The sequence below is a fragment of the Nesoenas mayeri genome, assembly GCF_963082525.1.
Source record: "Nesoenas mayeri genome assembly, chromosome: 1".
Lineage (NCBI taxonomy): Eukaryota > Metazoa > Chordata > Aves > Columbiformes > Columbidae > Nesoenas > Nesoenas mayeri.
In genome coordinates, this window is record NC_137541.1 from 82,313,258 (window position 1) to 82,384,695 (window position 71,438).

Here is a 71,438-nt window from a genome sequence, read left to right on the forward strand (position 1 = left end):
GCAATCAACAGTCACAAAGATGATGAAGGGGCTGGAGCAATTCTCCTAGCAGGAAAGGCCAAGAGAGCTGGGACTGTTGAGAAGGCTCAGGGGATCTTATAAATGTGTATAAATAGCTGAAGTGAGAGTGCAAAGAGGATGGAGCCAGGCTCTTTTCAGTGGTGCCCAGTGGCAGGACCAGAGACAATGGGCACAAACTGAAGCACAGGAAAAGCCGTACGTACCCTCTGAACACTGGAGATAAAGCTGTCTGGACATCGTCCTGGGCAACCGGCTCTAGGTGTCCCTGCTTGAGCAGGGGTGTTGGACCAGATGACCTCCAGAGATCCTGTCCAACCTCAACTATCTTGTGATTGTTCTGTCCTAAATTTTACAAAAGTTGGTTTACAACTAGTTGATATGAAGTATTCAGAAAATGTAGAGATGCAGAAATTAGTTCTCCACATGCAACAGTTATACTTTTTTATTATCCAAGTTGGTGGATCATTTTCTTCCAACATAATTTTTGAAAAGAGATTCAATAGTGAAGCAGAGGAAATGTATTACCAATTGTCAGCAAGAAAAGGAAAAACGAGACTACTCTATAATTCTTCCATTTTCTCATACTAAAATAGTAGAAAAAAGCAGAGGAAAACATTGCCAATTTTCTACAAAGGAATGGAATAAAGAAAAGTACATTTCCACAACTTGTATACTGTAGTTTTTGGGCTTTTCAATAAAACTCTAAAATTAACTTGAGGGAGAAAAATTAATTAACAACTTCATTGAAAATGAATTTGATGTCTCAAATGCATGTCAGTGTCTGAATTTTGATAATGCATTTGACTTAGCATAATAAGCCTTCCTCTGAAAATTCATTAAAATGAGTACCCTCTTAGAAATTTCCACATACTCTAGAAATGTAAAAAGACACAAAGTGACGTACTCTTAAAATAATGAAATTAACAGAGATTGGAGGATTAAAAATTGTGAGACAAAAAATATTTTTTTGCTTCTTATGTGTACAGTAGAATGCAATGAGGAGAAGCGTGATAATAATTTCCATTCAGGATTTAGAAAATGGTGTAAGTAATTGAATTGGAAGCAGTGATGACTGTGTGGGTGGAAACACCTCTGAAGGCTCTGAAAGCATTTTGAATTTCAAATCAGCTCTCTAGTTCCTAAGTCTCTAGAGCAGCTGTGCCTTAGCCTGCTTGCAGTTGTTGAAGGGTCTGCATTGTGGTGTTGCAGCATCTTTTCCTTTTGGATTTGACACCTGTCAAACCCAGGCTCAAGGTTCCTGAGGAGTTTCAGTAGGGGAGACCTCGAGCAGTTTAAGCCATACCCTGAGGACTGCCTTCGCAGTGGGCACCTCCTCTGAGATGGCTTTTCAGCTCATACTGGCACTGCTACCTGCGGGATGTTCAGCAAGGGATGCCCTCTGTGTGCACAGGCGCAGGCATGTCGCAAGAAGAGCCAGAGGCCACGAATGCATGGCAAAGAGCAAATTTTATTTTAGTTAGCTCTCTACTGGGGGATCTCCAAAGTAGTACCTAAGCTCCCAGGCCCAGTTGACACGAGCAGGGACACAGGCACTGCAGCAGTTCAGCCATGTTAAGAAGATCACTGGGCCTGCTGAGCTCGCCTGTATTTCAAGGCTTCAGGCAGGCGCAGCCTCGCACTCTTTCTCACAACAAAGCAGGAATCTCAGACATAGTGATAAGTTGTCTAGAGTTTCTCACAGGCCTATGTTATTTAACACAGAGGTTCTACTCATCAAGCACACAAGGTCAGTAAAACAATTAGTGTGATGTATGTGCTTTTTCTACAGACTTGAGTCACTTGAGCGTATTTACATTTAACCAACCTCCTCACCATTCTTCTGATATATTTCCATATACCCTCACAGAATGTCCAGAGTTGGAAGGGGCCCACAAGAATCACTGAGTCCAACTCCTGCCCCTGCATATGACACTACCACAGTTCACACCATGTGTCTGAAGGCATTGTCCAATCACTTCTTGAACACTGTCAGGCTTGGAGCCATGACACCTCCCTGGGTAGCCTGTTCCAGTGCTCCACCACCCTCTGGGTGAAGAACCTTTTCCTAATGTCCAACCTAAACCTCCCCTGGCACGTCTTTCTGCCATTTCCTTGGGTTCTGTCACTGGTCACCAGAGAGAAGAGATCAGCACCTGCCCCTCCTCCTCCCCTTGTGAGGAAGCTGTAGGTGCCATGAGGTCTCCCCTCAGTCTCCTCCAGGATGAACAAACCAAGTGACTTTAGTCACTCTTCATACGGCTTCCTCTTCAAACCATTCACCAACTTTGTAGCCCTTTTCTGGACACCCTCTAGTAGCTTTATATCCCTTTTATCCTGTAGTGCCCAGAACTGCACACAGTGCTCCAGGTGAGGCCGCACCAGTGCAGAGCAGAGTGGGACAATCATCTCCCTTGCCTGGCTGGCAATGCTGTGCTTGATGCACTCCAGGACATGATTGGCCCTCTTGGCTGCCAGGGCACACTGTTGGCTCATATTCAACTTGCCGTTGACCAGAACCCCTAGATCCCTCTCCGAAGAGCTGCTCTGCAGCAGTCTGTTATGAGAACTACCACTGAATTGTCGAGAAGTGGGGATCAGGAGGGAGTACAAAGTGGAAAAAACAAACAAACAAACAAACAAAACCAAAATCAAACAAAAAACACATGGTCTTTGAATGTTCAGGTACAGAGAAGCAAAGCAAACCTTTAAGAAAGCGGAGAAGGCCAGGTGCATGAAGATTCATCCATCTCATAGGGAAGGATGGACACAAGACAGAGACAACTAAGAAAAAATATGTGGTGGGAGTGTGGAACAAGGACAGGGTGCTGGGGTGCACACTGCAAATGGGAGCAGAGACATCACTGAAAGGATGTGCAGGGAGACTGTACAAAACCTGGGGGAAGAATAGGGAAAAAGAAGAGGTGGGACAGCAGGCCAGGAAGGTGTGAGGGTAGTGGCAAGGAAATGAGGCAGCAATGGGACAGTGCGGGTGAAAACTTGACATCACCAGCTGAAAACTGTGCGACGCCATGGGAGAAAAAAGTGCCGATGTGGAAAAGGTGACGTGGAAAGAAACAGTGACCACGCCAATGTAAACACCCACCCAGCCACTCACCAACACGCTGGTGTCTCCAGTAAAACAGACATGCACCCACACCCATCTGCCTGCACCACCCTGCGGATGAACCGTCCAATGCTTCACTCGTGCTGTCAGGCACGGAGGTGTGAGTATATGCACCCACCCGTGTACCACGGGTACATGTGGGAGGCAGCTCAGCCTCGCAAGGCTCCCATGCGCCGCTGCATCTGTGCGTACATATTAATGTGTATATATATCCGTACACGCAGCTAAGCACCCGTGCGTAGGGGTACACCTGTGTGTATCCACCGACACCGATGTGCGTGCACACGCGGGGCTCAGCTTCACACCGCCCCCCAGGAAACACGTGCACGCCTCACGCGCGTACACACACTCCTGTGTGCACACGCGCTCACGTATATATCCTCACAGACGCGCACCCACGAACGGCCGAGCGCATCCACCCACCCACTCTCATGTCATGTCATGTCCCACGCGCTCCAACACGGGGCAGCCGCTGCGCGCCGCCCGCTCAATGTCGGCGCGGCCCCTTTAAATGCTAATGAGGCGGCGCGAGTGCCGGCGCCGGCCCCCGCTGACTGTGTTAAAACTTCGGCGGGGCCATTTTGGGGGCAGTAAGACCCAGCGCGGGCCCGAGGGAAACCCGCAGCCGAGCGCCGCGCACCCGCCCACAGCCCGCCAGGCACCATGAGCGAGGCGGCGGAGACCAGCACCGCCAGCCCGGCGCCCCCCACTACTACCACCAGCACGACAGCCGCCGCCCCGGATGGAGCCCCTGTGCCGTCGTCACCCGCCGCTCCGGACGCCAAGCCCAAAAGCCCTGTCAGCAGCGCCGCACCGGGCGCGGCGGCTGGCGAGGCGGCCCCTGGCGCTGCTGCCGGTGCTGCTGCTGCTGCCGCCGCCGCCACCACCGCAACAGCCGCCGCGGCTGAGACGGAGAAGAAAGTTCTGGGTGAGTGCTGGAACCCCTCCCACCGTCCCGGGGCACCTGCGGCGGGAACGGAGCGGGGTGGGGGGGCAGCACATGGCCGCCTCCCGGGGCCCAGCCTGGCTCCCCGCCCCTGCGGCTGTGAGTCAGGCTGCGATCGCGGGAGGCGGCCGGGGAGAGCCAAGCGGCGCCTGGCTGGGACGCCAGCTCAGGAGTTTGGCGGGAGCACCTGTGTGCAGCGGCGGCGGCAGCAGCGACGTTTGCTACCCGCCTGGGCCCGCGAACAGCTCCGGGTGCTTCTCCGAGGCCGGGCGGTGATAGTCAACAGCCATGTTGAACGGGCTTCCTGGCACCTGCCGCCGGCTCCCTGCCCTGCGGGGACATCCCCCTTGGAGGGGGTTCCTCGTAAACCGCGTGTGCTCCCGTTTAATTTTAAGGTCTTCTTCTTCTTTGTGCAGCTTTTCTATCTATAAAGAATACAGGTTTAATAATGCATCTAGGATTAGTGTATTGGGGTTTTAAAGTTTCTATTTTAGCGATAAAAATGCAAGCGAAATGCGAAGTTGCCATCACTGCTTGAGTGCAGTGCATAGCTAGTGTTTACTGTGGTTAAACAGGATCAACTTGTTGAAACAGACAGGGCTTCAGTCTGAAGTGGAAACAGGGATCTACTGTTTATAACTGCTTAACTTTAAGAGGTTAGTCAGGCAAAGCTGCTAGCTGTCTACTAGTGTACTAGAGTCATGAACTTCACTAAGGAAAGACAGCATCTTCTGTTCTGAAGGGAAAGACTGAGGTCTTACTGCAGTAGGTAGCAGAACCAGATAGAGGACTTCTCTGGAGCTGAGGTTGGATGGACTCTAGCAAAATAGAAATTAGAGGTATATTTTGCATGCTATTCCCATGTTCTGTTATTTGATTTGTCAGTAATCAGTCAAGGCACATCCATATCTGTTGCTACATCTGGCTGCTTCTTGCTGTTAAATGGTTTGCTTTGTTTTTGGTAATGTTTTTATCTTGTTCATGTCTTCCTATTTTTTGGGGGGGGGGGGGGGGGGGAAGTGAAGACACAAGTGCCTTTCCAGGTCTAGCAAGAAAAAACTACCACAGTGATGTTTTTTTGCACACTGGCCTTATTATTAGGCAAGCTTTTCAGAAGGGTTTGTGAGGAAAGTGGTCATTGATAATGCTAATTGAAAATTGACTTATCCAAGTCTGCCTCAAAAATGTCTCTGTAACTATCTTCTTGTAATTATGTTAGTTTAAGTCTTATCTTGCAAAGATCCCATTAGAAGCAAGGTCTGATGCTTGCCCGGAGCATCCAAATGACTGACTTCTAGGAATAAGGTTAAAGGTTACTTAACTTTCTTTTCTCTTTTGGTCACAGGAAACTTTGGCTTTCCTTGTCAAAACTAATGAAAAGGATATCTAGTGATGGCTATAAGTGGTTGATGATTGTTTCCTCTGATGGCATCAGAGTACAGCGTCTTGTAGAAACATGTGGGCTTTTCCTTGTTGGTGGAGTGAATGTAATCACATCAACTACATCCTCTGACTTGTCAGTAAAACTGGTTATAGTTTCCTCTGGGCTCGTCCTCCTCCTGATCTCCCTGCTATGACAGCTCAGGCTTAACAATGGCTGCACAGTGGCCATGCTGATGTTCAGGGTAATGCTGTTGACTATGTTCTTACACCTGTGGTAATGCTTAGGGGAGACTGTAAGACTAGTGTGGATAGGGAATGGTATGTCCTCAGTATCCTGTCCTAGGGAATATATTGGAGACTCACTCTGGTCTCTGGCAGCTTGTGCAAGATGAGCAATGTTGCTCTGAAGCTCTGTGTGTGGATTTCTTTTTATTAGTAGAGTGAGTTTTTGACTACTTCTCCTTCCACCAGCTTTCTGACTCTTCTGGGGGGTTTGTCATGCTTCCTAGGCTTCTCACTCTCATCCTAATCTGATTGAAGTGGGCCAACAGATTAAATAGCAATTTTGCAGGGGAGGGAAAGGATGATAGTGGGGGAATCAGTGGTATTAGCCTTGTTTCTAAGAGCAGACTAAAACCTGTGTGTACCATGAGCACCTGTTTCTCTGCTTTCTCCCCACCCCCTTTCTTCCCCTGTTGACTTCATGAAGTGAGCTTTTGCATGTAGCCAGTGCCTTGGCGGTAACAGTAGATGTCTGTACCTAGAGATGTCCCCATGGAGCTAAACTTAAAAGCACAACTACAAGTGTTGATGCTGAAGACTGTCATTGTTGCCAAATAAGTGCTAGGTAGTGAAACTTCAGTTTTTTTAATGTCTGTGACCAAGAAGTCTTGGGAATGGATGCTGTATTAGGTAGAGCACTTTCCTCTAATACCTGTCTCAGTCTTAACATTGTTTTGCTTCTTCTAAATATGAACATCTTCTGCAAAAAAATGTATTAAAGAAGGTGAAAACCTTCATTTCTAGAAGTGCAAAGAGAAATAGTGTGTACAGCAAGAGTATTGTAATGAACTGCTGTTGGCAAACATTCCTGCTGTAGTTCTGTATTCAGGAGAGGAGGAAGAGGTTGCTCTTTGTCAGAGGGGTATATAGGAATGGTAAGACTGCATGAGACCAAAGGTCAGTCTAGCTGTGTCATATCCTAGTAGATGTTTAGGGAAGAATATAGGTGTTGAGCAGATGAAGGTAACAGTTTGCATTGTGTTCTTCTTGCCTCGAGCAGACTGGCTTGAACTTCTCAACTGGAGATTCTCTAGACTGTATTACTTTTAATTGGCTCTTGGATTTCTCCTCTGTCCCCCAAACATATGTAAGGTTTTTTTAACAAGCAGTCATCTGTAGGTGACAAGACCCTTTTCATAGAAGTACTGTGTAGATTGCTTAGATAGTTACGGTCGTGCTGCGTAATAATTAACATCTATTAAAGTCTAGAGACCAGAATTCTCCCTTTCCTACAAGTTTGAAAAGTACAAGTTTGTGGTCTCCACCCAGTTGCTGAGAGGGAAGGAGAGGTTGAACTGCCTCCATCCTCCCACATGTTCCTGTATGTTGGAGGAACAGGTTTTGCCGGATCTTATAAGGCACTATGGCTCCTAAGTGAGATGCTCTTTTGTTGTTGTGTGGGACAGGAGCTTGTCTTGATCCTAGAAGCCTTGGAACATCAAGTTTGTCAGTTTGTAGCTGGTAAGTCGTAGGTTATCTCTAGAAGTAGGAATATAAAAAGAATAACAGCTTGCAGTATTTCATTTGGTTAGAGTGATAATGCAAGAAAGAGCTTGTCCAAAATATGAGTGTGCTGCCTCTCGCTTGAGAGAGTTGTGTGGTGCTGGATACTGGTGCTGTGGGCAGTTCTGGTTTCCAAGGAAGAAAGGAAGGATAAGTCTGAGTGAAAGAGAGGACTTTCAGACAGCAATGTTTCTTATCTAGGTACTAAACTAAAGAGAACTGATGAATGACAGTGATATTTTTCAGCTTTGCTGCCAATTTCTGGCATAAGAAATAAAAAAGGGATGGATGGACAATTCTGAAAACAGAGCTGGGCTTCATTCTAGATGCTGTGTGGTGAACTCTTGGCTGAAGAACAGCAAGTTAAAGCACTGCTATCTGCAACTGCCTTAGTGTAGACTGAAGTAGAGATGAAGGTACACTTTGAGCATTAAGAGAACAGAATGGGTCTGGTTGTGACTTCATGTGCAGGTATAAAAGTATTTTTAACATTCTAGTACTTCATTAGAGTAAATTCTTTACCTTTGTCTCTCCAGCCACCAAAGTTCTTGGCACAGTCAAGTGGTTCAATGTCAGGAATGGATATGGCTTTATCAACAGGTATGTTTAAATTACGATTATCATATACTGTACTAAGACTCATGGTATGAGTAATATGCCATGTATTAGTAATTGCAACAGAGACCTAAAGACCTGAGTACAAGTTCATGTAGTTGATCGGCAGATTGGGCCAATGATTGGTGTAATCTCAGGGGACTTTTTCCACCATCAAAGGTTATGTTTATGGGGAGAAAACAGGGTGAAACTCACTGCAGAGTTGATCTCTTACTTGTTTCTCATGTTTACTCATACCACACTGAGGGCAAATACTTCTGGATAAAAAAATCAAATGTTAACTGATGGGTCAAAATACATACTGTAAATACACACTGAGATTCTCTGAAAGTATCTCACTGAAAATACTCTAGGCCTGGGTTCACAGAAATTCTCTCTTTGTATTTTTTTTTTCCTCCTATGAATGGCATTGATAAGCTAAATAGCTGTAAGTGATATTAATCATACTCGTGGTGCTCAAGACTCATGCTTCCAAGTTACTGGAGGAAACTGGCTTTTAAGGCTGGGATATCTTTGGAGTTGAGGGGCTTAAATGTCTTGTGTTTTATGAGAAATGAAGCTCCTGCATGGTAAATGCTTGTCTGGCAAGTTATTTTGTCCTGCAAGTCTTTGAGCTGTTATACAGCAGGTAGAATTGGGCAAGTTGGACACTGTAGAAAGAGGTAAAAGAGCCTCATTTCATGGATCTGAAGCCAGTTCTGGTACAGTATTAATCCCAGTCTCTGGAATCTACTATCCAGTGTTATGTAAGCTTAGAAGAAAAGCTGGAATTAGGAAGTACTCTTAGTGTTTCATAGCAATTTATGTGTGAGCCTTCAGCTAGATATGGTGTAGTAATTTGTTAGCTATCTTGCTGAACTGAAGTCTACTGTTACTTGAGTTCAGTGTCACAAGTTTTGGATTATGCATCAGAGTCACAAACTCTTTGACCCACCTGTTTCCTCTGTTGAGAAGAAATTGAGTGAACAGATAGTGGGGTCTAGGCTGTTTCTGTTTCATGGGAACACAGAATCAAGGTCTCAAACCTGTCTTCATGTTTTGGATGTGGAAGCCTGAACCAGCTGGCCTAATCTAGACAACCCCATGTTTGTGTCTGGGTCCCCTTCCAGGGGACTCTCCTAACACCTCTCGTGCATGGTTGCTTTGAGTTTCACTGAAAGGAGAGCTCTGTTAACAGCTGTGGCCAGTCCTGTTGATAGGGTTTGACCTCTGGGATAACAGCTCAGGTTGCAGGCCCTGTGGAAGGTTTTTCGGGGGGTGGAATTGTGAAAGGTGAGCAGTCCTGTCATTAACTCTTCCCTGTGTCAAAACATAATGTTGAACATTTGCCAGAAGATTACAGAAAACCTCCTCTATCCCCTCACTCTTTTGAAGGGTGGGGAGTCCTTTCTGCTGTGGAGCATATGACCCTGGAAATTCAGAATAGGGTTTTGGTAGCATAGACTTACACAGAATGTATGGAATCTAGAGGATGTACTACAGGCTGGAGGAAGGATGGTTTCGGTTGTGAAGTCAAGGATTTCTATTTAAGTCTCTTAATCTAAACCCTTATGACTTCTTACTTTCTTTTCACAGAAACGATACCAAAGAAGATGTGTTTGTTCATCAGGTAAGACAGCAGTAGTTGTACTTCAAGATGTACGCTACAATAGGTTTCTAATACAGCTTCCGCAGTCACCCAGCCTTGTCCTGGCTTCTTAGAGTGTTTACCATAAATACCTTGAATGGACTTGTATGTTGAAATTTTCAGGAATGAATATTAGGGTTTGTTTTTGTTCTCGCTGGAGTTATAAATGAAAGAGTAGGTGTTATAACCCTTCATGTTTTTCTTTTGTCTGCTCTGATTTGAACACTAAAGGTTTTTGGGTTTTTTTGATGTTATTGTTTTGTGTGGTTGTCCCTTCCCTGGGGAGATGACGAGTCTGCTTTGTCAATACCTTGCTGCTTATTGTCTGCCCTTCCTGCCCCATTTCCTCGTGTTCCTTGTGTCTTCTGTTTCTTCCTACCCTCTTCATTTGCAGGTCTGTTCTGTCTGCCCTCCCTGGTATTGGAGAGAAAGTGATCTGGTCTGGCTCTTGACCAGCCTGGATTGCCATCAGCTGTTGCTGCATGAGGCAGCTGCTGTCTTACTAGAGGAGGAGAAAGGTTGTGTGCCAAGTGTGCCCAAGCAGAGGGAGGTAGCCCAGTGGCTTGTCATTGGCTAACTTTCATTGAACTGTCACTAGGCTGTTCTAAGTTTATACTATGATTTATCAGGTCACAGGCAACTAATAGAAATATAGAGGATGTTGTCTCTGTGCTGATATAAACGGATTAGTTGGCTTAGATCTGGTTTTGCATAATCTGAAACTTTTTCTTCACTAGAAAATGAAATACTACCCTTGGAGCTTGTCCCACGTGAAATGTCTGCAGGCTCGTGTGATTCTTAAAAACATGAGCTTTCTCTGTGGCATAAGTAGCAGTATTTCCATCAAATGTAACTGGGAAGCTTGCACTCAGAGTTGGTCACAGAGGATGAGATGTGCATATGCAGTTATGTTAAACATGGTGGTCAACATCAATAGTCATCTTACTTTTTGTGGCCTCATGACTAAATAGCCTGTGATAGCTGTTTCTCTGGGTCAAGGACTGTAGACCCATTACCCCTAATACAGATGAAGCTGGGAGGGAGTAAGTCCAGTGCCTGTAATGAATGGAGACGTCAGGAAATGTGTGCTGTACATATTACCAGTTCAGCTGGTGGACTGGGAGTGAGAGCTTGCGATGTGTGTACCAATTTCTAATGATCAACCTCCTTAATGACCATGTGCTGTGTGCATACTGATACAGATGCTGCATCGGTGGGCTGATGGGAGTGAGTCCAGAGAAAGGTTGTAAGAGTTGTAGTAGTAGAAACGTGTTCTGGATAAGGCAGCACTGTACAACTACCTTGAAGACAAATGAGGTGTCCCTGAGATGTGTGAGAAGTTATCTTGGAAAATGGTTGTCATGCTGATGATAGAAATAACATGGATCGGTTGTTATTCTGCTTGGGATTGCTGCATGCAGAGATCTAAACAGTGAAGCAAGCTAGTATTGTCTGTGTGGTTTAGTGTCCTTCACCTAAATGTAAACTAGTGTTTGTGTTTGGAACTTGATGTTTCAGAAACACCACTTCATGTACAAGCTTGCATCTGATTAACCCTGTTGTTGGACTGTGCATGGCAAAGTAGATGCTTCCAGCTCTGGTCTGGGTTGACTGCCATCAGGTGTTCCTCAGCTCTTGCATCTTGAGCTGTTCCTGTATGCAACGTGCTCGCTACGAGAGCCCGTGGCTTTCTGGCTGGAGCTTCTGCCTGAGCTTTTGGTTCGGCAGGGCCAGCGGATGGGGCCTGCCCACAAGGGAGGCAAATTGATCATGTAAGCAAACATCCTGCTGTGAGCTCCCTCTCCATGGTTAGTGCTGGTTCTGCCCCCACTCCTCGTGCCATCCTGGAGGGGTTGGATTACATGCCTAATCCCTTCAGAATAAGGCTGACCTAGTTGAATAGATACAGCCTCCTCCCTGGCACACATCCGCAGTGGGGAGGGAACAGTCCGATCTCATGATTGGAACAGGGGTTAATGCTTGGTGTCTAGCTATTGGATGCTATTTATAAACCTAGTACAGATTAAAATGCTTTTCTCTTTAGGGCATGCATGACTTGCTTTGAGTTAACCCTTTGTCTTGCTTGCAGGGAACCCAAACAGTGTTTTGGGGAAGGGCAATTCTTCACCTGCCTCATCTTGCTTGCATCCTTGTCCAGTTACTTCACACTGGGTACTATCTAGGGCATTGTTACTTGGAGGTGGTGTGAGCAAAAGGGATCGATCTGCCTTGTTGGGTGGAGTGTGTCTGAGGGGGAGGAGGGTCTTTCTGTTTAGCACCATTAAAAGTGTCAGTAGCCAGAGAAGGCCAATTTAATTAGGCATAATTTGAATTAATAAGCAGAGAAGAGGAGTTAAGTTCTTCTGCACATGTCTTTTTCTTCACTGTGCATAGCCTCATGTACGTATGCTGGTAATTGGTATAACAAATTTTGGCTATTGCTGTGACAATACTGAATGTGCACATGATGTGGTGATATCATGAAGTTATGCAAAGAACTTTTCCAAACAAAACACTGAATTAGCTCTGAAGACTCTTATAGCTGTCTTGTTCATCAGTGTCCCCTTTGGAAAGGAAAGGCTTTGTCTTAATTGTTGAGTGCTGTCTGTGTTAACAGAAAACATCTGTCTTTTTAATCAAAGAAGCTAGAGACTGCAGGATGTTGGTGAATAGTAACAGGGAGAATAGTACTCTCTCTGCTCTGGATATATGGAATAAAAGTCTTTCCATCAAGCTTGGAGCTTAAGCTTGTTAGTGGTTTGTTTCAGCACTGTTTACTGCTACTGTTGCAGCCGAAGTAGTAAGTATAATAGTATAGCTGTATAGTTTCTGCTCTGAATTTTAGGATTTACTGAAAATTGTTCCTGGTTGCCTTTACAAGATGAACCCCAGCCTACTGTGTGGCAGCCTCTATCTCCTATTGGCAGGTTATTCACTTGCGAATCTGAATTTTGAAGTTTCTGTCCCTAAAACTGGAACTATTCAATTTATCTTCCTTTACACTTCTTGGAGGATGTTTGAGGAGCTTTATCAATCTTAAGAACACCCTCTGAAAAGAAATCTGGCAGTCCTTTCTCTGTACTTACAAGGAAGGGGAAGGAGTTTAAAATACAGCTTGTTGACATATCTGTCACATGCAGAACACAAGTATTGTGAATTTTAGTTGTGTCAGTACAAGTGGTGGTGAAAGAATTAAACCCTAAATCTGCAGTGAAAATAATGATTTTTAGTATTAGAATATAACATTTATGGAAAAGCAAACACCTTCTACCTGATTTTAGAAATGGGGTAGTTATGCCAATAGGTCAGCAGAAAGCCAACAAAGCTGTCTCAGTTGATGGTGAGAGTCTCTGCTTTGTGAAGTAATTCCCAAAAGAATTCACTTGAGCAGCTAATTCTCTTCCTGTATAAAAAAAAAAAAAAAAAAAAAACAAATAACAATAACAATAGAACACACCACACACACACACACAAAAAACCACCAAAACAAAACAAAAAAACCCCAACAAAAACAAACAAAAAAAACCAGCCTACAACACAAAAAAACCCCTTCTTGGGTTGGTTTTTTTTTTTTCTGGTAACAATAATATTTACACTCTTGCATTCTTCCCAAAGCCCTTCAGGGACACTGCACGGTACAGGGAAAGTTGTGGCTAGATGCAGGGCTAAAAGAACATGCTAACCTATTACCTAAAATGCAAAGGGGACTCTAGTTGGCAACAATAAGAATACTTTCCCTAAACTGGTCAAGCTCAACTTTAAACTGATTAGAACTTTTTGTTCAGTGGGAAATATTTTTGAGCTATTGTGGACTGAATGGCTGTAGCTGCCATGCATGGGCAACAACTCTACTGATCTTCATTCTGCTTTTCTTCCACTGCCCTGTATGACATTTCTTAAGCCAGATTTGTGCCTTGTATTTCCATATGTGCTTTTCTCCACTGGATCTGCACCTGCCTTCTTCATGCTTACAAAAAATGCCCATATCAGAAAACTTTTAAGAGGAGAACTTCTGTAAAAAGCTGGCTGCTAGATTGGCTTTTACAATGTTTTTGTTTTGATTTTGTGTGGTGGTGTGGTTTCCTGCCCCCACCTCCCCACCTTCTTCCCTAGCCTCTTGCAGTTTGGTAACCCTTAAGTAATGAACAGATAGTAAGCTTGTCTTGCTAACTGCCTTTTGCAGAATTCTAGAAATACTCCACAGGGAAAAAGGCACCTGTAGCTGCCAGGCTGAAAATGGCTGGTGGAGGTTTGAGTGTTCTTCTGTGTCTGAGGAGGCTTTCAACCAGTTTGGATCCAAAGCCATGGTGTTAATAGTATTTTGGGGTATCTGTCTTGGACTAAGACTGATTATCTATTCTGGTACCATTCCTGTGTTCCTTAGGGACTTGCCTAATTTTGGGGAGTCTCCCTTACAGTGCTTAGATAAAACACTTATTTGTTACACCAGAGTTCTATTAATTAGTATCTGGTTACTATGAGTTGCCATGGTACCTCTATAGTTAACATCATCTTCTACAAAATTGCTTCTGGTCTTAAGTTCTCTGTAGATAGTCTACAGGTCTACTTGATGACTGTGAAGGCATGGGTCACACTTGGTGCTGGAGCTGCCTTGGTACATCTTTCAGGAGATCAAACACTTCATGTGAACTCTGTTATTACAGAAATATGTAATGATCTGGATATTTAGTAGGCTTGACAGGCATTCACGTAGCAACAACTGATTCATAAACTTAAGAGTTTGAGAAAGAAGTAAACCTTGACTCTATTGGTGGGCCTGTGGAATAAAAGAGACATCTGTATATTTGAAATATGTTGGTATGGTGACTGATCTGGTATGGAGAGTTGGGATTGTAGCAGAGGAATACTGTCCTTACCTCAGTGACAGGGCTATGAATGTATAAGATGAACTAATAATTTTTTTTTTACTCTTTCTTTAAAGACGGCGATAAAGAAAAACAACCCACGGAAGTACCTGCGCAGTGTTGGTGATGGAGAGACTGTAGAATTTGATGTGGTTGAGGGAGAGAAGGTGAGAGATGTATGGAGATTAGGGATGTGGTTCAAGAGAGTTAACACCACTCTAGTGGGAAGTAACACAGCCTTAGCTGTGTGGGTTTTTGTTTTTTTTTTTGTATATGTTCATTGCTGAGGTGGATGGCATTCCTGTAGCTTTTCTGTGGAAGATCTGTGTGTGTTTTTTTTTTTTTAAGGCTTCATTAAGAAGTATTTCTAGATAGGTATCATCCTAGTGCTTTTAGAATTGGTAATTTTTACTTGGTAGACTATTTGAAATTGGCAGTCTGCCTAGTAAGCATTAACTGATGCATATATTGCCCTGAAAAATTTTTCATGGGAGTCTGGTAGCTTAACTGTAAGACCCTTCAAGTTTTTTGCACTTGTACTTTCTCAAATTTTGAGTTTTCTGAGCTTTTTTGATTTTTTTTTTTTTTTTTTTTGTGTGTGTGGGTTTTTATTTTTTTCCTTAATCAGTTATTACCTTTTTCTTCTGAACTCAGGCTGGTGGATAGGGTCTTACCTTATGATCATTACTTTGTAACTCTTGTGTTACAGGGTTGAGAGTAACAGAGCTGCTTTTGCACTGCTTGGGAGGAAGGAATCTCTGTAGCTTGGAACTGATGCGAACAAGCTGCTTTTCTGTTTTGTCTTTTTCCATTCTCCCTGTAATGGGTTGTTCTTTTCTTGTACCACCCTGGCTTACTCTCTTTTGGCCTTCCAGGGTGCAGAAGCAGCTAATGTCACTGGTCCAGATGGAGTTCCTGTAGAAGGCAGCCGCTATGCTGCAGACCGACGCCGCTATCGACGTGGCTATTTTGGCCGACGCCGTGGACCTCCTCGAAGTGTAAGTTTAATTTCCTTAGTGGTAGTCGTCCTATCTCCTCAGCAGTCTTCTGATCTTTTTGTGAGAGAACTGCAGGTTTAGCACTGGCATATAGTAAACTGTCAAATGCTAAGTTGTGAGTGTTCTTCAGATATATTCTGGGTTCCTCCAGCACATCATTGATGTTGATACTGATATTTTCTATTATTGGATGTTCTGTAGACCTTTCCATGTCCTGTCTTTCTATAATTGTGCTAAAAGCATCTCTTTGGGTGGTAAAGTTACCGACTTGAAGAATGAACACAAAGGATTGAGATGCCTAAGTGGTTCACCATGCCCTTTACCTGAAGCAAGGGGAAGTATTTATATTACTCTAAGTAGTATAACAACCCTTTGGAAGGCTTACTTGGAAGACCAGATTTGTTTAGAAGCTCATATTTTTGCATGGCATGGTAGTAGTTTGACCAGCTAGTTGAAACCTCCATGTATTGTCCCTTCATAGCCCTCTGCCTACAGCAGTACAATGTAAAGATAATGGATTTTTTTCTTTACACTAGCTGTGTACCACTTATAGTATCTGCAAGTTTTTGCACAGGGAGAAGTATGAGGTATGTGGATGTAGTTCTAGCAGTTTCTATTCCTATTCATATCATGCTTGTGCCTGGAATGATCCAACAAACTGGAACATATACCAGGCTTGATTATCTTTTCTTTTATAGCTGACTTTGTGATCATCACTTGCAGAAATGTGTTGAATGATCTAGTATGAGAGCCCTGGGTGGAAGTCTACCCAAGCAACATAACTATTCTCATTTTGTTCTACAGAGTTGACAGCATGGGGGCAAACTGGGTGTTGTCAAATCCTTCCTTAAAGCCTAGCTGTCATGAGGTTTTCTCTGTAATACAGCTAGGCACCACTGAGCCTTAAATACATGAAGGGTGTTCTTTCTTAGTCCCTTGGAGGCTGCTGGAAGTTGGTGCTGGTAACTAAATATTTATTACTGCATATGTCTTTGTTTTTCTGGCAATACAGTTTGTAGCTTCAGCTCACATGCCAAGCAGCAGAGAAGTAGGATACTAGGGAGTATGTTCCAGTATTGGTTCTGTTGTTACCTTTTGCTCTCCTGAGGTTAAAATCTTCCTGAACTATATTGGGAGTGAATGCTTTAGTTGGTGGTAGTGGTGTTGTCTTGGAGTTGCTTCAAATTTTAAATAAGCACATATATCAAGGCTTAGCCAACCCTGTGTACTGCTGAGTATGGAAAGCAGCTGTTTCTTTTTGCCTGGAGAAGGATAATGCGAGACACATCTTGCACATGGGGAACATGTGGTCTTGGAATACTTGCACTGGGACACGATGTCTTGGGTGTCTAATGCAAACTCACGCAGCTAAAAATCTGTTTTGCATGTGACACTATAACCCACTTGTGTACATCAAGTGCTGGGATTCAAGGGGAACAAATTCTGACATCACACTGTTCTCTTTTGGCTTCATTATATATGAGTCCCCAGACTGTTTTGGTGTGGGTACTAGACCTTAGTTGTTGTGTGACTGGTGCCTAATGTCCTGTGAAGACATCTCTCATTTCATAGCCAAAAATGTACTGCTCTTTCTCTGGTATCATTGACTCTGGAAGAATTACAGCTTTCAAAATTTGCAAATGATGATTTGCAAGAAGTTGTTAACCTGGTGTTCATTGTTTCCTGTTGCTCATGAGGTTTGTTGATCCTTTTCTTTAGCTTTTTGAGTATCCTCTGAATGTCAGGCCTGCCCATCAATCCATTGAGTGCTCCTCTGCATTTGGTATCATCTGTAGAAATTAAGAGTAAATTCTGTTTCATTCAAGGATTATGATCTTATAATACCCTTCCCTTAGCATGCCACTCTAATGGGTAGCAAGGTAAACTGTGATTGCTGTGAGCTTGTAAAGATGATACTGGTCAGGCAGTGACATTAGCTGGCTCCTGCAGTGCTGTTGAATGTATCCTGTATAGTCTCAGATGTGTGTGTGTGTGTGTAAGGTATAAGTGGTATTTCCTTTTAATGTTTGAGCTCAGTCAGGAGTTCCTTGTGTGGCCAAAGCTGATGTCTGTTATGCTTGCTCAACTTCCTGCATGTTGTAGTGGACCCTTCTTGTGTTCTGAGCTAGTCTGAGGTGCAACCAGTTCTGCTGGGCCTTCTTAAACACTCATCTGTCAGTTGCCTGAATGAGTCAAAGCTCCACTTGAAGTTGCTGTCTTTGGCAGCAACTGCGAAGGGCTGTGCAGGGACTGTCCCTGAAGTCCTAGTGTAGGTCAGTGAAACCACTGAAACTTGTCCAAATATTCTCATCATCCCCTGTGTGCTTGCTTTGATAGACCAACAGAGAGTAGAGTACATCCTCATGTGATGCTATCAGTATTTCCTTTTTGAAACTTTTCAGTTGTATCAGTTAACATTGTTCACATTGAAACTGCACATGTACTGTGTCTAGAAAAATGCTTCTTTCTACTATTCTTATCCTTTAACAAGGTTTCCTCTTTCCTCTTCCATTCCCATGTGTGTAAAGGGGTAAGAAAGGTAGCAGTGTCTGCGAGCCGTAACAGTATGAATGCGCTATTCTGTATGGTCCTGTTAGCAGGTGCATTAAAGGCTGGGCCTCTCTACCTGACGCATTGTTTCCTGCAAAATCTCCTGAAGGATATTGCTGAGACACATTTGAGTTACTGACAGTATGGCACTCTTGGGCAGTGCTTGCTGAAAGGATATTTACTCAGCTTCAGGCAAGTCCTGCTGCACAGCTGAAGGAGAAGGTTTCAGTGTACCCAGGCCCGCTATGCTTAAAGATCTACTAGGCTGCAGAGGTGAAAGGTTTTCCCAGAGCTCAGCTGCCCACATAATCAATCCTGTATTTACTGAAAAAAAAAAATGTTGAGGTGACTTCTGACATGAAGTTCTTGAAACCTTCTAGGTTTCTAGCCACCTAGTTGATATTGGTTAGCAAATCCAGTCCAACCTTGCAGTGCGCCAGAAGTTGTGTTGTTTTGGTTTTTTTCTCTCACTAGCATGGTTGTAAGCAAAAGAAAAATGCTGTGCTTTGACATGCTAGCTCAAATATGTATGCACTGTTATATACTGGGTCTGGTTTTGTGTGAATTTCTCCAGAGAAAAGAGGACCTTGAAGAATCTGAGGTATTTAACCAGCTCCAGTGGAACTGTGTCTGGACTGCATGGATAGTCCTGTGGAAAACAGAAGTATTATACTTGTTCATATCAGAAATTTTGTAATTGTATCCACTACAGAAAAGAGGCTGTGGTTGTGGCTAAACTGTCTGTGACAACATAAACATGGTGTGGAGCTGTAGTCAGGAAGTCATAACAGACAATGAATCATGGAATAACCTTGAGAACCAATGATGTCTTATCTAAATACAGTGTGTATTACTAATAAAAGTCTCTATACCAGTGAGTCAGAAAACAAGTGAAATAGTTTGGAGAACTGTTTTATGGGTTGACACTATTTCTCATAGAGAGAAGACCTGAAAATATGAGTAGTATTATACAAAAGCTAGAGACTGATCTGCAGAGATGTAAGCATTAACTGTAACTGCAATGAGCTTTTTACTCATCTGCTCTCCCTCATTTCTTCTTCTTTTGTTCTTACAAAACTTTCCTTTGAGGAATGGCAATAAGATTTTTGTAGCTTTTTATGGTCAGAGAAATCTGTGTGAGATCTTCGTGGGGAATCACAGCCTGCCTGCTTGCCTATATTGGTCTCCTTCAGAGGAAAATGTAGAGTGTGGCAGGCTGGCTTCATTCACTTGTCTTTCAGGATGACCTAATGTTTCCTTAGAAGGTATTACACTGAGTTCAAAGGTTCCTGTGGAAGAAATTGAGTGAACAAGATCATGTGTGTGCTAGACAAGGTATGAAGCTTTCCTAATAAATGAACCTAATATACTTTGAGTATAGTAAAACAAGACCTCAAAGCTCAGCTTCTGTTTTCTGGTCCAATTCCATCTGTTTCAGTGACTTCTGACAGTGTAATTGTTTTATTCTGAAACCATACTTCACATACAGCAAATAGACCTATATATCAAACAATTGGCAGTGGTACTAGTGTAATGTGTTAATTGAATTTTTGTGATACTATAGAAGATGCAGGAAACTATCAGGACTTCTGGGCAAAGCAATTCATTTACTTTGCTATTCTGTTTTTAACTGATTGTTTAAGCCAAACCCATTAAAAATACTGACATAGCAACATTCAGTTCAAGATGAATAGGAAAATGTCTGTGTCAGGTTTAGTCATTCTTTCCATCACTAAAGGAGATAGTATTTTATCTGAGATTCTAATGTAGCCCTCTGCAGGGAGGAGTGAGTGGACTTGGGCTGTGCTGCTAAAAACAGTTAGAAATTCAATATTGCCTTTTAAAGGTCTGTGAATGTGATGCTGATTGTCAAGTGCTATAGAAGAGCTTTGGCTGGTGAAAATATTGTGTGCCCTTCCCTAAAATTAGGTTTTTTGATGCATTGTTGGCTTCTGGCACATTGTCCTTTAGACAAGACCTACTAGGCCTCTGTGGTTCTGTGTTTCTGGCATTGCAGTGCTAGAACTGAGTACTGATTTAACATGTGGTTGCTTGGAAATCCTGGAGAAGAGAAATGGTGATTATGCTGGAACATGTTTAGAATTGGTTTAGTTTTGTGTTCTCTCTTCTGATCATATATTGCTGCTCTCTTCTCCTGTTTCTGTGCTTTGCCAGTCTTTACATGAGGAAGAAAGTGAGAGCAGAAGCAGTATAAGGTCATTGATTCAGAAAAGGCAAATCCCAAGACCTCTGAATCAGTATTGCCACACGCAATACTGGCAGCACTGTTTCTCACCTTACTGTCTGAGACACTTCTGGCCAGCCCTCACAGGTTATTAAACTGTGAAGTTATGGAGTACAAAGCATCTTGATACAAACAGGACAGATTGATATGACAAAGTAGGTATAAGTAGCATAATGCTGCCAAACTCAAAGTTTACCCTTTCAGGTTTTGAGTCTGTCAAGTATTTCTCAACTGCTGTCAGATGCTGCCTGTTATCACTATCTACTTAGTGGGAGTTCCTTTTTATATTTAGTTATCCTAATCAGTCTTGTGTATGAGACACTGTAATGGATTGTTATTTATTGTGAGTTTTTTTAATTCTGATTTCTCTCACCTCAGCAGCTGATCCTGTCATGTTGTTAGGAATAGCTGGTATAGCTATTTCAGCATGTGAAATATTCTATTTGCCTTTAGGCTATGTCTCTGTGCTTTTTGGAAACCTGGAAAGCTACAAAAAGTGCTTGAAATTATTAATGCATCTGGAGGGTACTTCACTGTGGTGAGAGAAGATTGTCCAGGTTGGTCACTGAGGTTCATTTAATTCCCTAAGATTCTTGTTACAATCTGCAACACTCCAGCCTTTCTAAATGCCAGTCGTCATGTTACCTTAGCTAAGGAAAAGTTCACTGTCCATGCAGGTACCTGGAGTTGCCAGTTGAAAAGAGAGTGAAATATGATGGTGGTGGTTAAAATAGCTGTGTGGAATTGGAAGGAGACCTCTCAGACTTGGTGTAGACTGTTGAAGGCTGTCAAGAAGCAATAGTTTTTGTTTCCTGCTGGATCAGATCCAGAAGATCTAGAAACAAAAGTCCATCTCCTGTTGTTAAACTCCCTTCTTTTTTTTGAGGGGAAGAGTAGTGTATTGGGAACAGTAAATAATGTACCTTATAAAACAGATATTACTGATGGCTGGCACTTAAGGAGCAAAATAAAAATACCAGACAACAAACTAGGGAAACCACCACCACCAACAAAATGAACCTCAACTACAACTATATCAGTTAACAACTGAAGAGGAGAGATAATCACTGCATCTCTGAAAGGCTGAAAATGGTGAGGGTGTAGAAGAGTATTTGACATGATGTAGTACAGTTCTTTTGTCTTAAACTTCTTGATGTTTTGGTGAGGGTTCTCTGTGGAATGGGGCTTTGTGTACAATGAGGCCAGAAAGTGGTCTCTGGAAAGTTTCAGTTAGTTTTCCAAATTGAGAAGTGTCCTGATCAATAGCTGCCTTTTCATAATGCATTTACCCTTTACAGTGCAATGTTCTGTCTTGAAATATATTTTTGTATGCATCACAGTGAACTGTCAGGTTCTCTGCCTTTCTTGGCAGACAGGGAGGAGGCATCATCAGGTGGCTTCTTGGTCTGTTACTTGTGAGGAACAAGAGCAGCACTGTTGGCTCCTGTGCTGTCCCACTCTTAACCTTTGCCCAAGTTAAAGCCTTCCGAGTGTGTTTCTTTACCTGGTGTGCTGGTGTGTCTGTGCAGGTGTACTGGTTTTGAACTTCTGTTCAGATTATTGGGCCTTATAGTTAATATACTGCCCATGAAATAAGATAACACTTTGTCTTTAGACTCGGTCTTTTTTTCTTTTGGTTATAGGGTGGTGAGGGAGAAATCAAGGATGGGGTCACAGAAGGAGGACAAATTCATCAACAAGTCCAAAGGAATCCTACCTATCGTCCCCGCTATCGCAGGTTTGTACTATTTCCGTTGCTTGTCATTACACGTGGATGCTTTTGTGATCTATACAGGCTTCATTAGAAGCAAGAAGCTGTATTCTCTGGTTATTAATGTGCATGTAAATGTTTGTGACAGTAAGAAGCATTTTAGTTACTAGGAGAAAGGTGAGCCACAGGAATAAGGAAGCATCTACCTAAGTTGTTTAATGTGATTATAATTGCTCAGAACTAGGAATAGGTCAAGAAAGGGCAAAGAACTCTTTGTATCCTGTTAGTTGTCACAATGGAGCAGCATATTGAAGTGAGTTGGAAGGTCTGTATTTTCTTGGCTGAAGGTCTTATGCTTTTGAGGACAAGTAATGAATCCACATCCCACTTGATCTGGAGCAGCTAGATCTACTATCTACAGAGGCAGGGTGTGCTTTGTAACTCTTCTTGTGGCCTGAAAAGAGTAGTTTGCACCTAAGCACTGGATTAGTAGTCTGTTTGCATCCAGCTCAATCCTGTGCATCACTCAGGCTTGGTTCTATGCGGTGATACTACTTTTAGGTACTAAGGAAAGCCTACTGTTCAGGAAAAAGTGGTGTCCTGTCTCTTACAGGGTGTTAGATTATGTAGCAGCATTAGTTACCTTGTAATATCTTGTGCTAGTGGAGGATACTGCTGTCAGTCAAGACTTAAAATTTAGGCTCCTTGAGGGTTCCTAAAGGAGAAGGTAATAAAATAGAAGTATCAGTTACTCTTGCTGGAACTTCTGGAGAAAGGGGGTGCTAAGGAGATTAAAGGGTTTCCAGAATAGTAAGAGAAGACTCGTCAAAATGATTGAATGAGAAAAATGTGTGAAGAGTGGAAGTGCCTGCAGGCTTTGAGGCTGGGAGAGGAGACAAATGAAGACAGATTATAGAGGTCCACAGAATATTGAGTGGTGTGGAAAGGATGGATTAAACTATTTCTTTACTTCTTATGAAAGAATATGCTATGAAGAGCCTTCAAATGAAGGAAGTGGGATGCATGTTGAAAAATGAAGTGAGGTTCATAGAACTACAGAACAGCACAGGGTGGAAGGGACCTCAAAAAGTTAGCTGGCTGAACCTTCTGTGGGAAAGGGAGCCTTCATGAGATTATCTGGCACCGTGTCTAGTCACATCTTGGAAGCCTTTAGTGGTGGGGACTCTACTACATTACTGGGAAAGTTATTCCAGTAAATGATTATTGTCATTGTAAATTTTTCTTATACCAAGATGAAACCTCTCCTGACAGAACTAGTACCTGTTGAACCTTGGTTTTTTCAGTGTGTCTCCTTGTAAAGAGAGCTGCTGTTGTCTTTGTAGTTGTACTGGAATACTGTGAGTTTTCCCCTAAGCCTTGTCTTTTCTAGGGGGGAAAAAGCCCAACTTCCTCAGCCTTTCCTTATAGGGCAGATTCTCCAGCACTTTGATCATCGTGGCCCTCCTTTGGCTGTACCCAGTTTTTCCATCTCCTCTTTGAATTATGGGGACCAGAACTGGACACAGTATTCCAGATGTGGCCTGATAAGTGCTATGTGGGATGTTCACATCTCTCTATGCTAGTAATGCCCCTGAATGCAGCCTGGGATCAGATTTGCCTTTGCTGTAGCAGCACACTGCTGTCTTGGGTTGTACATACAGCAGATTGCTGGAGCTTTTTGCCACAGGATGTTGGTGATATTAAAAGCTTGCATGAGCTTTGGGGATACTGCTCAAATAACTGGAAGAGAACACCATTGTGATATCTCTAAATAGGCAAACTGTATGGCTTGGGAAGTCACTAGTTGAAACCAATTTGAGGCTGGGAGGCTATTTGGGAGATAGGTTTCCTTGTCCTTTCTCTAGGGATCCACAGAACTGGTGTAAAAGGATACTTGAAGACCCAGTAGGCTGTTCTTAGCAAAGATCCCTTGAAGTTCACGTGAGCACTGATGCTTTCCAGTGGGATATGAGGAATAAGTTGCTGAGTCATCTGTGTTTAGTCATACCTTAAACTGGCCAGTGTAGGACTGCTTTCTTCATTTTCCAGCCTTAGTTCTGACATCACCATTCTAGTTTCTAGCCTCTACAATGAGGGAAGAATTCAATAGCTGAAGAATTTGATGCAGTTAAAAATATCAGTGTGAAATAGCCTCTGACTGTCATACCTTTTGAGATATTGCCTCACTTTTTTTCTTACTGAATTCCTTTAAGTGGAAAAGCTCATTAAGATTCTTGGTTTCTTATGACTTATTTAATCCTAGATTACTAGTGTTCTTCATAAAGCGTTGTGACACAATCCCCCACAACATCCTTCTCTCTAAATTGGAGAGAGATGGATTTGATGGGTGGACTGTTTGGTGGATGAGGAATTGATTGGATGGTTACATCTGGAGGGTAGTGGTCAACAGATCAATGTCCAGATGGAAATAGGTGCCAAGTGGGGGCCCTCAGGGCTCTGTATTGGGACCAGTACTGTTTAATTTCTTCGTCAATCACAGACAGTGGGTTCAGCGACCTTCAGCAGGTTTGAGTTGTGCAGGGACAGGATGCCATCCAAAGGGGCCTAGACAAGCTCGAGAAGTGGGCCCGTGTGAACCTCCTGAGGTTCAAAAGACCAAGTGCAAGGTCCTGCACCTGTTTTGGGGCATCCGCTGGTATCAATACAGGCTGGGGGATGAAGGGATTGAGAGCAGCCCTGTGGAGAAGGATTTGGGTGTACTGGTGGATGGAAGATTGGACATGAGCCAGCAATGTGTGCTTGCAGCCCAGAAGGCAAGTTATATCTTGACTTGCTGGCCATGCTCCTTTTGATGCAGCCCAAGGGAGGTGATTCTGCCCCTCTGCTCGGCTGAGACCCCACCTGGAGTCCTGTGTCCAGCTCTGGAGCCCTCAGCACAGGAAAGACACGAACCTGTTGGAGAGGGTCCAAAGGAGAAGCACAAAAATGATCAGAGGGCTGGAACAGTTCTGCTATGAGGACAGGCTGGGAGAGTTGGGGTTGTTCAGCTTGGAGAAGGCTCCTGGGAAGACCTTACTGCCGCCTTTCAAGGGCCTATAAGAAAGACAGGGGCAGCCTTTTTGGCAGGCCTGTTGTGATAAGATGAGGGGTAATGGTTTTAAACTAAAAGAGGATAGATTTAGATTAGGTAGAAGAAATTGTTTACCATGAGGGTGGTGAAACACTTGAAGAGCATGCTCAGAGAGGTGGTAGATGCCCCATCCCTGAAAATATTCAAGGTTAGGATGGACAGGGCTCTGAGCAACCTGATCTAGTTGAAGATGTCCCTGCTCATTGCAGGGGTTTTGGACCAGGTGACCCTTAAAGGTCCTTTCCAACCCAGACTACTCTGATTCTGCTTTTAAGGAGCTTACTTGTATTAGTCAGCCATTCACTCACTTGTTTCTCTTCATCTTGTCTTTCTGACAACTGGCTTAAGAGGTCAAGTTCCAACACTGAATTTAGATTAACTATGAAATGGATGTAATTTCTACCCCCCCCTTTTTTGTTGTTGTTTTCAAATGCATGTTTGAAAAACAATCAGCAAGAGGTAATTAACAGTGCAAGCGCAACAAGAAGCAGAATTTCACAGGAATAACAAAAATGTCCTTAAATATAATGACTACCTGTTCCATGCAAAATGGATCCATCCTTCTGGATGCTGGGTTTAGAACCACAAGCCTTCCACCTCTACTTTGAGCTTTTCTATCTGTGAATGTTTGTGTTAAAGTTGGCTCTCTTATCTGAGATTGTGGGAAACAGGGTGATACTGATGCTACTGCTTGTAGGGATCTGAACTGAATAAATTTTATTCCTGAAAGTCTTAATTAGCATTGAGCAGTCAGGAATAGCACCATACCAAGAACAATGAGTCAGCTGAGCTTTTGCAGGTCATGTGGGTAAATCACAGGCTGGATAATTTACCCATGGTTAATGGGAATTTGTGTTTCTGATGCATTTTTTTCATGTAAGAGGTATGATAGCTTACTGTTATCCACTGTGAGTACAGAATGTTTTGTTTGAATTAACAAGTAGGCATTGCTTGCATTTATATGCGCTAAATCCAGTGACACTTGTGCTTTTTCTGTTGGATTCCTTTCAAGATGCTAAACTGGCTTTTGGGCCTGGATAGCTGTAGATTAGCTAAGCCAGCTAATGGCAGCTAGATAGTAGGCAGTGACCTTGTAATGACTTTCAACTGGGTTTTGACAGTTTATAAACATACTTTGTTTATCCTGGAAATGGGATGAAATGTTCTTGCATATTTCAGGAACATGGACTTGGTATCTTATAAAACTCCAGTATATCTGGAGTTGAAAGGGACCCATGAGGATTAAGTTCAATTCCCTGCTTCTCACAGAACTACCTAAAACTAAACTGTATGACTAAGAGCATCATCCAGATGCTCCTTGAACTCTGTCAGGCTTGGTGCTGTGCCCACTTACCTTGGAGCCTGTTCCAGTGGCCAACCACCCCTCTCAGTGAAGAACCTTTTACTAGTGTCCTATCTGAACTTCCCTTGATGCAGCTTTGTTCCATTTCTACATGTCCTATCACTCATCACCACAGAGAGGAAATTGGTACCTCCTCCTCTGCTGCCCCCCTTGAGGAAGGTGTAGATTGTAGTTGTAGACTGTAGCATGTATCCACACATTTGAGATGTGACCACATACTGTAGTTCCAAGCCAAAAAGCTTCTCTTTCTTCTTTTGAATAACCAGTCCCAGGTATCTCCCCATGTCATTAACATGTTAGCATTAATGAGGTCCAACTTGCAAGATACATTATATGGTCAAGAAGGGCAACATAAGGCAAAGTGGGGAGATGCAGGAATGGTTTACAGGTGGAAATGCAACTCCCAAGGATTACACCATTAATTATGGATAGGGCTGAACTGGTATGTAGCTAGTCCAAGGCTAACTTGGCAGAATCAGCCTGTATGACCACTACTCAATTGTTTCTTCTCCTGTCCAGCAATTCAAATGGATTAACTACCTCTTTATTGTACGACAGACAGTAGAATATGCTGATGTACCTTCAACAGCGAAGAGACACTCAGATTGCATTGGGTTAGACAAGCAACAGGTCTTTCCCTTTCAACTATATGCCTGATGCCAAAGGGATGGTTTGCAGATGGGATGGTACTTGGTTAGAGAAGTTTTTGCTAGGCTAATATTATGGTAGTGTAACTTTCTCAGGCTTCTCTCATACCGAACACCTTTCCTTCCTCAGAGGGCCCCCACGTCCACGCCCTGCCCCAGTGGCTGGAGAGGCTGAAAACAAAGAGAACCATCGTGAGGCCAGTGCTATGAGTCAGCAGCCACTTCGTCGTGGGTATAGGCGCCCGTACAACTACCGGCGTCGACCTCGTCCACCCAATGCTCCGGCTCAGGATGGGAAAGAGGTAAGCATGCTTCTGGCAACATGTTGCAGAGACAGAGTTTTGATGGTTGAAGGTAGCTGGTTTCATTGCCTGTTCTCTGTGAACTTCTTTGAGAATAAGCAGTTTTTTCTTAAATAGGACAGCTTCTGCATAGTTCTTAATTGGAGTCAAAGTGTAACAAATATTTTTTTTGAAGTGGAAAGAAACACTTGTGTTTTTCAGCATCCTCAAACCTTCAGTCTGTATGTAGTATAAGAGATGGATTTGAAAGTTCCAGGTCCATTTCCTGAACTGCTTGAACGAGAGTTGTTCAGGGGACTGTTTGCAAATACATATTTTTCCTTAATGAGGAAAGACTTTCCCATTCTGTATCTATTTGAGGTTGTCTACTGACAGAATCTGCTGTATAGTACTTCAACTTTAGTGTATTTCCTGCAGTTAATATTTTCTAATTATTCATCTTCCTTGATTATTTTAAAATGTGGCTTATGCTGGCCCTACCACTGAACACAGGAAGGGTCTGGAAGTCAGTCTTTGCCTATAATAAAGTTTTATTGTGTCTTAGACAAAAGTGACTGAAACACCTGCTGAAAATCATGCTCCGGTGACCGAGCAGAGTGGTGCGGAGTAATGTCTGGCTCCCCAGGCACCTTTACCATCCTCAGGTAAGGAATATAGATAGTTCCTGTTCTTCAGCTGAAGCAGCATTGTCTACTCTTGTAGGGTTTGGACTCTGGCCACGTCCCCCTATGTATGGCTAGATATTTGAGAACTTTTGAGGTTGCTGTATAGGCAAATGAAGAAAGTTTGCTGCTTTCTTTTCTTTCTGTCTCTGTGTCTGTACTTGTGAAAAAAGTACATTTTTGCTTTATAAATCTGACTTTCCAGGAAGGTTTATCTGGTCTATATAGCAAAAGCATCTGCTTATGAGTTAGCAGTATTTTGCTTTAGGAACATACTGTGTTCTCAGTTTATGGATAGGATAAGCCAGTCATGCTTATCCTGTCTGTTATTATGATAGCTCCCTCTCCACCTGACATTTCACCTCTTCAATGGGAAAATGAAACTTATGTTAACTGCGTTGTTTTTTTTTTTAAATTTGGCTCTTCAACAGGTGTCCTAAAATACAACTGAAAAGTAACACCAAAGAAACAAGCAATAAATCATCAACCATGACAAAAGCAAAGATCTGAAACACTGGAACTTAAAAGACAAAAAATTTACCAGCAGCTGAGATCTAGGGAACGCCTGTGAGATAGATGCATGAAGAGAGAAAAAAGAAAGCGAGATTTAGAAAGAACAACCTTCCCTACTTTCAACAGCAACTGTGGGGTGTGTTGTTGTGTTGTCTTTTTTTTTTTTTTTTGGTAAGAATTTCACTGTTTCACTAGTATTGAATTTTTCAATTTTTCCTTTGGTATCAAACTGAAAAGGGAAAAAAAACCCAACCAAAGAACTGAAATTGAAATTAAATGCTTTTTTTATTGGATGCTGGTGCTAAACCTCCCGGGTGTGATGAGGTTTTTTTTTTTCTGTGCCAGTCCTGTTCAGTGCAGGACATGGGGAGGAAAAACTTCCGCTTTCCTTGATAAGATCTATTTGAAACTGTGCAGCATGGGTGACGTTCCTCACAAATAAAAGTGATTTCAACTATTAAAGTAGTTTTTAGTATGTTTCTTCATGTTTATTTTTAAAATACATATTTTAATCTTGCTGTTTCAGCTTTATACGTGAAAATGAGAGATGCCTCTTTAAGTATGTGTTGGTTTATCTTGAGTAAAAACTATGCTGGATGACACATGTGCAACGATGTGGCTGTATTAGGTGGTTCTACTCCAATCCAAGACAACTTCTGCAAATTATACAACAGAGCTATAACCTACACTGCCCTCTCTGCTCTTCCGGCTCCAAGGGTGTTGATGGTTGGGCTTTTCTGTTACTATCTTGTGGTAGGGGCTGGGGGACTTGGAGTGCCTTACTGGGATATCGTCTTCCCCATCTGTTTTGCTAGGCTTTTGTGTTCTGTAAATAGTAGAATACAAGGTTTCAGACTCCTCTGAAAAGACATGGTGGGCATAGTAACTGCCACTTTATTTAAGCTTCTGTTCCAAATAATGGCAGTATGTTTTATTAGCTTCTCCCCTTTTTCTTATTTGAAACCAGTAAAAATCTCTCTACCTGTGGTGTCTTGTGGTAATAGGCAACATACTTAGCGGTCTTACAAATGTGGTTTTTTTAATGTTCCTATAACTTGGTTATGTTGCAAGTGTTATCAGTCTACTTCCAGCTGCTCAATGTGGGTGTGTTTCTTCATCTATCTCGTGTCCTTCATTCTCTAGTTTAACGTTTCTCGTGTTCCTGTCTTATGGTTGCTGTTATCCAAACATTAGACAGTATATTTGTTTCCTTAAAACACCTCTTTCTGTTCTTAGCTATGCAATCTTGACCCAGCCTTTACTAAATAACACTTCATGTAAAACCCCTTGGTCTGGAGCAGCCCTGTAACTATACACATGGAGGACTAAATAGGAGAGATTCTTGGCAGGTACTAGCTTTCCTTGTCTCTTCTAGTTTCCCTGCTCTTGCACTCTATTAATAAATTTAAACTATTAAGATAGGAGGTTTTCTGTAGACATTCTCATGTTACTCCTCAGCAAATTAGAAGTAGAGGGAGCACAGGGTATAACTGTGCTTCAAAGCACTTTTGCTTCCAGCTTCTGGGAAGGTGAGGAATGGCCTGTTGCACCCTGTTGCATTTGCCTGGTGGAGGCAGGGAAATGTTTAGTGATGCACAAGTTGCACTGCCCACAGCTGACTGCATTGGGCATTTCCCACTTGCTTTTGCAATGAAATCATCTTAATGAGATGGGAAGTGCAAGCTACAGTCTTGGTTCAGGAAGGAGAGAGAATGTTGCTGACTCCCTTGAGTACACACACCACTACACTCCCTGCAAGCTCACATGGTGTAACATGCCTGTGCAGCACTGGGTCACTAACCCAGCAGTTATGGAAATTAATTGATACAAGGATGACTGTGAGATGGAGTATTTGCACCAAATCTGGTAAGCTGTAGGCTGGGAAAGATGTTGAGAAGGACGCAGTGGTATTCTAATATCTTCCCTTGGAAAATGAATGTGGCTGTTTTGACACAGAACAAAATTTAATAAGGTGAAGAAAACATAAGTAATGTACCTTTTACAAATTCTTGAGGATAATTCTTAGTATACTTTAGTTTTGTTCAGAACCAAATCTATTTCAGGCAGATTGGGACAAGGTTGGCAGTTTCACTGTAATATAAACAGATGCAAGATATTAATATTGAAACACTACTGCAGAATTTGTCAAAAACTACTTGAACTGCCTTCAGTGGCTCAAAAGCAAGCTTGTGACTGATACAGTTCCCTTCATCCCTGAATTCCTGCTTATGAAAATACAAGCTCAACTCTTGCAAGTCCAAAGCACATACTGGAGTTACATTTTAGATGTCTAGGGCAGGGCATAAATAGTTCCCTTACTACATCACATGTTAGATGAATCTTGGCTGAAGAAATATAAAACTGGTGCTCAATATTGAGGGGCAGTTCTCTTGGCAGCTGTGGTGCTTGTGTACCTGTGAAGGCCGCTATGGGTTACTTGCCTCAAGCAGAACTTCAGTGTGTGGGGTGTTTTTGTTTGTGTGTTTTTGTGTGTGGGTTTTTTGTTTGGTTGGGTTGGTTTTTTTGAGGGGGGGGGGAGGGGTTTGTGGTGGTGGTGTTTTGGGGGTTGTTTTTGTTTGGGTTTTTTTTCAAGACTTTTAGCTACGATGATTTTGAATTTGCAGAGTAGTTAACATGCTTTTATACCTACTTGGAGCCATTGTTTTTGTGTTACAGTCATTCTTATTCCAGCATTCTTCCCTTTCATGGGCACTTAGAGTGGCTTACACTTGGAGTGGATTACACTTTCATAGTGTAATCATTTTACGGTGTTTTCATAATACTCCGCTTGCATGACTGTAACCAAGCTTGTGAGGGCTGCTGTCTACTGTTGCTTAGCCACAAAAATATTCTCTGGGGCTTGTGATCTTTTGAGGACAAAGAAGGGAAGACAACAGTTCTGTAGGCCTTTGTCTCTGCCTTGCTTCATTTAAACGTAAGTCTTGCAATTATGAGATACTAAATAATTTGGCAAAATGTGTCCTGTAAACTTCTGCATTGAACAACATTACATTCAGGTGCAGCCTTTCCCACCCACTTCATGGGAGGATTGTAAGCAGGTACAAAAAATGCCTTGGAAATGAAACAGACTTTCTGCTGCAGTTGGAAAAACTTTGGAAGTGAAGCCTGTGCTACTCAGAAATTGATTTTACAGCCTTCATGGCAAGCTATGTGCATACCTATTTATTGCCGAGGCACGTGCTTGAGACTCCTCTATAGAATGCTAGAATGAACTTGTATGTGGTCTGGATAGCAAAGGTTGTTATGACCCTAATAGCTCTAGAACATCAGGTTTCAAACTCTTCAATTTGTAGATCCATGGAAGAGGGAAAACTGTGCAAATCTGACACTCAGTTATTTGTTGTGGCTTTTTATAAAGTCTATTTGTAGATCCTCAGTTCAAGGCCATGGCCTTTAGACACTATCCTTTTTGCTGGTTTGGCTTTTTGGAGAACCAGCTAGCCTTCAAGATCACTGTGATTCTGTGAAAATAAAGATCTGCTCTGAGAGATTCAGACATACTTTGGGGGGAAAAAACAGGCACACAAGCCATGTGGCAGTGGGACCCTTGGTCTAATGTAAAGGAGATGAGAAAATTTTGGAGGCTATGTCAAACAAGTGGTAGCTAGTACTCTTCATTTTGTGCTGTTGATAATAGTGGTGCAATGTAGCTGAGATTTGATTTTGAGTCCTAAAGCTAGACAACAATGGACTGTGCAGAAAATTGACCCTGATGACTTAGAAGTAATTATTAATTTTATCATCTGGTAGTACTAATATCTTAGGGTTTTAAAATGTGATAGGAAAGACCTACAGAAAGTTGTCACCAAGTTCAGAGCTTTGGGATATTTCCTGACTTGTCAAAATGCGTCATTCTTCAATGCTTGGCTACCAGTCTGGAGTTTTGACATGTAAATTGTGACTTTTTAGGACCACATAGGTCCTTAGAACTAGTTAGGAACTGCTTTTACAGTGCATTTCTAAGGATGGTTGGCTATAAGGTACATATCTGTAGTACAGAAAGAGATCTGTTCTGACAAAATTCAGAGTGTGGGTTAAATGTGTGAAGATCTGCAGAGTAATTAGCTCAGACAAGTGGCTTGTATTGGTATCAACCTAGAACTCAACTTCAGTTGCACCTCAAGTTAAGCTCCTGCTGGTTTAGGTATTAGGTAACATCAGTTGAGGTGGTAAGACTCAAAATATGCTTTGTACAGTGTACCTGTAATAGTCTTGTTTTGCTTCCAGAGGCTTAGAAGGTCCATGTTCTGTGGCTACTACTCAGTGTGTTGGACTAGTCAATTATTTGCATTTACATTATACAATACTCAAATTTTTGTCCATGACAACTGTTTTCAACAGGCTGTAAATCATGCCCTTCTTTAAAATACACATCAGCTCAGAGTGTTGTAATCTTACCACTTGTGTTTGTATTCCAGTGATCCAAATCCAGAGCACCTAGAGAAAACCAGGCAAGTAAGGTAGACAATAGTTTGAGAAGCAAAAAAATGAGAAATTACCCTAGTATGTTTTCTTTGAAAAAAATGTAAATGCATTTCACAGTGGTGCAGAAGCAAGGAAGAGGCAGTGCTACAAAAAAAAAGTATTAATAGAATGTGCACAGAAAAACCACTGCTGCTTTTCATGCTGATACCACCTAGGTGATACAGTTCTTGCCTTGGAGGAAATGACTGACTCAGAAGGAATGCTGTTCACTCCCTTTGTTCTCAATAAGGTCTCTGCTTCTATGTTAAGAATGCCAACAAAAAGAACATTATTTTAATATTAGTATGTGTATATACGGCTTTTTTAGATGCAGTAATCTCTCCATACACATTTCAGGAAAAATTGCTGCAAGGATCTGGACTGAAATTTTGAAATAATTTTTGCCAACAACTAGCTGGTTTAGCTGTTTTGATTATCTTCTTGAGCTTAGGTAATAATGAACTAGAAAAGCCTAGTACTAAATGAAATAAATATTCTCAACAAAGCTCTAGGCCACATTCTGACAAGGACTGAGACGTCCAAGTGCACATGTGAAATGCCCACAGCCCCTTCTCTGTTTTACACAGGACAGAAGGGCACAGTTCCAACCATCACAATTTCCCATGAGATTGCATATTGGCCTTGTAGCTAGGTCTCTGTTTCTTGATAAGAAACCATTAAGGGAGACTAAACAGCATTGAGAACAACAGCATTAAGACAACTCTTAGGCATCCAACTCTTGCCTCGCACACAGCTGAAGTATGTAATTAAGATCAGTAAATTTTATTGTGACAAGGATGGTAAAAACATTGCAGTGTTTAACACCAGACCGTATACTACCCTTAACTTGTGTTTAAAGGTTGAATCCATAACCTCTTTAAGTTTCACACACTTCTTGATTAAAGCTGGTATCCAGCTGTGGAAATAAGACCAAGCCTAGCCATACAAAATGAACTGGGGTGAATACAGATTCCAGTACCTGTCCAGGTGTCTGCATAACAAGGAGAAGGGGGGAAAAAAAAAAAGGAACATTTTGACTGATTTGTGACATGCTTTGTAAGTATTACTCAATAGAGGCTAAGGAATGAATAAGAAAACAGGATTCCTTGCTGCTGTATCTGTGCATTCAGACTGGCAGTGCTCCAGTGCCAGCTTCTCTTGCTTCTGTAATTGTTTTGCAGAAGAATGTTTTGCCTTAAATACAGGACAGGAAGCACCTATGAGTAATGGCTGTACAGGCTTAGATCATGAAAGTGGAGCTTGCTGAGAGCAAACATAGAGCTGAACTGCTGCTCACACTTTTCATTACAGAAATCTTTGGTGATGGGTGATTTAGAGATGTCAACCCAGCAATCTGGATTACTGTTAGTTTTAAGACAGGTAAGCACTAGATGGGGCTGTTGCTCCATTAACTTCTTGCTGGAAATTTACATTGCACACTCCTGTGACAGAAAATAAAGGTGTTTCAATGGGGACTGTTTTTTGCTGCATGCCTAAAGCATCTAGCTGTGCTGAAGTGTGGTAGATGGTGAGATGCATGAAGCAAAACTCGCAGTCCCCACAAGCTGATTCTCAATGTAAAAAATAAGAAAACCAATCTAAAATAAACACAAATTATTTTTGTAGTAAAGTATACTTATCTTGCTGTATAGTTTTTCAAGGAACATGCACTCTTCCTACACTGGTGCATATCCCTCACTCTCCTCTGGTTATCCTTGCACCGCTGGGAAGAAAATCTTGGTGAGAAAGAGGCAGACCTGACCTGCTCAGCCAGCGAGATGCCCCAGGAAGAAGAGACGATCTGCTCCCAGCTGCAACTGTCCTTTCTCTCTTCCCACCTTGTGTCCCTGCCTCTCAGCACTGTTAGGTGTTTGTGGTGGACTTCCAGGACTAAGAAAAAGGGTGGCAGAGATTAAAAATGTTCACAAGTGTCCACAACGTCCCTTCTGCAAACTCATTCTGTTCCTTCACAGTAAGGTGACCTGGTACCTCACTGAAAGCACCCATTTTTGAGACTAAATTGATGCCCGATGGTTAATAGTCTATAATTTGTCAGCTTTTTGGTGAGGAGAAAATTAAGGTGCTCTTAACACATTCTGTTGATGGTGCTATAATGCCTTCTGCCTTGTCAGTTATACAGAAAAAAAAAAAAAAAAAAAAAATCCAAAATTTGGAAAGGAAAAGTGATGAGACTCGAGGACGGAAAAAAAAAAAAATGTTACTGGATGCCTCCTTTCCTTACAGCTACACTCTCCGATTGTGGCCCTTCACTCTGGAGAAACACATTATTCTGACATACTCTCATACTGTAATCTTTCAATTACAGGAAATAGGATTCAGCTCCACATAAAACATACAGTTTAACTGAATGTCACATTTAATTAAAAGACATATTTTTAAAAAGTGTTTGTTTTGAGTGTTATTATCTATTCCTGATGGGATTCCTGGATTATTATTATTTTTTTAACTCTGGCCACTTGGTTTAAGTGTCTAAATGAAAAATGAGATTTCTGGAAAATTTACAATCCATCTACACTTGGCATTTTTTGGCCAAAAAGTCACACAAAATAGTTTAAAAAGACTGATTTTAATGAAAAGGAAGTTCTTTCTCCTCAAAATTCGCACTGACTTCCATCTCAGATAAAACAGTAATTTATGCATTAACTGCAAGCCACAAGGTGGTGTTCTTTTGACACTTGATTACGAAAGGAAAGTAATTATTCCTTTTTTAATATTGCACAATAGCAACATATGGAGAAAAGTATGTTTCATAACATGGTTAATTTGGTTTCTGCAGTAATCCCACAGACTGCACCACATACAGTGCAGTCTGTAATTGTAAACATTTTTTTTCCTTAATTGAGACATGCTATCTTCAGAGGGCTTGAAAGTAATATTTTTTTCTGGGAAAACGGGTCCAAATAAATGTTTAAAAAATCCAAAGAAAATGAAACAACTATACATAAGCTATCTGAATAATCAAATTCTGTAACTGAACATCTATTGGCAATCTCACATCAAATTAACCCAACCTATCTGCAAATCTAGAATTTCACCTGTTTTTCATTTGGAAAAAAAAAATATTTTTTTTGTTTTCCTTGAAAGGCATGTGCTGGTGCAATACCACTGTGATGGTCCATTGTACCCCCACCCGCTCCTCTGCTCCCAATTTGTTCAGGTGTTAAAGAATTGCACATATATTGGTGATGAAGTGGGTATAATCTTCCAAGAAGAAAGACACAGAAAGCATGTAATTTGTGTATGCACACACACTATAAAGATTGCTGATGAGCATAATAAAAATAGACACATTGTGATCTTTTACCTTCAACAATATAAATATATAGGTTATGTGTAATCTCATTAAAATACTTCCACAGATGTATAAATAAGTAGTTCTTAGTACAATGAAAGCAAATCCATCTTCCACAGTATCTGTGAAACTTCTGTGGCTGGAAAACAAAAAGACTGGAGTGATTTTCCAAGGGATGTAGTTCTGCCAGCATCGTTGAACTAAATTTATTCATTTTGTTTGCTTTTCACCTTTAGATTCACTTAGCACCTCTTGCCATTTCTTCTCCATCTCTTCTTTGCAACTCAGGAAGGCATCTTCCAAACGCCTCATGGAGTTGCTCAGGTGTGGGTTGGTACGCATGACGACCATGTCATATGCCATCCAGGTTGCCTGCACTACAAACCCAATTGTAACTACTAAGCTAGGAATTTCAGCTGAATAAAAGCAATGGCTGATTCAGTAAAAGAATAAAGGACATGAATTATTATCAGTCCAGATCTTATGTCAGAGAAGGCCTGCTGTAAAATAAAGTGGAAACTAGCCACAGTAATACTGAATAGGAAATAAAAGACTGTTTGGTATTACTTCTTTATAAATGTCTCAAAGTACTTAAGGATGGGAGATAGACACTTTTACTTAAAAATTACGAAAAAAATAGATAATCACAAAGAAAGGTTCAACAGACTGTTTTAAAATAAATGAACCAAATAATCCTCTCTCCAGTTACAGTCAGGAGGCTTGTATTAGGCAAGGAAGAGTAAGGTACAGGAGGCTGCAGCATAGAGATGAAAGGTTTTAAGAACAACCTTAAAAATGAAATATTGATTTTGAAATAATGAGTATCTGATAGAGCAAGTAGTTTTAGGACCTATTCATACTTTCCCTTTTACTATAAATTGTCTATAGTTTTCTGAGTAGCATTCATAAATTATGTTCAATTACAAATAGTTTAATTAACAGTTTCCATCTAGCCCAGTTAGCTGCACACAGTTTCTGATAGAATTGTTGCAGCACATAGTGAGGAATATGCAGTCCTCTCTATACATAAAAGGCTAAGATTAAATTTGCAGGGTAGTCTTTATGCTAGCTGAGGAATTAAAACACATCATGCACTGACCTGAGAAGTACTATGTATCCCACCATTTTTCAAAATTAAATCTCATTTTACATACTATGCTTTAATCACTGTATATTAAATACATTAGCATCTGTCACCTATTAATTTTAAATTCTGAGCCATCTGAAACTTCTAGATAATTTGCATTATTTCTTCCAATTAAGAACATTATGGCGTTAGTTGATGGTGATTGTTTCCACTTAAATTTCTATCACATGGAAGTTTACTGCAATAAATATAATAATAAATCTTCAATGTCTTCACTCTAATAGACAAATCCATACCATTCTTAATAAAGACCTGTACCTGTTAGTTTTTCTATTTCCTCCAGAAGTTTTTCTAAGTCCTTGTTCAGGTCCTCCACCATCTTTACCATGTTATCATAGTTTCCTGCCTGAGCTTCTGATTCAGCCATCTACAAGGAAAAAAGAAATTTAAAACTTTATTTTACTTTAAAGTGATTTTCACAGCTAAAAGTAGCATTATAATAAATTTTAAATATATAAATATATCTATATATTCAGTTTACACATGAAATCATTAAAACCCTCACATTTACGGTACTGGTTATCACCTATATGCTGCATACTCTTTTCAGTCCATTGTGAAATTAATTTATGTAGAAAGAATCACATTCAAATATGCTGTGTTGGTGCAAAATAAAGATTTTGGTATCAGTAATAACAAAGATCACTGTGTCAAACACTTAATAAGAAAATATTATTATCCTGTTACAGTTGTCTTCAAGCTTCTTTCCTAAATATTCTGATGTAGGGCAATTCCTAATTTTCAAAGTTAGTTGTAAATTCCCCACCTCTATTCAGTATTTCACCCTTTTGCGCTACAGCCAGGTATACACTAAGTTCTGTCACCATTTAAGCAGTAAAGTGCATATGATTTACTAACCTCTACTCAGGTTGTGGGTAGGAAAATTTCAGGAAAATGCTTGGGTCAAAAATACAGTTTTAGAGGCCCTATGTATGCGATTTCAGAACCTTGATATTAGCCAAACATGTGACACGCAGCCCTGCCTTTAACTTCCTTTTCTGAAAACCACCAATGGGATGGGATGAACCTACGAAGGAGACAAAAAGAGTTTCACTGTAGTGACATGCAGCATAGTTTTTGCCAGCTTTTTTAATGTATGATTTCTCAAACTCAGCGGGCATCCACTTCCCGGTTTTTATTGCTCATAAACACAGAAGGAACTCAGGGGGTTATCATGGCTTTACAGCTTTTTAAAGCGATGACAAGCCTTATCGAGATGCCGGGCGTTCAAGGGTCTCTTCACACAACCCGTTTCATTATGTAACTGCGTGCCGGCAAACCGTTCACCCCCGAGACCTTAAAAAGCCCGAAGCCTTGGCTGCCCCACATGCCGGGCACACTTCAGCTTTCACCAAGACCGCGGGGCGCCCCGGGCACTGCGGGACAGCTGGGCCGAGCGAGGACCCGCCCTCAGAGGACGGCCATCGCCCACGCTAACCACCCTCACCCCGCAGCCCGCTCCCTCCCGAGGGGAAGGTCCTACTCCCGTCCCCTCCCTCCCCAGGCTGCCGCCCGGGCGGAGAGTCTGGGGCCCTAGCCAGCGCCTCACGCCAACCGCTCCGCCTCCCCCTGCCCCGCTCCGTCCCGCCTCACGGGCCCGCGGCCGGCTACAGCGGGGCCGGGGAGAGGAGCGGGCGGGAACTGAACACACAAAAAGACGGTGTTCTGTCCTCTCCTGCGCGCTCGGCCCCCGAGCTCATGAACTCGATTTAATTTTGTGTTTCACGAAAAAAAGCACTTGGGTCAGGGGTTGAGCGGTCGAGGGACAGCAGGGGAAAGGCACGAGTGTCCACCCCACCTGCGCGGCTCCGGGGCCAGGCTGGAGCACGGCTGCGTGTCCCGCCACCCCTCTCCTTCTAGCTCACCCACCGCCGGTACCGGGCCGCGGCACGGCGGGCCCCTTAGCCGGCCTGGCATCCCCGTGGCGTCTGGGGCAGGGCGGACTTGCTGGGCAGCGCCTCCTCCCCTGCCGGCCGCGGTGCGCAGTTGCCCTCCGCCGGAGGCTGGACGACAGGAGGTAACCTCCCAACCCCTGCTTAAGGCCCCTCTGGCTGTGCCCCAGTTCCCCCGGGCTTCATGGCCCTTTACACTGTCCCGGTGCTGGGCCGGCGCGTCTCTTCCCTGCCGCCCCCCAAGTCCCGGGCGGCTGCCGGCAGCTGCAGCCGTGGCAAAACTGGTCGCACCAGATGGTCTGCCGTTTCGGGAGTTGTCCTGAAAGTAACCTAAAAGTTACATCTTGGGCCCGAAGTTCAAAAGTTGGGTGGTGCCTCTGCTTCTCTTCTGTGGGCATCCATCTATCCCCCTGCCCACGTGATGGAGAGAGACTTCAGACCTGAGCCTGTAGGACGAGGACAAGGGGCAGCAGTTTTAAACTGAAAGAGGGTAGATTTAGATTAGAGCTACAAAGATGATAAAGGGAGTGGAGTATCTCCATTATGAGGAAAGGCTGAGGGTGCTGGGTCTCTTTAGCTTGGAGGAGACTGAGGGGTGACCTTATTAGTGTTTATAAGTATGTAAAGGGTGAGTGTCACAAGGATAGAGCCAGGCTCTTCTTGGTGACAACCAATGATAAGACAAGGGGCAATGCGTACCAACTGGAACACAGGAGGTTTCATTTAAATTTGAGAAGAAACTTCTTCATGGTGAGGGTGCCAGAGCACTGGAACGGGCTGTCCAGGGGGGTTGTGGAGTCTCCTTCTCTGGAGACATTCAAAACCCACCTGAACACATTCCTGTGTAACCTCATCTAGGTGTTCCTGCTCCAGAGAGGACTGGACTAGATGATCTTTTGAGGTCCCGTCCAATCCCAAACATTCTGTGATTCTGTGATAAGGAAGAAATTATTATGAGGATGTAGAGGCACTGGAACAGCTTGCCCCAAGAAGCTGTGGATGCCCCATCCCTGAAAGTGTTCCAGGCCAGGCTGGTTGGGGCTTTGAGCAACCTGGTCCCTGCCCACAGCAGAGGGGTTGGACTGGATGGTCTTTGAAGGTGCCTTCCAGAAGGTGTTTGCAGGACTAGGTAAAGAAGGGTTAGAAATTTTTGGAAGACTGAAAAGACTGAAAATTTGTCAAGAGTTTGCTGATACTAGTAATTACCTTGTATATAGCAGTGAGAATCAAGTCCCTTCTTTGAAATTCTCACACCCCAAATCATGTCCCATGGCAGATCAATATCCAAACCTTAAATGGTTTGGCCTGTCTCTTGTTCTCCTTTTTCATCTACACAAACACAAGCTTAGTCCTGTTTTTAAGTGACTGAGTAGATTAGTATTCTCATCATGAATGAAACTTGACAGGTCTCTTGCTATCAATCACCACTCATTTCGCTGCCAACTGAGTAGCTGGTTTGAAGATGGCAATCCATCTTCAAAACAAATGAAGTATTTATTCACTCAAGTTGTAGGAATGCTGCAGAATTTATCACAGATCATTGTGTTGCTAAAGTTTTGTAGAGGTTCAAAAGTGGTTGAGCAAAGTCCTTCAAGGCTTATGAAAGAAAAAGTTATATTTGGCTAAATAAGTCCTTGAACCACAGGCTACTGGAGGCTGGGGAGAATGTTAAGGGAAGTATCATTTTATGTTGTTGTAGTCCTTTGTTTCCTATAGGTGCTCTCACTGCCAGCTATCTGAGGCATAATGCTAGGCTGATAGACCCTTGTTTTGGGGTGGCACAGTCATTTCTCAGGTAACCCCAGCACCTAAATTCTGTGCCTTTAAGCTCCATTCCAGATATGGCTTCCTTGCTGTACCTGTGTTTATATGTGGTTAGGAGGCTGATTTTTGGTCTAGCGTGGTATTGCTTTTTAATACTGCTTCATTACTCTCTGAAAACATGGGCAGAAAATTTAGTGTGTTTATGCATGTAATTCTGATAGCTTGGCAGCCACCTTGCTACTGCATAATAATCAATGTACTAGAATCAATTTCCAATGACAATGGCAGACAGGAGCAGGTTTAGTCTCAACATAGCTTTCTTTATTTGTGATTTTTCTCCACTACAATTAGGACGCAATAATGTATTAGAGGGCAAATTACAGGTGTAAAAAATACATTATTGAATGAGATAGTTCTTAATGCATTTTTATGTAACAGTGTTACAGCTCTTGGTGATAAGTATTTTCGAGTTCTTCTAACGTCTCTGTGGGCATCCTTCCCAGAGGATAGCTGGCTCCTCTGCTTCTTTATATGTGAAGCCCTGTGATTTACTCTATCCTGAGACTGAGTGTTTAGGTCACTCTACTTCTGTTCACCAGCTTCTGGGTTTTTCCAAGAGCAGCTGTTGGGTTCTCACTGGAATATGTGAACAGTGTAAAAATGCGGTGGCAAAGAGCAGGAACTTAAAAGGGAAATTTACGTATTTAGCAAAAAGAATGTGAACTGAAAGAGGAAATGTGAAGGTAACAGAGGAGTATGCGTAAGTATTGTGATCAGGATGTTAACTGCTAAGGACAAGAGCACTCAGGAGTTACACAGAGCTGAACTGAATGCATGTGATAATGTGCTGCACCTAACCAACAGACTAACAGTCCTGGAGTCCTAGGAGAGGCTGTGGCCAAGAATTACACTGTGGATGAGTACTGATTTTGGGAACCCAAAGAACTCCTGCTCGGGGAAGTTATTTCTTTGGAGAAGAGGAAGGCAACAGAATTTAGCTCAAATGTGTGGCATATAACTTCTGACATTTGACCAAGACATGTAAATCAGGAGTTAGGTTACCCTTTGTACTGTGATGTCAGTGTAAGGAAAGGGGATTTTAGTACTTGTAAAGCATACAGAAGTTCTTATGACCTTGTAGTAACTATACAGAGAATTTGGGCAGCTATGACCTTAGCTTGGTTTCTCAGCTGTGTTGAATGAATCCCAGCTTCTGGGCCTGGAAAAGCTGCCAAAGAAACCAAAGGGAAAAACTGTACTGTGGCCTACTTACAGCATCTAATCAACCTTCAGCATCTTTCCAGAGCATCTGGTTTGAGAACAGCTGACCATGCTAGTGACTCCATGAAACTGTGCAAATGACATTTCCATTTAGATTATAGAAAAGAGTTGGGAATTATAAGGTCTAATTTGGCAGGGAGGTGAGGGAAAAAGACTATTGTTTGATGTGCCTAAACCTGAATAGAGGAAGTGCAGAGGAGATAGTGGAAAGCAGCACTACAGAAAGGGACTTAGAAGTTCTGGGTGACAACAGGTTGATCATGAGTCAGCAATGTGCCCTTGTGGGCAAGAAGGCCAACAGTATCCTGGGGTACCTTAGGAAGAGTGTGACCAGCAGGTCGAGGGAGGTTTTCCTTCCCCTCTACTCTGCCCTGGTGAGGCTGCATCTGTAGTACTGTGTCCAGTTCTGGGCTCCCCAGTTTAAGAAGGACAAGGAATTACTGGAGGGCTACAAAGATGATTAGGGACCTAGAGCACATTTCTTATGAGGAGAGATCAAGAGAGCTGGGTCTGTTCAGCCTGGAGAAGAGAAGACTGAGAGGGGATCTCATCAATGTTTATAAATATCTCAAGAGTGAGTGTCAAGAGGATGGGACCAGACTCCTTTCAGTGGTGTCCAATGATAGGATGAGGGGTAACAGCCACAGACTAAAGCACAGGAGGTTCCGTCTGAATATGAGGAGAAACTTCTTCACAGTGAGGGTGATAGAGCACTGGAACAGGATGCCCAGATAGGTTGTGGAGTCTCCTTCTCTGGAGACATTCAAAACCCACCTGAACACATGCCTGTGCGATCTACTCTAGGTGTACCTGCTTTAGCAGGTGGATTGGACTAGATGATCTTTTGAAGTCCCTTCCAACCCCAACAATTCTGTGATTCTGTGAAGTGCTAGCAAATTGCCAGACTTTTAACTGGCTGAAGAAGACATGCATAATCCTTTAGTCATTTTATTTTTATAAGGAGAAGCTTTTTTTTTTTAATTATTTTTTTTTCATATAATACTTCCCTTTCCTAGCCTTTGTTCCTTTGGAAATTTTAAATAACAGAAACTGCAGGGATGAACTGAAAATCATACTAGAACTACCATTTTCAAGAAAAATCTAAATATGAAATAAGCAAGTGAATTGGTCTCAGAAGACCTACCGTATTGAGAGGCAAAGCTCATGAGGCAAAACAGAAACTTGGGATAATGACAGGAATTTTTCTTTCACTTCTAGATCATCCTATTCCAGGATTAATGTCTGGCTTGCAGAAACTAAAGAACAGGTACTGAGCCTTTCAACCTCTGTGGGCTTAGGCTGACCAAAAGATCAGTCACAGTCTAACAGCTATAAGCCACAGTTTTAAATCTTACATTAGGATGTGAGAGACCTTACTGCCTCTAAATTACTGCAGAAAAAGTAAATACCATAACAACACTTAAGAAGGGGATCGTTTCATCTGAAGCTTGCATTTTCTGGTTCAGCAGCAGTTACTTGGAGTACGCTTATCTTCTGGAAGTTGAATGGCAAAATTAGCAACCTGAGCACGTAGGAGAAACACTGAATGGTTCGTGGTTGAACTGCTGCTTAGTCCCAGAAACACATCTTGAGGCCAGTGAGCAGCTGCTGTGTGGTTTGGATGGTTGCTAGGTGTACTATAACCATCTTGGAGATAAAGAGGACATTTTTGTTAATAAGACTGCCAGTATGCTGCCTTTCAACATACTACTTAAGGAAAAAACAGGCAGAAGGGCACAGGCATTTAAACAGGCAGTGTTTTCTTTGTGGATGTGCACACAATACAAGACTTATAGCAGGAGAAGTTTCGTTTTCGTAGGACAAAACCTGACAATAAATGACTGCTGTCCCTTAACTAAACAGAAGGAGGGCTTCTGGATCAGTGAGGAAGATTATATAGTTTGAGGCCTGAACCATTAAAATATCTTCTCCGATGAGTCTGAGTGGGAGCACAGCAGAAAGACTGACTGGGAAAACTAAAAGCAGCAGCTTTTGCATATGCATACCTTGAATATTAACCCTTTGCCTTTCCCACTCTTTTGTCTGCAGTTGAGGGCTGTAGAAACTGTGAAAGAAGGATGAAAAGGAAGAATATTCCCAGTTATTTTTAAACAGGAATCTGAATAGGTTTCCCCAGCTGCCCTTGGGGAAGGTACCTGTGGAAAGTAACACATCTGAGTAAAGAAGTAATTTAAATAAGGAACTGGCTTATGCATTTTAGCCACTTTTTAATGGAGAATTGTGTATAGGGCAGATCTTCTGCTCCTTCATGTAGAAAGTACTGCTGAGAATCAATGCAAGTTAGTACCAGAATAAGAGGAAAGCTGAAACAAGAGTCTGAGCCTACACTCTGCAGCTGTCATGGTCTTTCTAACTCAAGAAAATTTTCAGTCTAGAAGATGTCTCTCCTGGTTTCTTGGGGTGATGAAAGGCCATGTCACAGGGCTATTTCACTAATACTATTTTGCCCACGTCTGGCAGTCTCGGTAGAGAGATCAAGCAATGAAGAAAACCACACCTGGTTTTCACCATTTTACAAACATAGTAAATGCTAGGTGGAGGAATAATCCTAGAGAGAAACTTGAGATATACTGGTGTACAAATATATTGATATGCAGTCTCTCTTATGGATAAATTAAATACTGTGTTACAGTGTCTAAAGCTATTGCCTCTATCACAACTAAAATTTTCCCATGCCAAATATATACAGCACCCAAGTGTTAATAACAGTAGGTAAGTTTTGTTCAAACAGTTGGCAGAGATCATATAATCTTCTACACCTTCCCAAAGCCACCTGCAGCATGTTGTTGACTGTGAAATGAACTTTGCCTCTCAGCGATAGGTCTCATGTTTTTTCCTCTTGTAGTACAACTGCCTCCCACTTGTGCAAAGTAGGTAAGCAAATAAACAGGAGTCAGGAATCTGAAACTCTTCACACAAGATTTTTCAGTGATAGGAGAGGGCAATCTCTGAGCTAATGGGGGGAACTGGCAGACCAACAGCAGGGGCTCACATACACAGGTTGGGTGGGAAGAAAGTCCCCAGAATTAAAATGCTGAGGAACTGAGGTGCAATGAAGATTATGCTGCACAGGCACTGAGGACTGAGGGCACCAGCAGAGCAGAATGGTGACCACAGGGGCATCATAGCAGAAAAAGGTCACATGGCAAGTTCAAGGATATTATCCAGTCTGGTTGGGGAGCTCAGGATGGATTTTGAAAGGGGTTTGTAAGTGAGGGTCATTGCCAGAGCTGTGTGGGAGCTCTGGGCTGGATTGGTGGGAGGGAAGGTCAGGGGAGAGCTGATGGCAGAGCTGGAAAATGCTGGCAGGATGCATGGACAGCCTGAGCAGGAGAGAGATGAATGAGCAAGGAAGAACAGGAATAAAGCCTGCTTTGCTGCTCTGTGTTGTAGCATGTTTTGGGGTCATTGGTCTTTTCTTTCTTTCCTCATTTGCAGATTGTGTTCCTGATAGAAAGCTGTTGCAGCGTCTGGAGTCTTAGGCCTTCTGTACAGATTTTCTGTTCCAAGAACCCTTTTTTTTTTCTAAACAAGAACCTGTAATGTGAAGTGTATGATTTCTGCTTGTTACGTTAGCCTATCCCCCCTGTTTGCCTGCCTTTAAAATTACACTGCAAGTCCCTGCCCAAGGACTCTGCTTTGCCTGTCTCTGTCATTGCAGGTGAGCAGCTGGTGTGTGGAAGCCAGGCAGACCCGTTTTACAAGTGTGTGCCTACCTGCCAGCTCCTGTGTTGGACGTATATTCACGCCATCTCCCTGGAGAGACAGCTGAGAAGAAGGGAGGCTGAGCACGTCTGGGATAGGAAAATCAGTGAGGAGGAACTTAGTCATAAGAATTACAACCACACAAGGTAACTACCAGTGTTATCGGGGGTGGCCTCAGACAAGCTGGGAGCTGGCAGTAGGCGAGCTCCAGGAAAAGACTACTGCGGGGCAAGAGGAATGGTGTAATTCACGTAAGTGAGAGAAAACAGTGCTGGAAGATTAGTTAATGAATGTTTAATTTTTTAAAAAGACTTTCACTAACAGAAGTGTGACCTGAAATAGGATGTAGCTGTACCATAAAGTCTATGCATCTGTGTATGTACTTACTGCTTGTATTGAAGTTACTTATAAATTTCGGTGATCATAGTGGTATTGGTATTTGAGAAAAAAAAAGAGATATGTCTTCTAAATGCAGGTTGATTTAAATGAAATTACTTCTAGGCACATTTTAAGCAGGAAGAATATAACAAAGGAAATCAGTTTCGTATAAAACTAGTCTCAGATCACTGAAACAATGCAGGGCGATGCTATGCATGTGTGTATAAACATGTACAGTGTTTGGTTAAGTAATACATGCCTAGGGCTGGATTCAGAATTAATTAGCATTTGACTTCCATCACTGTTGCTTGATTTTAAGGGGGCTAACTCTAATCCAAAGTGGTACAGGTATCTAGATTTTTCTATGTGTTTACTTGTTTGCATGTATCTGTGTGTGTATGCATGAGTTACTGGTTAAATTATAAATAATATCTATGTTAAATGCATGAAGAAGCCAAAAGTTGGAAAACCATGAAGCTGAAGTTGTGTACACGGCTTCAGCTCAGTTTCCTTGTGGCTGTGCATTTATAAAAGCAGATTCATGTTCCATTTCTTAAGCCATTATGCAGCAATATGATGTCATGCAGTATTTTTAACCACACAGTGTTTTTTACAAGATCTATGTGTACGCATGGTCCTTTGAAAAACTCCTTCATTCTTCTTATGTTCTGTCACAGTTTTTGCTGTCACAGTTTTTCAGAATATATGTATCAAGCTTGTGCTAGGGTTTGATACGGGCTTAGTACTGGCAGCTAACACCAAAATCAGAGTTCAGTCAGAAAAAAAGAGACAGAATGGTTGGCATTTTCAAAAGTTGTGTGTGCTTCTGACTGCACAAAAGGAAGTCATAGGTAAGAACGTGCTGTTGAGAGTCTGGCCTCTATACTTTCCATATTCCAAGCAGCCTGCTCACTAAAGGCTTCAGGTCAACGAACGCCTCACTATTTAAATTATTATTTTAACTTTTATTTTGCAGATAACCTGTGAACAATAACATTTTGTGGCCTTAAGTCAGGGAGAGTGTGATCAAGATATATGTTAATTTTTCAGAAACCGTAGTAAGCTGTGTCTGCATTAGAAAAAGAATATTTTTGCCTTAAAAACCATTCAGTTTCTGTACAGATTCACACTTGTTTATTCAAACTCCCTCACACTGCACAAATAAATTAATTTTTTTCTGAGCTGATCTAAGTTTAAGCAAAACTTAGCACCATGAGAACTTGCGTATCTCCACTGATACAGTGTTAGTTTGGACTAACCATGTTAGCATAAAAGCACAGCAGTGCAGAGTCCTCCTGACTCATACTAATCAATTCAACGTTGACTGCTGACTCTGCCTGTTTCTGCTACTCCCTTGAAAAGGAGCCAAGTTTGTCCTAAGTAGTTCACCTGGTCAAATAGCAGCATGGACCTCATTATTTGCTGTGTTCTCCACAGTCTGGCTTTTCAGAAGTGGTCAGCCTAATTTTCTTTCACTCCTTTAGTATGCTTCAGCTGCAGCTAGCCTAGGTTTGATGTTCAGGTTCTGTCTAATTGTGGACCAAGAAAAAATCTTGAGTCACCATAGGTGATTTTTTTAAACACTTTGTTTTCTTATAGAGGGTGTTACAGTTACCAGCTGTTGCAGAAGTGAGTTAGAGACCAAATCATTGTTACTGAGACATTATTCCAGCCAGTACAGCAAGCTGCAGTATATTATCAGTAATATGTGTTCAGGGCAGAAGTGAGATGGCTGTGGTATGTTGTAACTTGAGTTGCCCCATCAAAATTTCCATTCTGAACAGTTGGAGATGCTGCTTGGCAGCCCATGGGTGGCTTATGGTCAGAGGTGAGATGATATAATGGGTGGGGGAAACCTTGCAAAAGTGTCATGATCTGTCAGGGTGTTGGAAATAGTCACTAAGGTCTTCTGAAGGCAGAAGAGGCAGGCTATGTAGTCTTAACAAATGCATAGTGTTTTGCAGAAGTACATTCTTATGGCATCAAATTGTTAGGCTTGAAACGTGTGGGACTTGTTTTTTATTTGTTTTGGACACTGCTTTTAGTAAAAAAGTGGACATTACAGTCCTGTTTCACTGTTTGCTTTTCCTTGGTGCTTTTCTTCTCCCTTTTCACTCACATTCAACGTGCACAACTACTCATTTGTCCTGAGCCCACACATAATGATTTCACTGCCATTTTGGTTCCTGCAGTTCCCTGCTTTCTCCCCTTCCTTTCAACTGCCCAGACAAGACAGGGGGCGTGTGCATAATGGTTCCCTGAGCCTTGACTGGTGGCCCTGTTCAAAGCTCATATAAGAAAGGAGGAAAATAATAAAAGCGGCATAGCAATGGTGACTGGAAAAGCTTGAGAGCATGGTTCTGACACTGTAAGAATTAACTAGAAGGCATCATGGTTAAAGGATTTTTTTTGTCTTTTATCAGTAAGGCAGTATGCTGGACTGAAGTGAGTTACTCAGCTGTTCTTTACATGCCTGTAGTCATATTACAATTGGGCCTCGCAACTAGTGCATGAAAAACATCTGTAAGAATATTTTTATAATAAAGTGGTGTGCAGTTAACACAGGCCAAGAAGTCTGGAGAAATAACTACATTAACTTCCATATCAGCTCATAGCACAGTTTAAAAGGCCTAATGAAGATCCAGATGTATCTTAGTCTTTATTTTTATCATATTTAATTAATTTAATCGGGTGTTTCTTTAGACAGAATAGTTAATCAATACTCAAGGATTTACACATGTGCACTGATGATGGGAACTGATGTTAGTTCCTAAGCCACACATATTCACTGGCAAAACTATGTATTTACCCTGAATATGTACACCTTGTTTTCCTGAACGTGGCAGGAGCAAGCATCAGGCAGTTTCTGTGCATGCAGTTCTCAAGCCATCTGTTCCCATATGTTCCATGGACATGTAAGGCTTGATATTTCTCTTTTTTTTTCTAAGTGTTCATCACAATGTCTGTTACTCAAGCGTCTTGACTCTTATGTCCTCACACTTTGAACAGCATAAATTGAGACTGATGAGAAATTCAAGTCCATAATATGTGAGAGGGGTTTGATTATTTTAGGCCAGAGCACCTTCCCAGTCCAGTTTACGTCATTGCTATGTGAATGCTTGTGCTAGTGCTAAGGGAACAGTATACATGTGGGAATCAGTGACAGGGGACTGGACAATGTATTATTAACAATACATAGTATTAACAATTATTATTAACAATACATAGTAGGGCTTATGCTGGCACACAGCACCTGTGTATTTGTGCTGACACAGGGAATGGTTTGACAATACAGCTTTAAACAAATTAGCCATTTGCCATCCTGGGTAGCAGGAGATCCATTTTCCCTGTTCCTGCTTCTGGATGTGTCCTCCTGCTGCTTCAGGCTCAAGCCTGCACTGGCATTCATTGAATTGCTTGGTGAACTAATACCACTCACTAAAATGTCAGGAAATTACCATGGCAAAAGAAGAGTTCATTTTTCCTGCTGGCTTAGTGGTTTGAATCAGTTTACCTGTGATCAGTTGCACAGCTGGGAGAGAAATAAGGAGTGGAAGAAAGAGAGAAACACAGTTCCTTCTTTTGGCATTGCTGAGCACTTTATTCAGAGCAGCTGCATTCACAAAACTACATTCACATTCAGTATTGGGGCTTCCTGAACTTATTTAAGCAGCCCTGCATCTGCTGTCTTTTACCTACTTACTCTGTCCCTGTGTTGACTTCTATGCTTTTTCTAAACTGCCAGGGCAGCAGATCAGCTTGGCAAAAAATGTGGCTGAAAACAAACCACCACCTTTTCCCGCAGTGTTCATCAGGCTGGCAAACGTGCACAGAGGAGAAGTGTCTGCATAGGGCGGATGTGGGAGCTAATTAACCTGGCGCTGTTGCAGGGCTGTGAAACTGCTACTCCTTGCAGAGTTTTCCAAGTAGTCTGCAAGTAGCAGTTTGCAAATGCTGCTGGCTCCAGGTTAGTTTCTGTCAAGGTTTTGCTACATACTTATGGACTAAGGGCAGCTGCTTCTGCTGTTTCTACATACCATGGTCTTCACTGCTTGGACATGGGGCTTTGGATTCCGGTATTTGTCAAAGAAAGGCTTGACTGCCATCATTGTTGTGGTCTGCTTGGAACTGCATAGTATCCGAACATTGTTAATAATACATTGAGCATTGTCCTCTGCACTGGTTAATGTTAATTTCCTTCTGACACAGCAAAAGCTCCCACATCTCTCCACATTTGTTAGCAGAAACACTGTTCCCTTCCTCTGAGCTCTGGTCAGGGGAACAAGTAGCTTTTCAAAACTCCTTTACAGAGACCTTCACAACCCCTGGTTGCTCCCATTCAGTCCCTTGTGTAGAGAAGCTTCGTTCTAGAAATGCTCATTTCCTTCTGGTCACCCGTATGAAAGGGAAGGTGTCATTCAGGAAGGCTTTGGAGTCTGAAACTGAGTGGGAACATAGCACTCTTACCCGAGCCTTGCTGTTCTGAAGGAAGCGTGGCCTAGCACTGTGGTCGGTACCTATCATGTTTGATTTTTATATTGCACTACCAACTAGTTTTCTTAAATAAGGTGTTCAGTCACGTTGATGTGCTGCACAGTAGAGGACTTGATGAAAAAAATGCATGTCCAAGAGAAAAAGGGAAGTTCCAGGTTTTGTGTAAACAACAAAAATAATGGGTTTCAACTGAAGGAGGATGAAATCAGAGTAATCTGAAAGAGTAGATAGGCTCAGGCAAGGAGACCAGAGTGTTGAAGCAAATATGTTTTTGAACATAAACAATGAAGATAAATGAAAATGCAAGAATTTCAATTGAATGGATTTTAATGTATGTAAAAGCGTAATAAAAAAAACAGTGGAATAACTAAGCTGACACTTACTTGTGATTGCACAAATAGCTCAATGCAAATTCTAAATTGAAGTAAAACAGGATATGTTCTCCTGTGCTCATGATCTAGACAGCACTGGCCTTGGCACAACATAACACACAGACGAGGAAAATCAGAATTCCAGTGAGGTACAGGTTTTGAACACCTTATGCTGGCTTGATACTGGAAAACCATGTTCATATAATAAAAAAAGTATTTGAGCACGGCCAATATGCTTTCTGCTTTGTGATGTGTATGCACCTGTACACTGAATATGTTTGTTCCACATAACCTCCACATGTCCCCTACTGATAGACTACAAAAAACGTGTATTGAATATATAAGGTGAAATCTGTTGATTTCTGCTCTTGTTGTGAGGATAGAAATGTAGGAACCGTAGTATTTTTAATGTTAGACCAGTAAGCTGCAGACAGTGCTAAGTATGAGGATTCATTTGGTTTTGGCCTGAAAAGTAGCACTGAAAGGCACTTCAGAATTATCTTATTAAGTGCAACTTTTTTCCTTGTTCCCGAGTTTTGCAAGAGAATGAACACATAGAGTGTAAATGGGCTTGTCTAATCATGCTTTTCACGTGGTAACACCTGTGTGGCTGCACAAGCAATGGCAACAACTGGGAGTGCCAGTGCAAATAAAGTGCCCGTGGCTGTCAGTGTTTTGATTTCTGGATCCCATAGTTCTGCCCTGAGTATGGTTAGAAAACTTGGGTGCCACCCACTGGCATCACGGATGGGAGGTACATAAGGGAGTAGGTAGGAATCTTTTTTATGGACAGGGGACCAGTGTAGACATGGTTCCTGCTTGAAAGCTTTTCAACATGAGCCAACAGTGTGCCCAGGTGGCCAAGAAGGCCAATGGTATCCTGTCCTGTATCAAAAATAGCGTGGTCAGCAGGACAAGGGAAGTGATCCTTCCCCTGTACTCTGCATTGGTGAGGCCACACCTGGAGTATTGGTTTCAGTTCTGGGCCCCTCTGTTCAGGAAAGATATTGAAGTGCTGAAGCAGGTCCAGAGAAGAGCAACAAGACTGGTGAAGGGACTTGAACACAAGACCTATGGGGAGAGGCTGAGGGAGCTGGGGTTGTTTAGTCTAGAGAAGAGGAGGCTTAGAGGTGACCGCATCACTCTCTATAACTACCTGAAGGGAAGTTATAGCCAGGTGGGGATTGGTCTCTTCTCCCAGGCAGTTAGCAATAGGACAAGGGGGCATGGGCTTAAACTCTGCCAGGGGAAATTTAGGCTGGGTATTAGAAAGAAATTCTTTACAGAGAGAGTGGTCAGGCATTGGAGTGGCCTGCCCAGGGAGGTGGTGGGCTCACTGTCCCTGGAGGTTTTTAAACTGAGATTGGACATGGCACTTAGTGCCATGATCTAGTCAATGGACTGGAGTTGGACCAAGGGTTGGACTTGATGATCTCTGAGGTCTTTGCCAATGCAGTCGATTCTGTGATTCTGTGATTCCATGGATCTTTGCAGCAGTATGAGTGTGTTTCTGTGTAAGTACAAGTTGGTATGCATGTGCTTGTGTGTGCCAGTGCATGCACATTGTTTAAATGTAAGCGTGCATTTCCAGTGGGCATCCGTACAAAACAAAGCTTTTAGCTAGTCTTGAGATGGAGGTTGGACTGTTTATGACTCAGATTATGCAACATGATTGCTGACTAATGGTGCTAAAGTCTTTTTTCCTGTGATGCTGTCATGTCTGTTCGTATGTGTCTTTCTGTGTCTATCTGAGTGAAAGAAGCCAGGACTCCTCTTGTGTTGGTACCTGTGTATTTGTGTGTAAGTGTTATAGCCAAGGTAGGCTGACTTAGTGTGCTTGCTTTCAGTGTACCTGAAAAGCTTGGTGTTATTGCTCCTGTGACTGGATTTGTGTTGTAACCACACCCTGAAACTAGGTGAGTTTGCTAGCTTAGTAAGAATCAAAGGAAGAAAAAATGAAACAGACTTTTTGTGATCCCCTGAAGTGCCGATATCTTCTATTTTCCTCTTTCTGCTGCCTCTGTTGCGCAACCAGTAAAGCATCATTACAACTGTTAATTTTAAGCATGAGAATAAACTGACCATCACCAACTTCCATAAAAACGTATTAATATCAGTAAGAATGCCATATATTGTTATTGACATTTGCCATTGAGATTAATTGCCTTGAACTCATAGCTGAAAATGAAGTACTTACAGGACAGAAGTCTCAATGCCTATAAATTGTCCTAGGTGATAGCATTTGTGAAGCTGTTAAGCCTTAAATTTTTGACAATGTTTATAAGAAACAATGGCTAAATTTACATGCCTTGCCTTTCTGTCAGTCATCACTATTCAGAACATTGATTTTTTTATTTTAGAAATAGTAGTCCAGGTCCTGTACTCATGTAAATCAATGCAGCATCACAGAGCCTATTTCCTGTCTTAGGACTTCAGTCCTCAGTAAAGATTACTTAAAGATTACTACTTAGTGTAGCAGTGGGGCATCTTCTAAAATGCTTGTGTGTTCTCCAGAGAATAAACAAAAACACGTACATCAATTTGAACAGAAATACAAATTTCTACAGGCATAATCACCCCCTGTAATGCAGAACAGCTGAAATTCAACATCAGAGATGTGTTTTGGGAGACCTGCAGCTGATCTGCAGTGCTGGCGCAACACACAGACACTGGCATACACTTGCAAATCCAGCTCTGTCTGAACTGGGTTGTACACATGAGAAATGTACTTACACAATCAGAAGGTTTTGTAGGTGTATGATTGCACATGCTAAGTGATTAGTGATAGCTGAAATTACCCCTGGAAACATGCATACTTGCACAGGCCCTGCATTTTCAACTACAAATGCAGAAGAGTTCCAGATGTTGTCCTTCAGATTAGTTACAGACCTGGCAGTGATAATAGTATTGGAGAGCCCTAATGGCAAGACTTTTTTTCTTTTTGTTGTGGAGCAATGGTATGCTTGCTACTGATCTGTTCATTTGTAATGGACCAGAAGATAAAAGGCTGAACCTTTCTAAGAAGTGTGTTAGCTACAAGTGTATTAGCTGTATTGAGTATTCTTTAAATATAATTAAGTTTGGGACTTTGAATTTTTGTGCATGTGCCAACCTCTAGGCCTAAAGGTACACAATTGCTTGTGAAGCATTGCAGAACAAGCTTAAACTTAAATTCTATCTGGTCATGCATTCTGCCATTTGTAGGATTTGATAGTGAATATCCTGTATCGTTCCCTAAGCCTTGAAGTCCTAGTGCTGCTTTTTCACACAACTGCTGATCATAAGGAGTAGAAACCTTCGTATTCAGTTCACTTATTGCTTCATAAATCATCCTGCCCCCTGATAGATTTCTTTAATATTCTTCTTGTCTGTGCAGAAGACAGACGTCAGAGACCCACGTGCTTGGAACTGAACATGGTAGGGGATGTAAAAAGATTCACACGCATGCTGCTGGAGTGCAACAGCAATGACAAGCTATGTGGTAAGATTCACAGATTTCTTTGAGTAATAAGCTTTCACGTGCTGAGCAGGAAGGCCAGTTTTGCTAAAAAGCAGGCCAAGCCCTTTCCCCTGCTCCACTTGCATCCCAGCCCACACAGAAGGATTTGACTGAGCTCTTTCTGCATTGTGTCTCAGTGCAGTAGAAGCTTTTAGGGGCACGCAGCCTTTGTGGTGGGATTAATCTCACAGAATTTTAGCCATTTTAGAGTATTTCTACTTTGAATGAGACATAATATTAGTCATTAAAGATTCCCTGCTGCTTCCCTAAGGACCAGTCTTGTGAGATTTTGATTTCATGACTTTGTCATCTTTGGGAACTGAAATGTGGTCTTGCCCTGTACAAAAATAGCACCACCTCCAAATCTGAGGAGCTAAGAGAGTTAGTTACCTGCAACATCCTTGTTAGTTACAAAGTGACCATGCCCTGTTTTCTTTAAAATGCTCCCTATAATTTTGATGGAAGGAGCTGAACCTGTAATGGTACATGTATTTGTGATGGCACAGTAACCTCCAGCCCTTCCCATCTCCCTCCTATCCCTCTGCCAGGGCTTGCTCTGTTTCACTGGTAGATGATATTTACACATGGCTACAATTCCTACCCTCTGAATTAAGGTATCTAAATAAGTGATCTTATGTCCAGTTGTCCCAGTGGTTTCATACAGTTTAGATACTCAGCATCTTTGAAAAATGAGATGTTCAGTGTTGAGTTGCTGTTCCAAGGAACAGAGGATAGATACACATGCTTTGGGGTTTGAAAGTTGCTGAAATTGGTTATTACTACTTTGTTATACAGAACCAATGTGTATCAGGCAGTGCTACTAATTCTTTGGCTTCCCATTTTCTTTTTCTGGTGATAGTTGTGCGTGAACATCAGACTGAAGTGATTGTTGTCCCAGTTCTCCTTGTGGGCTTCTTTGTCATTGTGCTAACTGTGATCCTTTGGCTCCACTGTCGAGGATTGCGAGCAAAGCAGAAGCAATCATCACCATCTGGACACCAAGGTAGAAAAATGTGTTTCAAACTGAGGAAAGAGTGTTGATTGCAGTAGCCAGAAGTCAATCCCATTTTCGCATTGCTCGAACTGTTAGGCAGTAGGCAGTCAGGCTCTGATGAGCCTGAGTGGTATTCAGCAATCCTTGTGAACATTAGAAAAACTGGGAACCCTGAGTTATCCCACTTGCAGTAGTAACAGTGGCATCTGCAGTATAGATGGATCTGAGAAAACCTAAAACAACATACCATATAGGCTGATTAATGTACTGTGGTAACATCACTTAAGAGCTGCAAAGTGTGTTTCTGGAACAGCTTTCTAGATGCTACTTCAAGGAAAGTTTCACTGACGTAATCATGAATGACAGTTGTTTTGATGTAGATCACACCTAGCTAATCCACTTTCTATACTGTCATTTAATAAATTTAATTTCACGCTGCTGTCTCCCACTTCCTATGAGAACGGCAGGAAATAGAACAGGGACTAGTGGAGGATAGGGACAGGTTCGCTGGTAGTGCAAACATATTTTGCTATGTGGAAGTGAAAATACGGTTCTGAAATGATATGGGGACTGTAGAGGAAAAAGCCTCTTCAGCCTATAGAAGGGGAAGTAATTAAGAACAAAGATAGGGCCTTCATTGGAACACCCTGTGCATGTCACTTTCATAACAACTCATAACTGGTGATAAAAGAAAATGGTCATTGCTTCAGCAGATGGGAATAAAGTACAAACATGTCTTAACTATAAAGTTTACATAGTTAAAATAAACAGATCTCCAAACTCATTCTGCCTCTTCAACAAATAGAGTAGGAGATTAATTCCTTTACTTCTTCAAGGTGCAGAATAGCTAAGATACAATAACAGTTCATTACTTTGTCTTGATTTCCAAAGCAGTATGGAACAAAAATCAGAGAGGATAGAAAGATAGACGTTACCACCTGCTACAGGAGTTCATCTGTCTGCTTTTATGCATCATGTGTATTTGTTTTTGTCAGCACATGACAACAATCAGCAGGAATCCAGCTCAACAGAGAACCGCTATATCCAGTTGAGTGAGACCTCTGTGGAAAGCCTGCTAAATTCTGCTTCCTTGACTCTGAAAGAATTGGAGATACCACGAGAGAAACTCTCACCAGGCACCTTGCAGCTGATAAAACATGGCCGCTACAGGAGCATCTACAGAGCTCAATTGACAACTGGGAAACGTGGGGAGACTAAGACTGTAGTATTGAAAGCCTTACAAGGTAAAGCACGTGGCCAGAATCCACTTTGTTACAGATCTCTGTATCAAATACTTGATGCTGAGCAGAACTTTGTAGTCATTACTGGACAAGAACACATTGTGTTCGATATCAGGTTCAGTATCAGTGGTGTTTTGGAAGGAGTGCCTTGGCAAGATGAAAGAAGATTGCCATTCATGTTGATTGTAAAAGCTACTCACCCTGTTCTTTGCTGCCTTCATTTGTTTGTTTTGTTTTTTTCTTACAGAACCGGCTAGTCCCCAGGAAGTAAAGGATTTCCTGGGAAGGATTAAATTCCATCAAAATCTTGGCCGTCATGAGAACCTGGTTGAACTGGTTGGATGCTGTGTAGACCAGCTTCCACTTTATATGATCATGGAAGATGTGTCTCTTGGTGACCTGTTGACATTTCTATGGTCATGTCGGAAGGTGAGTCAAAACAAAGTGATGGTAGAATATCTTCCTAAATTCCTTAGGTACATATCTATCCATAAGTCATAGTCCATAAATCACAGATGATTCTTTTCATCTCTCTGTGCATCCATCTAGATAAGTCTAAACTATTTCTGTCCCCCAGATAAGTTCTACCCAGCTCTAAACTGGAATAGAATTAGTGGATATCTCTGTTGATACAATATAGTTTGGAGAAGTTGACATACTTCTGTAAAGTGAAGTCCTACTTTGCAGACCATTGGAATGAGAGTTGCTACAGCTACCTGAATTTCTAAAAAGTTCTAAATAATGTCCCACTCCAAATGCGTTTATGAGAACAGAGCAGTTATGACACCAAGGAGAAGGTCATTGAGTGACAAGTAGTTGATTAAAACACAGGAAACAACATAAAAGTGAAAGGTTGGTACTTGCATGGAGGGAGGTCACCCATGAAGTTCTGCTGGTATATATGCTAGGACCTGGTGCTGTTCATTATATGTATCAATAACCTAGAAATGTGATGACAGGAGGTGATAAAGACTGCTAGTGATACCAACCAGTAAAAGCAAGGACTGACCTTGAGAATTTGCAGAAAGATCCTTCAAGTTTGAGAGACTGGCCAATAAAAAGTACAGATGAAATTCAGTATAGTTAAAAATGAAATTATGCCCATGAAGAAGAGTAGTCCTGCTGATGACGACTGAAATAATGGGACTAATTTTATAATATTAAAATATAAAGTCTGATGGAAATGTTAAATCAAGCAAAAAAAGAAACTAAATATTAGACATTATTTAGAAAGTCATAGAAAGAAAGTTCTGCCATGTCACCATATAAATCCATCATCCCAGCAGAAGGACAAGGTGGTAGCAAATCAAGCTAGTGAGTGCCATGTACAAAACAAATGGAGTTGCTGCTTCATGCAGTGGGGAGTTGACTAATGGAATTCTTTGCCACTGACTGCTGTGGATTTTGAAACTTCACATGGCTTCAAGACATGAGTGAATGAATTCATGGACCATAGCCTTTCAAACGTTACTGAGCATGTGGAAACTATAACCGTCTCGGGAAGTCCTTAAGTTGAAAATAGTTGGGGGCTGGAAAACGACACAGGAAAAGCATTGTGTGCTTACCTTATTCTCTTTCTCTCATCTGGATATCCAGCTAGGGTCACTGTTACAGGCAGGGTGGTAACAGAGATGGATATTTAGTTTCATACCAGATAGTGATTCATATGTTATCAATGTGCTTTTCTACTCATGATTCTAATTTATAGTAGGTCTTTCATGCATGCATATGGATTGTCATTCTCCACTGTCATTCTGCCCATGTCTGTCTAACCTATTCATCTCTTCTCCACCCTTCCATTTACCCACCAGTTGTCTCTAGTGTACTTGTCTTACCCAGCACACCATCCATCCATCCATCCATCCACATCACACATCCATGTACCCTTATATTTCAGTCAATTTGTGACCAATTGTGAAACTAACTGGCAAAGCCTAAGATTAGATAGTACTCATTTTATTAGATTAGAAGGAAATGTTCCCTGGTAGCCTACAGCTAAGGCATGTGTTTGATCCAAGGACTGCTCTTGTGTTTCTAGGATGTAATGACAATGGATGGTGTCCCTTATGACCTCACTGAGAGGCAAGTATATGAAGTTGGACAGCAAGTTGCAGCAGCTCTGGTAAGTCTGCTTATATTCACTGCATTTTTTCTTTCTTGCTTGATTGCAACACGAGTCTGCATGGTAGCCTAAGTCTTCTTGGCCTGAGCACTGAAGATGTGCTTTGTTAAAACTGAGCCAAATATGCTTGCATTATTTTGGTGAGTATACACCCTTGTTCCACAGCAGGGAAGACAGGCATAAACTAAGTGAAATTTGTATAAATTAAAATAAATAGAATTATAATGGTCTCTTTCTTTTCCAACTTTCCAGGCTTACCTTGAACAGAATAATTTGTTCCACGGTGACATTGCTGCCAGGAATGTCCTCCTTCATCACAACTTCACTGCTAAGCTCTGTGGTTTGGGTCTTGCCTATGAAATTCACACATACGGTGCCAACTCAGTCACACAGATTGTGCCAGTCAAGTGGCAGGCTCCAGAGCGGCTCCTGAAGAAACCCCCAAGCATCAAAGCAGACATGTATGATTTAACTTCTGGGCTAGAAGTTAATCTCTCTGTCAGGCCTGTGTCTTTCACTCCTTTATGCATCATGTCATGTCCTGAAGTTCACAATAAGGCACATCTATTCTCAGCATAATGCCCACTTCATAGCTCATAGCTTCTCTTCTCATTTCTGCAGGTCATGCGTAGTCAATTTTATGTATTTAGGCTAGCTAGCTAGAGTGGAAACTTACCATTGGTATGTTGTCTTTTGTTTCAGATGGTCTTTTGGAATTCTACTGTACGAAATGATTACATTAGGTAAGAAGATTTAATGATAATGAAAAAAAAAATGCAAGGCAGCAGCAAATTAGCAAGACCCAAAATCTCAAATTTCAGAATGTAAAGCTGGACCATTTAAATAACCATCCTGTTTTTTCTAACTTGTGAAGTCTTGTCAATTTGTTTTAGACTTTCTCTCAGAGTGAGTTGTGGTAGGAAAAAAAGGCTTTTGGTAGAGGAGGAAGGCATTCTTATACAGAAGCTGCTATCTGCAATCATTACCTTAATTCCTTTTTCCCTTCCAGGTGCTCCACCATATCCTGAGGTACCACCTTCTGACATTTTATCATACCTGCAGAGACAGAACATTATGAAGCAGCCCTCAAGCTGCCAGCAAGCCATGTAAGCTACTTTCTTTATGGACATTTGAACTTGAGATCTGCAGAGCTAAATGGAAGTGAGATATACAAAACTAAATCTTAAAGAAGATCTCTAAGTCTAGACTATACAAAACAGTACCCTGTTAGATGAGGAGACTTGTTCTCTCATGTTTACCACATCTCCTTACTGGATTCTACTGCATGAAACCTTGCTTGCCAAAACCTCTCTTTCCTGCTTTTGAAAATTTCTCTTGTTTCTGTTTCCATGTCTTCCATTGCATTTTGTTGCTCCCGTTTCCCTGCAAAGCACAGGACTATTCTGGAGTTATGTATGTTTTTACTCTAAGTTGTGAGATTTTTCCTGGAATGAACAAAGCATGCACACAGAAGATCTAAGGCATTATACCTCCTCTTGTGAAGACATTGTTTATTTTAATATTCAGAGGCTTTTTCTTCCATAAGGAATTTCAGTTACTGTTTCAAAAGGGAACACCAAACAATCTTTTTCCCTTTTCCCATGCTCACAGATGGCATCCTCTCAAACAACTGCATGCCTTTGCCCCCACACGTTATTATGTGGTTGCAAATGTCAAAGGGTCATGGAAAGAACTTTACATGAAGCAGAAAAAGGGGAGGTCTCTAGATGTTTTAAATGTAAGATGACTGTAGTGAAACTTTGTGTTGCTTTTCATTCCCAGTGCCTCCTTACTTCTCCATCTTACAGGTACAACATCATGAAGTCCTGCTGGCAGTGGAATGCAACTAACCGGCCTTCTCCAGCAGACCTGATCCGGTCTCTAGAAGCAGCTATGAAGACCTGCAATAATCATGCAGTGCTGCAGGTGCCTGAGTTCGTGGTGCCTGAACTCTATGCTAATGTTGCTGGAGTTGACGTGCTCAGTCTAGTGAGTGAATACACTATACTCTAAAGGACTCTTTCACATGTTGGTGAAGGGGAAGTCTCTGAGTTTGCCCTTTCTAGACACTTCTCAAGCTCAGAATGAGGTGTATGCATTTGAAGGGATCCCTCTGTTTTTCAAATATGTTATATATATATTTCAGATCTCTCCTCCATCCCTGAAACAACAAACTATTATCATGATTATTATTATTAAACTGACCTGTTGATATCACTCTGCCAGTGGTGATTTGGGAGCAAAGTGGGTTTAGGAAGCTGTAGAAAATGTAATGAGAAACTTGAGTTAAAGGAATGTATTGGGTTTGCATGACAAGGTTTTGGTGGCTGGGGGCTACAAGGGTGGTTTCTGTGAGAAGATGCCAAAAGCTTCCCCCATGTCCAATAGAACTAGTTCCAGCTGGCTCGAAGATGGACCTGCCACTGGCCAAGGCCAAGCCCATGTCCTGGTTTTGTTAAAAACAAGTTTCTCTTTCAGTGAATTTTGCCTGTCAGCTAAAGCCTTCATATTAACTACATTTTCCTGGAGAACCAGACACATGTTTTGGTAAAACCTAGCAATGGAATGCAAACTTATTGATAAGCATGGGTGGACATCTTGCGAGAAGGGTGACGAGAAACAACTGACCAACTGTGTATAACATTCCATTCACGTGAATACTTCATATAAAATGGGAGATCACGAGGATCTTGTCCCTTCTGCTTATGGCCGACATTAGGAGAGGACCTTGCTAGTCGTCCCTGCAACTGAGGCCTAGTGAGAGACTGAATCCAGCTCTGGTTGGCTGTGGAGTCTAATCCAGGACTTTGGGTGCCGGCTCTGCAGTTGCTGAGACTTTCAAGATTGGTTTTGTATATTTTGTATTATTTTCTCTATTCTTATTAGTAGCATTAGTAAAACATCTTTAATTTTTTCCAACTCTCTTCTCTCTGTCTTTCTTTTTCTCTCCCGATCGCCTGTCCTGAGTGGAAGGGGGGAGAGGGAGGGGCAAAAGGGGGAAGTGGGGGGGGGGGGGCGGGGAAGAGGGGCTTAACAATACATCTGCCAGGGTTTTATTGTCACCCCACAATCTTAACCCTCGACAGCCCATCAGCAACATTGGTAGCGCCTCTGTGATAATGTATTTAAGAAATGGTAAAAAATAATACACAACAGCAGCTAGAAGAAAGGAGTGAGAATATGTGAGAGAAACAGCCCTACAGACACCACTGCCAGTGGAGAGGGAAGGGGAAGTGGTGCTCCAGGTGCTGGAGCAGAGATTCCCCTGCAGCCCGTGGTGCAGACCATGATGAAGTGGGTTGTGCCCCTGCAGCCTGTGGAGGTCCACAGTAGTGCAGAGATCCACCTGCAGCCCATGGAAGACCCCATGTTGGAGCAGGTGGCTGTGCCTGAAGGAGGCTATAGCCAGAGCAGGCTTCAGGCAGGACCCCACAGAGCGAGTAGCCCACTCTGGAGCAGTCTGTTCCCGAAGGACTGCACCCTGTGGAAGGGACCCACACTGGAGCAGTTAATGAAGAACTGCAGCCTGTGGGAAGGACCCATGTTGGAGAAGTTTGTGGAGGACCATCTCCTGTGGGAGGAGCCCACACTGGAGCAGGAGAAGAGTGGGAGGAGGAAGGAGTGACACAGAGAGTGTGTGAGGAACTGACTGCAGCCTCCATTCCCCATCCTCGTTCATTTCTTGCAAGAAGGACGTAGAAAAAATCATGAGTAAAGCTGAGTTTGGGAAGAAGGTGGTGTGGAGGATGGTGTTTTAAGATTTGGTTTTATTTCTCATTAACCTACTCTGATTTTGATTGGCAATAAATTAATTTTCCTGAGTCAAGTATGTTTTACTTGTGATGGTACTTGCTGAGTGATCTCTCCCTGTCTTTACCTCAATGTGAGCCTTTCATCATATTTTCTCTTCCCTGTCCAGTTGAGGAGTTATAGAGTGGCTTTGGCAGGCACCTGGCAGCTAGTCGGGGTCAACCCACCACAAGGTGGTTTCTGGAAATGTTTCCCTGTCCTTTATGTCCCAAGAAACATCATCAGTTGGGTATTCAAAAGAGGAGATGCCCTGGGGAATATGCTATGTGGCACAGCACTATAAGAAAAAGTGTACAGAGTAGGTAACACAAATTGATGGTTTGGTGTGCATTCACTAAGGACCTGTTCAACACGGTTGGGTTCTTGTGTTCAGTAACTGGCTGGGTCTTCTCCAGTGCTTTATACTATAGCTTCCCATAGGAAAAGGGGTACTATATTTAAAACCAAAAGCAAAGACCTGTGTATCTATGGATGCAGAAGTTGTTACATTAGTATCATATATCTTCATGTAGAGTATCTCTTTCCTGTAGTAGCTGTGGTGTCGAGTACTCCAATAATAAAGGCATATTATTCCTTGCTTGTCTCAGGAAAAAGTCCTTACAGACCTAATTTCCCAGGGGTGGTTCTTAACTCATCATTCCTTTGAGCAAAGCAGGTAGTTTGTTCATGTGCTTCTCTTTTGAGTTGTTTGTTGCTGAGTTATTTTGTTTTTTTGAAGACATCTGTCCATAGTTATAACAGCTACTGTGAAAACAGTATGGAAATGTTAAGAATACATCAAATAACAAAAGTTGATCTACAGTATAACGTATGATGAGAATAAGCATGCATAGTGACATTATTGTGTGATTATGGTGAGAATATATGATAGACTGTGTTTATCTCTGTGGTGACAGCTTTGCTATATGACTTCTGCAGTGCGGATCTGTATATTGGACATGACCTGTGACAATTGTGACCATAGCATTTTGTGAATACTGTGATGATAACACAGTTACTTCAAGGTCTCACATGTAAACACCACAGATAACTTTGGTAATCACATGGAGGAGATTAACTTTTTCTCAGTGAGCTGCTGAGTATGAACTCCAGATTCAGTTTAAAATAATAGTGTGAGACATTTTATGTATGTAGTTTTCTTGTAAGCCATTTATATGCTGTGCATTGATCAGTGAATACATTTTAATGTTAGTTCTAAACTTGCTTCCACTATGTTTGTTAATGTTAGTTCCACAGACTTGCTTGTCACTGTTCAGTGACAAGTGTTGTTGCACTGGTGATTTACCTGAGTGCACATGATTTGACTGTTCACATTCTGAGTAGGTTCTGGCTGTGCCAGTGCTATTGCAGAAAAGTTAATGGTGCCTATGCTAAGACTTGCCCTAGGACAGCTGAGGGGTCGAAGTCCCAGTGAAAATACACCTGTATGCCTTCAGTGTCTGCCTGGAAGAGGGGCATGTCTCTTTAATTGAAAAAGTGGGAGTTTTGCTAGTTCAATATTTATATTTTATATTATAAGCTGCACAAAGCTTATCTGAAAATATTTCATAATTGATTTTAATGACTATGCAAACTTTGTAAAAAATCAGAGTATCTTAAAGTCATAAACATTTTTGCCTTCATTTCAAAAGAAGCAGAATCAGTCTGCAAAACAAATTTTCTCATTGACGTCTACTATTTGTGTTTTCTAACTTGACAGTGCCTTAATTTTTTTTTCTCTAATTATTTTGGCATTTCAAGTAATGCTCTTGTAAAAAATATAAATGCACATTAAAGGAATGGTTTTACTGTTCTGTGTGAAGAGTGGATTCAATGTTCACTCAGTATCTCTCCAATGAGCATGACCCTTGTATGTGTTTGAAGTTAAAGGGCATAGCGACCCACAAAAGGCTAATTACAGTCAGTTATGTTCATTAGGTTTCAGTATTTCATGTAGTTGAATCCCAGATAATTTCAGAACAAGCTGCAGGCCTGCAGCATCCTAGAAGGCAAAAATTAGGTGGGTTAGCCATGTAGGATGCAAGGCTGAAAATCAGTGTTGTGAAAAAAGCTAAACTATTTCTCTTCTAAAGGGGGGTATTTACTCTGAAGGATATCTTCAATCATCACTTTAGATTTTAAAAATACATAGCTGGACAAAATGAGCTTAGATTATGGTTTCCATCAAAATGTATTTGTCTTCTTCCAAAGGCAAAGTTAAGAAGTTTTATTTTAGATGCAAAATAACATTAGTGGAATGGTTCTTGTTTTTGCTATATCACTTAGGCTTTGCAAGAAACTATAGGGTGTTTAAAAAAGATGAACTCAATTTTAAAGCAGTATATTTCATGATGGCAACATGTTACAATCACACAAAAATTTACAAATGGTTTAATGAGTTACCAAGTTTTGGTAAATTGCATCCATCTTTTTGAAACACCCTGTATATTTCCATCCAGAAATAAAAGTGATGTTAGTTCATACAGCACATATATCACCACTGTATACTAGAACACTGAAAACTCTATGAAAGCGTATTCATTTGGCTTTCAGACTTTTCTTATGGTGTTCACTAATCACTGCCTTAATGTCCATAACTACTGTTGATGTAAATCTGACGTGAAGAATTGAAACATGATCTTTTCAAAATGCTAAAACAGGCCTGTATCATCTTATCTCTCCCTCACTTGAAAACAGGGTCAAAGCTACCTGGTAAATTTAAGTCAAATTCACAATTATCAGTCAGCTGACACTATTTTTTGGACAAATAAACTATTCATTAAAAAAAAAAATTGCTTAGTTTGAGCCTCCCACTAAAGAATGGGATATCCTCAAAGGTCTTGCCAGTGAAAGGTGGGTGTGTTTCAGACATGTAATACAATCTCAGAACTGTGAACAGCATCCGTAGTGCTGCTGCAGACCTGATGAATAATGTACAGTGGTTCATAGGGCGCTTTGTTAAATGGAGAGGTAAATGCGACAAATGCCTCGCTGTTCTCAAAGCTCTCTATCTTGTTACATCACAGAAAGCAATGTTCTGGTTTGCACGAATCCTCATATTTTGTTTCTGTTATCAAAGCACTGATCAAGGGAATTCATGGGAGTTCAGGATGCTGAGCACCTCACAGCCTCTAACAAAAGGTGTGCCTTAGTTTTGCCTGAGAGCAAACCTGTGCCAAGACCTCGCTTATGAATTTGTCCACAGAAAGACATTTTCTTGATATATTATAAGGTCCAAGTTTCATTTCCTTTCCACAGAGTGTCCTGTTTCTCAGTGTGAGCATTCTTATTCTGGTTTGACTGCCTTTCCCTCAGGTTAGCTTATATAGGTTTGGAAGTGACTGAATCTAAATCAGATTAAGTTTTAAGGTGGCATAAAAGAAATTATATATGTAGAGTTATTCTTGGTTAACTACACTTGATGCTAATTAGAGTATTCTATGTAGCAGTCTTTTCCACATGGCAGTCGTCATTCATACACAGGTCTAAATTTTTGGGATCAGCCTAGACTCATGCATTAAATCCTCCTCAGTGAAACCACTGAGGGCTTGGTGAAAATTTTTCACAGCTGTATTGTTGAGAAGCATATATTTTCAATGGAACACATTATTTGTTTAATTTGAATATCTTGTTCCCATGTAAAATGTTGACTTTTTATTATTCTGTCAAAATTTTCTTCAAGATGTCAGGGCCATCTGCGTAATTCAATCAGTCCCTCCTGGCCTAGTGTGAAGCAGAGGAGCCACAGCTCCTGCACAGCTGGCAGAATGGATTTGCACTTTAGCTCTCTGATTTGCTTATGTTTGACAATTTGTCATCACTGAAAGCACGAGTTTACTGTTTCTTTGAAACCAACTTTTTACCTTCTGCATTGTGATGCCCTAAGCTTAGGGTGTAAGCCTCGAAGCTCTTTTAGAACATGAGAGAAGAGGAATTCCTCCACCTGGAACAAGTGCAGAGGACTAACTGTCGTGGTTGTGATGGACAAACGACATAGACCAAGTTCTTCCAGGATGAAAGTAGTAGATGCCATTTATTGCTGCAAGTGCATTTTTTACAGTTTTACTAATTCATGTGTCTCTTCACCATTGGTTACAAGTTACAGCAGTAATATCTCATTGGCTATTTCTGTATCATCAATGTTACTCTTTTACTCCCTTCTCTCTCACGGGTACATCCTTAACGTCTCCAGATACTCCTTTACTCCCATCTTAAGGTAGGCCTTAATATCTTCAAGGCTAATTTCTGTTCCCATGCCCTCCATCAGGGAATCAAAGGACGCACCATAGTCCCCCACAACTAACATTGCTGTTGCGTTGCTGTCTTTTGTATATTCCATGACAGTGAGGTGTTGTGCCTGAGCAGATTGGGTCTGCTGAGAGGTAACAAGTGTCAGGGCCAGCAGCAGCTGTCTCACCTCACTCTGCTGCTCCTTGGAGAGCGAGTTTGCCTGGCTTTTCTTGTGACAGGACAAGGTAGCAGCAGCTTAGCACCACAGCCTGTAAATTGCACGCGTCTGAGTCTTTATTTGACTCACATTGAACGCATCTACTTATACAGAGTTGGAGACTGGAAAACAGTGGATTGTTTCACTATCCTCAAATGTCTTTCAGTACAGATGAAGGTTTATCTCTGCTAGCTGCCCTCTTCGGCCATTTGATCATCTTCTCAGAAACTGAATTAGCACCAGCAGCACTGCTAAGGATGAAGAAGTTCTGTCCAGTGCAGGCAGAGAGGAAAAGAGAAAAGCTTATGGTCCAAGAAAGTGGCAACAAACAGCATGTACAGATGGTAAATATACATGGTGCAGTCTGGCTTCACTACGCTTGGAATTTCCTGAAACTGCAGATGAACCGTTAGCTTTTTAAGAGTCTTTTTGAACTCTCCAGGCCTCCATTAATCTTCTTCCTGCTACAGTGGGCATGTAGCAAAGGATTCCCATTTTAACACATAGAGATAGATACTGCAGTGCACTTACTTGCTCTTCTCTGGTCACAGAATTGCTTTTTGGTGAGGGCTGTGGTTTTGTCATGAGAATGTGAGAGTGCATTTGTTTATGCTACCTCCTGCAGCTTGTGGTTTTATTAAGAGCAGGTACTACACCATCAAGAAATAACAATAGTTGACAAACATACACCTCCCCCACAAAAACCTCCCCAAGACACATAAAAGTGCAATTTTTTTCACATTAGTCAATCTCATATTTATAGAATGCTTTAATGGGTCTTTCTACCTATGACAAAAGGAGAAGGTGGCCTGGGGTTTTCCTCTTGCCCTGTTTTTAAACAGCCCCCACTGTCATCCACTTCTGCAAGAGGCATTTTACTTCTGTGGCTTTGTGTCTTATGTTAGAGGTGTTGGCACAGCTCCGCACAAAGCATGTTACAGTCGTAGCTCAGAAGTTACAAGCTCATTCACCTTGCAAGCTTATTTCCAGTTTTTTACCACACTTCAGATCTGGTTTGCTTTCCCCTACTGCCATCACCCTGCATATTTTGCTCTTTATTTGTCTTTGCTGGAGCAGCCCTTGCTGTCAGAGCTGCTCTGAAGTGGCACCCTAGTAACAGATCAGTCATGCTTCACTGCAGCAGTCACTCTCACTAAGGCAAGGGAAGTTTCTCAGAATATCAGACAAAATGGACGTCAAAAACATCCTTGTTACAGCATTACGGGTGTTTTTACTGGACACGGGTTCATAAAGGATGTTTCTGTTACAAGTGGCAGGCAGCAATGTGACAAAACTCTGCCCTGCCCCACAGGCTGCAGTGTTTGCCCTTTAGTTGCTGCAGTCAGTGGTTGTGTGTCAGGACTGACTGGTTTTAAGACATCTGCCCTCTGGTAGTCTACCTTAAAATTAAGAATTAATACTGTGATACAACAGGAGGACTTGACTGTACATCTGATTTTGTTTAGATGCAACTGTGAATCTGAATACAATTAAAGCAGCTCCGTATATCATTGATTCAGACATTTCAGGTAGCAGTAATAGCGGCACTTTGAAGTTTCAGATGAAGCCTGCCACGTTTTAACTGCCGTAAAAACTGAGATATTGCTGTTTCTGGATTATCCTACATGTGTACTGATTCAGTGGAGCCTTTCTAAACAACCCTTTGGGCCATTAGTAGGTTTCTACTCCATGTGTTAAGACTGCAAAAGTTTAAATTGTTAGTTTAGTGATGTTCATGAAGATGTTTGAGTCTTTTGTGGCTTAGAGCTTACTATCCAGTAATTATTTTCCAAATGTTAATGAAAGCTATCTTGGTTTTCTTATTGTAAATTGTTTTGGATTATAATAATTTTATCTCAAATTTCATCTCCTGTGGAAATTATTTCTGTGCAGGATGCTGTATTTCCCTTTGTGAGTTTGGTTCCATCCTCCACTCACCATCCCCCCATTTTGCCCTTGGCAACTTATTTTCATTCCTCTTTTTCTTGCAGTTCTTCCCTGCAGAATTTTTTTCGAAGAGAATCTCCTATGAGTAAGTAGCAAGCTAGCCTGAGCTTCCATCACTGACTTTTGGAAATAGTGGATGGAGTACTATATCAAAACCAATCTTGATTTGATATCACACACAAAAATATAGCAACTCTTATTTTGCAATGCATGAGCAAACCTATGGAATGTAGTGGAGTTATTCAATATGCAGCAAAATAGCTCGATTTTATGTAGCTTGTCAGTAATCCAAGGACTTTAGGATATCACTCAGGTACAAAACATAACAGGAAAGCAAAGATGACCAGGAAACATGCTTAATATAGTCCATGACTGGACTTACGCATATTAAAATAATTACATCTTTTTGGAATTTGTTCCAAAAGAGACGTGAAGGCAGAAGGCTTTAAAGGCCTTGTCGTCTGGAGAGCTGGTTGAAATAGACTAAACACATATGGGCAGAGTTGTACAGAAAAGCTTTAAAAGGTTGTAGGGTAGTTTTAACTAATATTTTTTAAATACTGTGTGCTTTCAAGCCTCATTCTATGTGGCAGTAGCTTTTCTGTTCAAAGGTTACAAAAACTGCTACATACAGCTAGTGGCTGTAGAGAAAGAGCCGACTGTAGCCAGTGTAGGTGCCTTTAGCCAGGGTGAAACCACGAGAGGAGATCACAGTAATTTCTTTAAGATGTGCACAAGACGTGAAAGATGTGGGTGGCTATGGGTGACTTTTCAGACCTGTGATGGCAACACAATTTGGAATCTGACTCAGGACTGAGAGATATCAGATAAAAAAAGAACACTTGGAAAACACTGCCAAGGTGACATTAAATCATTTGGGACTGACAACAAATGCCTGATTTTTCAGGCCAAGTGATATACTGGAGTTAGAGAATGCTTCCTCAATACCTGTTATGTTTTATCCACCATGGCTTTGCTGCTTCTGTTAGAAGTGTCGATAATCCGGCATGATCCCCTATTGCAAATACTGTCCATTTTTGATGATCCAATGCTGGAATGCCATCTGACCTAGCCTTTATTGCTGTAAGTGATGAGATACATCTCAGTTATGAATAATTTGTTCAGAAAATCATTGCTGAAATCTTGCTGTGCTGTGCAACTGATTTCATAGCCCCCTTAAAACTGAATTTAGTGGCTGTTGGTTTGTGAGTTGTAAGCTGCCTGCCATATGGTTGAGCTACAGGTGAGCAACTGGTAAGGAGCAGAAGAAGAAATGCAGTGTGGAAAGCATAGCCATGGTGTTTTCTTATGCATGCTTCTCTACATTTAGAGTGAATCTAATGTGGATGCAATTGGCATGTTGAATACTTTGTCATATCAGATAAGGCAACAAAGTCTGGAAGTGCTGAATCTTAGTAAGGATGACATGTATCTGTAAATCCTGCATCCTATATAGTCTCCTTTAAAGCTGGAGCAAAAACTGCTGGACATCAGCCATTCCAAGAGTCTCACAGCTCATGGATCTCCCTTTTTATTTCTCTCTTGGGTTTGATCAATGTTTCTTACCCAGCACTGCTTTATTTTTTTTCCTGTTCCTGTTAGAGGTGCAGATTTGAAGTTCATGATGGACTTGTTTCTGAGCTCTTAAAACTGTGTGAGCTTGCAGAGTATGAAGTATGGGTAGGGAGGTTTAGCCTTCAGTGGTGAGTGTCATTTAAGCTGAAAACACTTGTCCCCTGCTGCCGTTTTATGTAGCAGTGCTGGATGCTTTTTTGAGGTGTCCTGTGTTAGAGATTTCTTTCTGTGCAGTGAAAATGCCTCTATCACGGTATTTGCAGCTGCTGTTTTGTCTGACAGAGAGGCATGCGTGGGGAGTGCCCCAAACTGTGCATAGATATACAGTCTGTTGTCTCTCTGGGTTCCCAGCAGCTGGCCAGGTTCCTGAAGGCTGCCTCTAATCATGTTCTGCTTTATCACGCAGCACACTGCATTTATGCAAATTGCTCCTTTCCAATTACTTCTGTTCAACCTTAAGTGTGAATTTCCATCTCAAATTGTAAAAATAATTTTTTTTAAAAAGTAAATAGGAAACTTGTCTTT

At 41.8% G+C, this 71,438-nt stretch overlaps 3 protein-coding genes across 3 annotated transcripts; 2 read left to right on the forward strand and 1 right to left on the reverse strand.

Annotated features, from left to right (window-relative positions):
• The first annotated feature begins 3,680 nt into the window (after positions 1-3,680).
• Positions 3,681-28,910, forward strand: YBX3 (Y-box binding protein 3). The gene is made up of 9 exons (XM_080359216.1): positions 3,681-4,073; positions 7,796-7,859; positions 9,450-9,483; positions 14,444-14,533; positions 15,242-15,364; positions 21,803-21,897; positions 27,102-27,273; positions 27,818-27,917; positions 28,367-28,910. Exons 1-8 carry the CDS (start codon positions 3,809-3,811, stop codon positions 27,881-27,883), a joined length of 909 nt encoding a protein of 302 aa, XP_080215342.1. The 5' UTR covers positions 3,681-3,808; the 3' UTR covers positions 27,884-27,917; positions 28,367-28,910.
• A 7,381-nt stretch (positions 28,911-36,291) lies between these two features.
• SYCE3 (synaptonemal complex central element protein 3) lies at positions 36,292-38,340 on the reverse strand. The gene is made up of 3 exons (XM_080363790.1): positions 38,252-38,340; positions 37,652-37,760; positions 36,292-36,623 (listed from the first exon to the last, which is right to left on the reverse strand). The coding sequence occupies exons 2-3, from the start codon at positions 37,758-37,760 to the stop codon at positions 36,457-36,459; spliced, it is 276 nt and encodes a 91-aa protein (XP_080219916.1). The 5' UTR covers positions 38,252-38,340; the 3' UTR covers positions 36,292-36,456.
• A 16,373-nt stretch (positions 38,341-54,713) lies between these two features.
• On the forward strand, positions 54,714-61,168 carry STYK1 (serine/threonine/tyrosine kinase 1; the record flags this gene model as incomplete). Its single annotated transcript, XM_080363662.1, has 9 exons — positions 54,714-54,780; positions 55,658-55,801; positions 56,788-57,036; positions 57,281-57,462; positions 59,072-59,155; positions 59,408-59,616; positions 59,858-59,898; positions 60,165-60,261; positions 60,964-61,168. 9 exons carry the CDS (start codon positions 54,714-54,716, stop codon positions 61,166-61,168), a joined length of 1,278 nt encoding a protein of 425 aa, XP_080219788.1.
• Between the last annotated feature and the right edge of the window lie 10,270 nt (positions 61,169-71,438).

Coding starts and splice junctions, on each gene's coding strand:
- YBX3 (XM_080359216.1), top strand. CDS start 3,809: ATGAGCGAGGCGGCGGAGACCAGCACCGCCAGCCCGGCGCCCCCCACT. Junction 14,534..15,241: donor ATGTGGTTGAGGGAGAGAAG/GTGAGAGATGTA, acceptor TTGGCCTTCCAG/GGTGCAGAAGCAGCTAATGT. Junction 21,898..27,101: donor TATCGTCCCCGCTATCGCAG/GTTTGTACTATT, acceptor TTCCTTCCTCAG/AGGGCCCCCACGTCCACGCC.
- SYCE3 (XM_080363790.1), bottom strand. CDS start 37,760: ATGGCTGAATCAGAAGCTCAGGCAGGAAACTATGATAACATGGTAAAG. Junction 36,624..37,651: donor GGAAATAGAAAAACTAACAG/GTACAGGTCTTT, acceptor TTGGGTTTGTAG/TGCAGGCAACCTGGATGGCA.